This window comes from Adiantum capillus-veneris, chromosome 29 (genome assembly GCF_014529385.1).
Source record: "Adiantum capillus-veneris isolate H3 chromosome 29, ASM1452938v2, whole genome shotgun sequence".
Taxonomy (NCBI): domain Eukaryota; kingdom Viridiplantae; phylum Streptophyta; class Polypodiopsida; order Polypodiales; family Pteridaceae; genus Adiantum; species Adiantum capillus-veneris.
The window spans coordinates 21509336-21581424 of NC_140959.1; the positions used below are offsets into that span (position 1 = coordinate 21509336).

General features: G+C 41.2%; 3 pseudogenes across 1 annotated transcript; 2 read left to right on the top strand and 1 right to left on the bottom strand.

Annotated features, from left to right (window-relative positions):
* The first annotated feature begins 21526 nt into the window (after positions 1–21526).
* Positions 21527–24005, top strand: LOC147418877 (ABC transporter G family member 11-like; annotated as a pseudogene). The gene is made up of 6 exons (XR_015187144.1): positions 21527–22601; positions 22674–22760; positions 22997–23011; positions 23132–23328; positions 23516–23602; positions 23682–24005. The product of XR_015187144.1 is annotated as an ABC transporter G family member 11-like (transcript).
* A 315-nt stretch (positions 24006–24320) lies between these two features.
* Positions 24321–33635, top strand: LOC147418878 (uncharacterized; annotated as a pseudogene).
* A 36779-nt stretch (positions 33636–70414) lies between these two features.
* Positions 70415–71688, bottom strand: LOC147418879 (uncharacterized; annotated as a pseudogene).
* Between the last annotated feature and the right edge of the window lie 401 nt (positions 71689–72089).

Consider the following 72089-nt stretch of genomic DNA (forward strand, 5'->3'; position numbering starts at 1 on the left):
ACTCTCTCTCTCTCTCTCTCTCTCTCTCTCTCTCTCTCTCTCTCTCTCTCTCTCTCTCTCTCTCGGTCGGCAAATGGCTAATCCCACTCAAATGCAACGAAGAGACTTACTGGTGATTTATAGCAAACTTCATCATGATATAGAGGCAGACATCGTGTATAGTCAAAAGTTCAAGAAATGGACGTGCGAGGAATGGAACGCTTATATCAAGAGTGGAGGGAGACCTGTGATGAGAGGAGCATGGGCAAATAGTACCACAATATGTAGGATTCAAGAGCCTAACCTAGACATGAACCGCTGTCCAATAGGTGGTAGAGCTTGCCGAAGTAGATCATGCTGAAGCAGCATGCCCAGAGGTGGAAAAATGATAGATCGGAAGCATGCACAGAAAAGGAGGTAAAGCACTTTACCTTGTCACATCGGAGGCTCTGAGGGAGGGGAGAGATGCCTTGCAGGACTGGCTATGGAGTTTGGAGGCTCGTCTGCGACTCGCGGGGGGGAGAAAACCTTGGAAACCTCGGCTATGACTATCGTTGATGCCCACTCATTCCCACTCTCTCTCTCTCTCTCTCTCTCTCTCTCTCTCTCTCTCTCTCTCTCTCTCTCTCTCTCTCTCTCTCTCTCTCTCTCTCTCTCTCTCTCTCTCTCTCTCTAACCTATTGCAAGTGCTTGCGAGCATGTCTCTGTGCAAGTGCTTGTCCAGGCTAATGTGTGAAGTTGCACTCTCTCTAGTGCCCACTTCGCTAACCGCCCAATAGCAGCCTGTGACACTATGTGTGCGTGCGTGCGTGTGTGTGTGTGTGTGTGTGTGTGTGTGTGTGTGTGTGTGTGTGTAAATAATGCTCTCTACTCGTACAAAGCCTCTTCACTGTCTGCAACGAAGGACCAACATTTGGAAATGCTCAAAAGTTGGAAAAAAAAATTGTTGCTGAGTCAAATTTGCATGAAGATTTCTAGACGTAGGTTGGATTCACACGATGCAATGAAAGAAGAGGGCTAGAGGTGACTTCGACCTTCTCTATGTTCACATTGTGCACTTGAGAGATGCTTGGATTAATCTTGTGCTGCCCCCATATTCAAACGGCGGTGATAGAAAAGATTGATCTCGTGCATCCCCTATGTTCAAATAGTGCAGGTAGATGATGCTTGACACCATCATGTTGCCATGAAAGGTGGTGAAACAAATATAGAGTGAAAATCTATGTTCTCACGATGTGTCATTTCTACATTTGAACTAGCAAAATAAATACGAGCTTTAACATTCTCCATCCCTCTCTCTCTCTCTCTCTCTCTCTCTCTCTCTCTCTCTCTCTCTCTCTCTCTCTCTCTCTCTCTCTCTCTCTCACACACACACACACACACACACACACACACACACACACACACACAACAACAACAACAATCTTGAGTTCAACTCTCCTCGTCGGCTAGATCTTTAAGGTATCTTGGGATAGTTTCCTACGATGTTAAAACTCTCTTCTTCTTCTTCTTCTTCTTCTTCTTCTTCTTCTTCTCTCTCTCTCTCTCTCTCTCTCTCTCTCTCTCTCTCTCTCTCTCTCTCTCTCTCTCTCTCTCTAGCAAATGTGTGGCAAGACACAGAGGAATTAGGATGTATTCTTGTTCTTCAATGATTGACATTTTGTTGACGACTACACTTAGGTGTTATCTTTGTGGACATAATCGCCTCTTTTGTGAGGTAATATGTGACAAATTACATGCTAACCACTCAAAAATGCATCTCATTTGTCAAAAAGGAATAAAAATTAGAAAAGCTTGATCAATCCGACCAAAATAGATACATGGGGACTTTGGGAATTTTAAAATTTGAAGGGTATTTTGGGAATTTTGACAAATTAGAGGGGTTTGAGCTTGGATTCAAGAAAACGAGGAAATTTGCATAAGTTTTAGTGTAATTACCGACAAAACCTTCTAATTTTGACAAAAAAAAAATGAGAGAGCTTCAAGTTTGCCCTTACTTTCACTACGCCATGAAAGTATTCATTGATGTAGAGAGAGAGAGAGAGAGAGAGAGAGAGAGAGAGAGAGAGAGAGAGAGAGAGAGAGAGAGAGAGGGAGGGAGAGAGAGATACTTACTAATGTATTTAAGGTGGCTCAGGTAGTTGAATGTAGCCCCAATGTAGCCATCCTCCTCCCTCCCCCCTTATGTGTACGATATGAGTATGAAATAATGAGGGGCTACCCCTATTGTATACGCTTATGTACAAAATCCAAAAACCCTCCTACTATACACTCACGTGGTACCATACGAAAAAACACAATGAATCCCCTGGGAGCATAACCAACTCACCATTCGCTTTGAGATTACTGGGATTCACTCCCATGTCCATTAGGACACGCACAACAGGATTGCCAAAGTGTTAGGGGCTAACAGCCCTAACAGGCAATCAATACAAGAATTATGTAGTGTGAAGGTAAACGAGACAGGAAACTGCACATTTATTCATGAAACTGTAGAGTAGATGAAGAAGAAACACCATAACGAAGATAAGAAAGTACTGCATTCATTGTATATTCATCATCACCATTGAACTACAGAGCAAGAACAACAGTACGACTACAGGGAATTGCAGAAATTGCATGGCGGTTACATCCAAAAATTGCTACACGCCATATGACCATTCGGGTATATCCAACTACCTTGGCAAATCGAATGGCGAGGGTTGCCTTGAGCTAATCCTCCGAGTTATACCGTTTACCTACCACATATATTACTTTCTTGCACAATCTCCAAGAATTTAGCCACATAGAGGTCGATATCAAAGATAGGATAGTATTTTGCCTTCCGTATATTATTGAAGAAACAGTATTTGACAATTTGAGTACAGATAAGGAGTGTAGAACTTTGAAATTGTTTCCCCCAAGGCACAAATTCTTCTTGAAAAACTCTATCTTCCATGTTCTTTGAATCCATTTTCACATTTTACCTGCTAGGCCTCTAATAGACGAGTATTCAAGTTGGACGAGATCTTCATTAACCAATGTGCATCCTGAACGTCTATAAGACCCGATACCATGTGCATGGATCTTGACACTACTTGGCAAGGCCCCCCACAATACTTTCCATAGAAGCCAAATGTTTATGTGTAATGTCCACCCCCAAGGAGGTGCCCAGATGTCGAAATATCCTTCCTTTAGACACAATCTCCTCTGACCAAATCGATGGGTGTCAAATGAGTCATTTTCCATCAGGGAGATCAATCTAGACTTCTCAATACTACACCTTGACCCCAAAGCCACATCAAATGTCTACATAATCTCAAGGGCCTTCCTAAGTACATGAGGGCATGCCTTCAAAAAGAAAAGGGACTTGTATGCAAACATCTTGGCTAGAAGCTAGTCATTACCAGGTAGAGTTAAACCTTGAATTCCCTCCTGTGTAGCAGCAACTTCAAGCATCATTATTAGAGGCTGCGACCCAATAGAAAGTAGAATAGGGTCCAGGGGCATCCTTTCTTGATAGATCTTTTGGCTTCAAAGGAGCCCATAATTCTATCATTGAATAAGATCTCAAATTGACTGCCTGCACCCAGAGTGTGTACAAGTCGACAAAGGCAAGGCCCACAACCCAGTGGGCCTTGCCTTTGTCGACTGCCTGCACCCAGAGTGTGTACAAGTCGACAAAGGCAAGGCCCACAACCCGGTGGTTTCATGACATCTTCAATGAAGGACCACATACTCCTATCATAAGCCTTGTCCAGGTCTAGCTGAAGCAAAATGCACTCCTGCTTCGTGAAGGGTGCGTACTCTATGCCAACCATTGCTATCAAGATATTGTCATATATTGACCTTCCTTTGACAAAGCCGTGTTAATGAGGGGAGATGACTCTGTCTAGGAGTGGGGTGATTCTAAGAGCAACTACCTTGGCTATGATTTTGTATTCCATAGAAATCACGGTTATGGGACACCAGTGCTTAAGATGCAAGCAACAAACTTGTTTTGGGGTAGGTTTGATAAGCCCTCTTTTCACACTAGGATCCAACGACTTCTTGATAAAGTCTTGGTTAGCCATACACGTGACTAGGGTGTTGAGGTCATCCCAGAACTCCCTAAAGAATTCAATGGTTAGACCATCCTAGCTAGGGTACTTCTCCTTGCCAAGAGCGTGCAACGTAAGGGAGCATTCATCTCTTCAAAAAGGGCCATCTCAAGACGATTGGCTTCAGGTTGGGAAATTTTCCTATTAACACTCTCGAGAAAATTTGGTTTGGCTTCATCAACTTCTTGACAGTGAGTGTGTGGTTGGCCAATAATTTTGATCTTGTGTAGCATTCCCATCCTCATCTGTGAGAGCAACTGTATGGAGCCCCGACTCTTCTTGATTTTCAAGGCCCTAACAAAATTTGCTTGATTAGTGGTTTGGCTGGAGGAAGGTCTCCCAGGTTATCAATCTCTCCGTTTTGACCTCCTTGAGTTGTTGCTCATCCAGGTTGGCTTTAGCTCCCAACCACCTTTTGTGTTCTTCTTCGGAGCCCGGGTAGGTCACCTAATAAAAATGTAACCTATCACATGAGTTCAGTAGAAGGGTATTTAAAGTTCTTAAAACTTACAGAAATATATATACAAAAGGGTATTATTTTTTCAAATTTGAAAAAAACTTACAGATTTTAAAAGAAAAGGGTACATTATATTCTTAACAAATTTCACAGATAAGGGGTTTTACAAACATGTCTTGAACGCACGTGATATGGTAGTTTTACACATAGTGAACCCCCCGAGCTTCGAAGGCTGCCCAGTAGAGTATTTGGAAGTTAGGCTAACAACCTCATCTTTGAGCTACTTCCAATGCTCTTCCCATGAATTTTTCATCTAAGGGCCAGAGCTTTTGATTGATTTCTGTATATTCGCAGCAAAGAGGTCCAATAAGGTTTTTCAAGATTAATATCTTAATTGAGTTTACTCAACACTTTCTTGGTAAGCCTTCTAAATAGAGAGTCCTTGAACAAGTGTGCCCTAGTTACAAGAAACATCTTACTCCCTATAGGGGCCTTCCCCTCTCCATTAGCTTTCCTGAGTTTCAAGTGTAATGGTACATGGTATGATATGCTCTTCATAGGCAACTCTTTCATCTCAAGTAGAGATGGGATCCATGAAGGAGTACGAGCGGAAGTGCGATGAGAGAGAGAGTGCGAGAAGAAGAGCACGACGATATGGTGAACTCGCTCTATTGTAATGTGTAGAGCATAGTGAGTTCTTATTAGGTTTTTACAAAAGAATATGTGTACAAACCTGGCGGCCCGCCCACTTACCTGGGCGACCACATTGGGCTTTATACCCCAACAACCTCCCACTTAAAGTCCAACGTGGTACTTTAAGTGTGAGAGAAGCTACTATACAAGCTAATATACAAGAGATGTAGAGAAGTGATGTACTACCCTACACCTAACTGCTTGCGAAAATGCGCAAAGCTCTCTGAGGGAAGTCCTTTTGTAAGTAGATCAACAGGATTTTCTGTGGTGTGAACTTTGACAAGCTGAAGTTGCTTATCCTCGAGCATTTCCCTGATGAAATGATACTTCACATCCACATGCTTTGTCTTTGAGTGATAAACTGGATTGCGAGCCAATTGTATAGCACTTTGACTATCACAATATAACACAGGCATCTCTTCTTTGATTCCCAAATTTGTTACTAGTCGATTAAGCCAAATTGATTATTTGCATGCCTCTGATGTTGCAACATATTCAGCCTCTGTAGTAGACTGAGTAACACAATCTTGTAATCTAGAACGCCATGATACTGCTCCACCAGCCAATGTAAAGACATACCTTGACGTAGACCTTCGGTTGTCTAAATCACCTGCATAATCTGAGTCTGTAAAACCCTTTACACTTAGCTCCTGACTCCCATAGCATATACGCATACTCTTTGTAGCTTTCAGCTATCTCAATATTCCTTTCACTGCCTCCCAATGTTTCTTGCCTGGGTTTGACATGTATCGACTTACTACTCCCACTGCAAATGCAATGTCTGGGCGAGTAGCAATCATTGCATACATCAAACTACCCAGTGCAGACGCATATGGAATCTTATCGATTTCAGTCTGTTCTTCCTCAGACACAGGACAATCTTGTTTTCTAAGTTTCACATATGGTGGCAATGGAACACTCAGTGCCTTTCCCTTCTCCATATTGAAACGTTGCAAAACCTTGTCAATATACTCTGTTTGAGATAACCAAATCAACTTCTTTGATCTGTCTCTCTCAATGCGCATACCAAGTATATGACTTGCCATCTTTGACTTCAAAGCTGAAATTTCTTCCAAGTGCTTGCCAGCAATCAACATGTCATCCATATACAAAATAAGGATCAGCCAACTGCCATCCTTAGCCTTCTTTGTATATAGACAGTGATCGAACTCACTACGTTTGTAGCCTTGAGAAAGCATAAACTTGTGGAATTTATGGTACCATCCCCTCGGTGATTGTTTTAAGCCATAAAGACTCTTTAACAACTGGCATACCAAATCTTCCTTGCCTTTCTCAACAAACCCTTCTGGCTACTGCATGTAAATTTCCACATCTAAATCACCATGCAAGAACGCTGTCTTGACATCCATTTGGTGCAACACCAAATCTAATATGGCAACCAATGCAAGAAAGCATCTCAATGTAGTCATCTTGACCACCGGAGAGAAGACTTCATCAAAGTCAATGCCTTGTTCTTGCTTAAAGCCCTTGGGAACAAGCCTTGCTTTGTACTTTGGCTGACTATCATGAGCGGTGATCTTATACCTGTAAACCCATTTACAGGGTAGAGCCTTTTTGCCCTGTGGTAATTTAACTAGCTTCCATGTCTGGTTTTTATGCAGAGCTGTCATCTCTGACCGCATGGCCAATTGCCGATTCCCGGAGTCCTTCATTTGCACTGCTTCATTGTAACATGAAGGCTCATTGCAATCAGTCAACATGACATAATTCATAGATGGAACAAACCTATCAGAAGGTCGCGTGACACGTCCAGATCTACGCACAATAGGTGGCTCAGGCTCAGCCACAACCTGTGGTTCCACTCTATCCTGTCCTTGCTCCTCTTGAGCCCTGACATTTTGTCTTGCACGTGCAGGTCCATCTTCTTGGAAGACAACTCTTCTAATCTCCTCAACCCTCTCTAGTTTAGAATGATATTTGGATTCATTAAAGTGAACATCATTGCTGCGGACAACCTTTCTGGATTCGGGATCCCAAAGTCTGTACCCCATCTCACCAGAATTACCATAGCCTAGAAAGATACACTTTCTACTCTTTGGCTCAAGTTTGTTCCTAAATTCCTTTGGAACGTGAGTATATGCCTCACAGCCAAAGACTCTGAGATGTTTGTATGAGGGCATTTTGCCTGACCATACCATCTCTGGCACTGAATCCTTCTGCAAAACCTTGTTAGGAGATCTATTTACAAGATGAACAGCTGTTGATACAGCTTCAGCCCAAAACCCATTTGGCAGCTGTGCATTAGACAACATACTTCTGACCTTTTCTTGTATGGTCCTATTCATCCTCTCAGCAACACCATTTTGAGGAGGATTGTAAGGAGCAGTAAGTTCACGTTTTATACCTTCTGACTCATAAAAGTCCTGAAAGGCCTTTGAAACATACTCTCCACCATTGTCAGTGCGTAAGCATTTAAGCTTCTTGCCACTCTGATTCTCCACAAGTGTCACAAACGTTTTGAAAACACTAAACGCTTCATCCTTGTGCTTGAGAAAGTAAACCCATACATTCCTTGAGTAATCATCTATAAATGTCATAAAGTAAGAAGCTCCCCCTAGAGATAGGTTACGCATAGGTCCACACAAATCACTATGAACAAGTGCCAACTGTGTATCTCTTCTACTGCTTCTATGCTTATGTGGCTGCTGTGTTTGCTTACCATACAGACAATGTTCACAGAATTCAAAATCATTAAATGAAAAGACAGGCAAATAACCAGAACGAGACAAGATTTCCATTCCCTTCTTGGACATATGTCCTAACCGGCTATGCCACAAAGAAACGTTCGGCTGCTCGGTTACATTGATTACATTTTTAGAGACATTTGATACATAAATCATGTAAAGTCCTCCAGACTTTACTGCATGTGCTACTGTCATAGAACCCTTGGATATCTTCCACATGTTCTGTCCAAAAATGGTGACGTAGCCAGCATCATCAAGTAAACCTGTGCTGATCAAGCTCTTTGTAATTGCGGGAACATGTCTCACATTCTTCAGCATGAAAGAAGAGCCATTCTGAAACTTCAATTGAACATCTCCAACACCTAAGATCTCACAGATCTGCCCATTGCCTAGCCGAACATGATCTTTAGTGGTCACATAAGAAGTAAACCACTCCTTGTTTAGAGACACATGAAGTGATGCCCCTGAGTCTATAATCCAGTCACTGAGTGCATTTCCATCAGATGCTGTAAGAAGAGCTGAGTCCATTGTATTCTTCAAGAAGTAGATGTCTCTTGACACTAGACTGTCATCCTCTGCAAACAGTGTTTGTCACATTTATTTCTTGAATCTTCACTGAGGACTTGTTCTTCTCACCATGGTCTTCAGATTTCTCTTTGCCTTTTTCTGCTTTCCATTCTCTGCAATCTCTTTTCATGTGACCCTTCTTGCCACAATGGTAGCATTCTATGTCACTCTTGCCTTTAGCACTGCGGGACTTGCTACGAGACTGATTCCTCTTTCCACCTTTGTACTTTTCTTTGGTCCTTCCCCTGACAACTAAGGCTGTTCCTTTGCCTTTGTCCATTGTCTTTCTATTGGTTTCTTCAGTAAGCAGACTTCCTTCTACACCTGCTATGTTCAAACCATCTGGAGGTGCAGAATTACTCAAAGCTGTGCGAAAAGTGTCCCAACTTTCCGGCAATGTGATCAACAGGAACATAGCTCTAACAGGTTCATCAAACTTGACACCTTGAGCTGACAACTGACTATAGATTGTGTTGAATTCATTCAGATGATTGGACATAGGTGTCCCTTCTTTCATCTTCAAGTCAACAAGATTCTTAAGCCAGTATACCTGTGAAGCTGCACTCTGCTTCTCATAAAGATCACTCAGCTTTAACCATGCTTGATAAGCCGACATCTCGTCTGCTACATTGAAGTAAACGCTTTCTGCCAAAGTCAGCATAATGGTAGAAAGTGCCAATTCATCCATTTCGCTCCACTCATCTTCGTCCATATCTTCTGGTTTTATCCCCTTGAGCTTTATAGGTTTTATATGCTTCTTTTATACCAACACGTGCCAAATCTACTTCTTCCACAATGGGAAATTGGTTCCATCCAGCTTCTTGATATTGTAAAGAGCAGTGTCCTATGATCCAGCCATAGCTACGCTTCACAGTAGTTTACTTTTCTGGGAAAAATTCGGTAGAGTTTCCCCTGTAAACTGACCTCTGAACCAATATCAACCTGTCAAATGAACCAAGAAAGCTTTAGATTCTGCAGAAATTTTGGCAGAGTCTCCTTTGTAAAATGGCTCTGGTGTACTAAAAACAGACCAAAAAACAGCTCAAAAAACACTGTCTCTCTAACACTGTAAGCTGCGGGTAAACCTGCCCTATACCTGTACTGTCTCTCACTGTCCTGTCACTGTCCTGTAAGCATAGACTGCGACAATGCCTCAACGGAAGTAAAGCAAAGATGCAATCCCAACTGTCTAACTCACAGTCAATACATCCTAGCTGCCTATCTAAGGGTGCTCGAGGGATTGCTCCAAGACCTGTATCACCGAAAGGATCTCAACATTCGAGAATCCCCCAGCTCAATAAAACCTCACTCGACCCTCAACAAAGGCTGCAGTAAATCTGACAGTACATAGACTTCCCACAAAGTCATACATCCACAAATTTCCCACTGTATGCTGTAACCGCTGCGGTGGTTGTTTGCAGCGTGACTCACAGCCAGCAAACCCTCAACAGACATACATCATCTCTGACAATACATCCCATGTGGAATTACCTGCAATGTCAGGATGAAATTTGGAATATCAAGCAGCAAACACAAGCTACCTGATGAACTAGTGGATGTCGCCTATAGTCTGTGTGTAGATGCGCCCGTGTCGTATGTGACACGCCTCCAAGAACTGTGAGCCGTCCTTCGATGTGTAGACATCCACAAATCAACACTCTGGGAGTGTCGATATCCTCAGCACCTGTAGTCGTAGGCCGAAAACCCCAAATTTGCAGAGTCGGATCTGCACCCGTCGAGACCACGTAGTCGAAAATGGCCTGCGCAGACCTTTGTCGAAGCCGAACGGTGGCCGAGATGACCTCAAAATGAAATTCTGACAACACCGAGCCCTTTGGGCTCGCCCACGAGATTTGGGGCCGTGTCTTCGCCTGTCGAATTTCACTCCGATCTGAGTTGGTGACTCTAGCCTCCTGCAGTGCTGCCTCGAGCCTCGATCTGAGCTCTGGTACCAGTTGAAGGAGTACGAGCGGAAGTGCGACGCGAGAGAGAGTGCGAGAAGAAGAGCACGACGATATGGTGAACTCGCTCTACTGTAATGTGTAGAGCATAGTGAGTTCTTATTAGGTTTTTACAAAAGAATATGTGTACATACCTGGCGGCCCGCCCACTTACCTGGGCGACCACATTGGGCTTTATACCCCAACAATCCAGTCAGCCTGGTGAGAGTAGTAGCACTTGTCAAGCCGGCGTGAGGAAAATGGATAGAGGTAGACACACCTCTCTATAGCCCTTACCACACAATTAACACCAACTCACAAACATTAACAACCAGCCATAGCTCAAATCATAATTCAGAGAAATCACCATCTAGGATGCTTATCATGAGTGCATGATTTTTTATCAAAGAAAAACTCCCTACTATGCATTTTTGTGCCCTATCTCTGCCTTAAACCTTTGTCATTGATCCGTGAACTAAAGCTTTGTCTTTTCCCTCCTACTCTTCCTTTGATCTTTGCAGTGCTGCCTTTAATTGCCAGCCCTCATTGTTGTCTCGCCCCTCAAAATTATTTCTCTTGTAGGTTCTCACCAAAGCCTTTCTACTAGCATGCTTTTTGAAGGCATCGGCGGATCTGTAGCCATACACCAGAGCCTGCAAAGACACGTATTCATCCCCCCCAACTTGGGCACCCTCCTTTGCTCTATTTGCTTACCCTTTTTCCTCTCGTAATTTTTTGTCTGCCCTCATTGTTGATTTTGTTCTCTCACTTCAAGCCCCTTTTGGACATGCTACTTTCCAAAAACAGTCACTGGCTGCCAATACACACATTAAAACTTCATTTTTCCATTACCAACACTGGTGTTGCCCTCCAGGTGGGGCCAAAAGAAAATTTACCCATTCATCTTTCATTTTCTAAGGAACCATATAAATATATGGCACACATCACCATTAACTAATGGGCACATGTAAATAGATTAGCCAACCAACCATCAAAATTTGGCATTCAATGCAAATAAAAATTCTCATAACCAAGCAAACCATCTAATATCCTTCAAAACATTAACATCATCCACCTAAACGCATGAGGGAAAAACACATATCTGGTAGTTACTTGAAAACTCTGATAACTATAGATGTTGAAAGCTGTACCCTCATAGCAACCACTATAGGCTGAAAGTCAAGAGCCATTGAATAGTGACGCTTGGTCTTCATTGTCCAGCCATGAAATAAAAGCACAAAAAAAGCTTTGCAAAAAACTCCCAACATCGAGAAGCCGTGCGGGAATACTGTAGGCTTGTGTATGTGAATCCAGGCATGCTGCTCTAGGGACCAACTTCCCACAGGTCCATCATAGCCCATTTCTCATAAAGACCAAGCCATTTATCTTTTTTAGAACCTGCCAACAGACTGGCTAAGCATGTTTTGTCCTTGCTCTTCTCTACCATATTAAAGTCACCTATCAGTAGCCACTCTCCTTCAAACACAAAATCCCTAAGGTGCATCCATAGTTTGGATTTGTTCTTGGCATTGCAGGGTCCATATTTGTTCACTATGGTGATAGATTGACCTACCCACATTACCCTCACTACTAGGACTCTCCCTGAGGGATGATTAAGGATCACTTTGTGCTCCTGTCCTTGTCCACAATAGAGAGGACACCGATGAATCTGCCCAGTCCCTGTCCATAGAACACCAACTTCTTCCCCAATGCATGTTTTATTTTGTTGCAAGCATCCAGATGATGTTCTTGGATGGCCCAACAGTTAACTTCCTTATCCTTTCTAACTTCCTCCCATAAGAGGGCATGCTTCTTTCGATTCTTTATGAAGGAGTACGAGCGGAAGTGCGACGCGAGAGAGAGTGCGAGAAGAAGAGCACGATGATATGATGAACTCGCTCTACTGTAATGTGTAGAGCATAGTGAGTTCTTATTAGGTTTAAACAAAAAAATATGTGTACATATCCGGCAGCCCGCCCACTTACCTGGGCGAGATGTAGAGAAGTGATGTACTACCCTACACCTAACTGCTTGCGAAAATGCACAAAGCTCTCTGAGGGAAGTCCTTTTGTAAGTAGATCAGCAGGATTTTCTGTGGTGTGAACTTTGACAAGCTGAAGTTGCTTATCCTCGAGCATTTCCCTAATGAAATGATACTTCACATCCACATGCTTTGTCTTTGAGTGATAAACTGGATTGCGAGCCAATTGTATAGCACTTTGACTATCACAATATAACACAGACATCTCTTCTTTGATTCCCAAATCTATTACTAGTCGATTAAGCCAAATTGATTCTTTGCATGCCTCTGATGCTGCAACATATTCAGCCTCTGTAGTAGACTGAGTAACACAATCTTGTAATCTAGAACGCCATGATACTACTCCACCAGCCAATGTAAAGACATACCCTGACGTAGACCTTCGGTTGTCTAAGTCACCTGCATAATCTGAGTCTGTAAAACCCTTTACACTTAGCTCCTGAATCCCATAGCATATACGCATACTCTTTGTAGCTTTCAAGTATCTCAATATTCCTTTCACTGCCTCCCAATGTTTCTTGCCTGGGTTTGACATGTATCGACTTACTACTCCCACTGCAAAAATGCAATGTCTGGGCGAGTAGCAATCATTGCATACATCAAACTACCCACTGTAGACTCATATGGAATCTTATCCATTTCAGCCTGTTCTTCCTCAGACATGAGACAATCTTGTTTGCTAAGTTTCACATATGGTGGCAATGGAACACTCAATGCCTTTCCCTTCTACATATTGAAACGTTGCAAAACCTTGTCAATATACTCTGTTTGAGATAACCAAATCAACTTCTTTGATGTGTCTCTCTCAATGCGCATACCAAGTATATGACTTGCTTCACCCATGTCTTTCATGTCAAACGATTTTGCCATCTTTGACTTCAAAGCTGAAATTTCTTCCAAGTGCTTGCCAGCAATCAACATGTCATCCACATACAAAATAAGGATCAGCCAACTGCCATCCTTAGCCTTCTTTGTATATAGACAGTGATCGAACTCACTACGTTTGTAGCCTTGAGAAAGCATAAACTTGTGGAACTTATGGTACCATGCCCTCAGTGATTTTTTTAAAGCCATAAAGACTCTTTAACAACTGGCATACCAAATCTTCCTTGCCTTTCTCAACAAACCCTTCTGGCTACTACATGTAAATTTCCACATCTAAATCACCATGCAAGAACGCTGTCTTGACATCCATTTGGTGCAACACCAAATCTAATATGGCAACCAATGCAAGAAAGCATCTCAATGTAGTCATCTTGACCAACGGAGAGAAGACTTCATCAAAGTCAATGCCTTGTTCTTGCTTAAAGCCCTTGACAACAAGCCTTGCTTTGTACTTTGGTTGACTATCATGAGCGGTGATCTTATACCTGTAAACCCATTTACAAGGTAGAGCCTTTTTGCCCTGTGGTAATTTAACTAGCTTCCATGTCTGGTTTTTATGCAGAGCTGTCATCTCTGACTGCATGGCCAATTGCCAATTCTCGGAGTCCTTCATTTGCACTGCTTCCTTGTAACATGAAGGCTCATTGCAATCAGTCAACATAACATAGTTCATAGATGGAACAAACCGATCAAGAGGTCGTGAGATCCGTCCCGATTTACGCAAAATAGGTGGCTGAGGCTCAGCCACAACCTGTGGTTCCACTCTATCCTGTCCTTGCTCCTCTTGAGCCCTGACATTTTGTCTTGCACGTGAAGGTCCATCTTCTTGGAAGACAACTCTTCTAATCTCCTCAAACCTCTCTGGTTTAGAATGGTATTTGGCTTCGTTAAAGTTAACATCATTGCTGCGGATAACCTTTATGGATTCGGGATCCCAAAGTCTGTACCCCATCTCACCAGAATTACCATAGCCTAGAAAGATGCACTTTCTACTCTTTGGCTCAAGTTTGTTCCTAAATTCCTTTGGAACATGAGTATATGCCTCACAGCCAAAGACTCTGAGATGCTTGTATGAGGGCAGTTTGCCTGACCATACCATCTTTGCCACTGAATCCTTCTACAAAACCTTGCTAGGAGATCTATTTATAAGATAAACAGCTGTTGATACAGCTTCATCCCAAAACCCATTTGGCAGTTGTGCATTAGACAACATACTTCTGACCTTCTCTTGTATGGTCCTATTCATCCTCTCAGCAACACCATTTTGAAGAGGATTGTAAGGAGCAGTAAGTTAACTTTTTATACCTTTGGCTCACAAAAGTCCTGAAAGGCCTTTGAAACATACTCTCCACCATTGTCAGTGCGTAAGCATTTAAGCTTCTTGCCACTCTGATTCTTCACAAGTGTCACAAACGTTTTGAAAACACTAAACGCTTCATCCTTGTGCTTGAGAAAGTAAACCCATACTTTCCTCAAGTAATCATCTATAAATGTCATAAAGTAAGAAGCTCCCCCTAGAGATAGGTTAGGCATAGGTCCACACAAATCACTATGAACAAGTGCCAACTGTGTATCTCTTCTACTGCTTCTATGCTTATGTGGCTGTTGTGTTTGCTTACCACACTGACAATGTTCACAGAATTCAAAATCATTAAATGAAAAGCCAGGCAAATAACCAGAACGAGACAAGATTTCCATTCCCTTCTTGGACATATGTCCTAACCGGCTATGCCACAAAGAAACGTTCGGATGCTCGGTTACATTGATTACATTTTTAGAGACATTTGATACATAAATCATGTAAAGTCCTCCAGACTTTACTGCATGTGCTACTATCATAGAACCCTTGGATATCTTCCACATGTTCTGTCCAAAAGTGGTGACGTAGCCAACATCATCAAGTAAACCTGTGCTGATCAAGCTCTTTGTAATTGCGGGAACATGTCTCACATTCTTCAGCGTGAAAGAAGAGCCATTCTGAAACTTCAATTCAACATCTCCAACACCTAAGATCTCACACGTGTGCCCATTGCCTAGCTAAACATGATCTTTAGTGGTCACATAAGAGGTAAACCACTCCTTGTTTGGAGACACATGAAGTGATGCCCCTGAGTCTATAATCCAGTCACTGAGTGCATTTCCATCAGATGCTGTAAGAAGAGCTGATTCCATTGTATTCTTCAAGAAGTAGATGTCTCCTGACACTAGACTGTCATCCTTTGCAAACAGTGTTTGTCACATTTATTTCTTGAATCTTCACTGAGGACTTGTTCTTCTCACCATGGTCTTCAAATTTCTCTTTACCTTTTTCTGCTTTCCATTCTCTGCAGTCTCTTTTCATGTGACCCTTCTTGCCACAATGGTAGCATTCTATGTCACTCTTGCCTTTAGCACTACCGGATTTGCTACGAGTCTGATTCCTCGTTCCACCTTTGTACTTTTCTTTGGTCCTTCCCCTGACAACTAAGGCTGTTCCTTTGCCTTTGTCCATTGTCTTTCTGTTTCTTCAGTAAGAAGACTGCCTTCTACACCTGCTATGGTCAAACCATCTGGAGGTGCAAAATTACTCAAAGTTGTGCGAAAAGTGTCCCAATTTTTCGGCAATGTGATCAACAGGAACATGGCTCTAATAGGTTCATCAAACTTGACACCTTGAGCTAACAACTGACTGTAGATGGTGTTGAATTCATTCAGATGATTGGACATAGGGGTCCCTTCTTTCATCTTCAAGTCAACAAGATTCTTAAGCCAGTATACCTGTGAAGCTGCACTCTGCTTCTCATAAAGATCACTCAGCTTTGTCCATGCTTCATAAGCCGACATCTCGTCTGCTACATTGAAGTAAACGCTTTTTGCCAAAGTCAGCATAATGGTAGAAAGTGCCAATTGATCCATTTCGCTCCATTCATCTTCGTCCATATCTTCTAGTTTTATCCCCTTGAGCTTTATAAGTTTTATCTGCTTGTTTTGTACCAACACGTGCCAAATCTGCTTCTTCCACAATGGGAAATTGGTTCCATCCAACTTCTTGATATTGTAAAGAGCAGTGTCTTGTGATCCAGCCATAGCTAAGCTTCACAGTAGTTTACTTTCCTGGGAAAAATTCGGCAGAGTTTCCCCTGTAAACTGACCTCTGAACCAATATCAACTTGTCAAATGAACCAAGAAAGCTTCAGAATCTGCAGAAATTTCGGCAGAGTTTCCTTTGTAAAATGGCTCTGGTGTACTCAAAAACAGACCAAAAACAGCTCAAAAAACCACTGTCTCTCTAACACCGTAAGCTGTGGGTAAACCTATCCTGCACCTGCACTGGCTCTCACTGTCCTGTCACTGTCCTGTAAGCATAGACTGCGACAATGCCTCAACAGTAGTAAAGAAAATATGAAATCCCAACTGTCCAACTCACAATCAATACATCCTAGCTGCCTATCTAAGGGTGCTCGAGGGATCGCTCCAAGACCTATATCACCGAAAGGATCTCAACATTTGAGAATCCCCCAGCTCAATAAAACCTCACTCGACCCTCAACAAAGGTTTCAATAAATTTGATAGTACATAGACTTCCCACAAAGTCATACATCCACAAATTTCCCACTGTATGCTGTAACCGCTGCGGCGGTTGTTTGCTGCGTGACTCACAGCCAGCAAAACCTCAACAGACATACATCATCTCTGACAATACATCCCATGTGGAAGTACCTGCAATGTCAGGATGAAATCTGGAATATCAAGCAACAAACACAAGCTACCTGATGAACTAGTGGATGTCGCCTACAGTCTGTGTGTAGGTGCACCCGTGTCGTATGTGATACACCTCCAAGAACTGTGAGCCATCCGTTGTGTAGACATCCACAAATTAGCACTCTGGAAGTGCTGATATCCTCAGCACTTGCAGTCGTAGGCCGAAACCCCAAATTTGCAGAGTCGGATATGCACCCGCTGAGACCACGTAGTCGAAAATGGCATGCGCAGAACTTTGTCGAAGCTGAACGGTGGCCGAGATGACCTCAGAATGAAATTCTGAGAACACCGAGCCCATTGGGCCACCCACGGGATTTCGGGCCGTGTCTTCGCCTGTCGAATCTCGCTCCAATCTGAGCAGGTGACTCTGGCTACCTGCAAATGTTGCCCCGAGCCTCGATCTGAGCTCTGATACCAGTTGAAGGAGTACGAGCGGAAGTGCGACGCGAGAGAGTGTGCGAGAAGAAGAGCACGATGATATGATGAACTCGCTCTACTGTAATGTGTAGAGCATAGTGAGTTCTTATTAGGTTTTAACAAAAGAATATATGTGTACATACTTGGCGGCCCGCCCACTTACCTGGGCGACCACATTGGGCTTTATACCCCAACACTTTAATCCTTTCATGTTCCATGCTTGGATATCCAGGGCTTCCATCATTGGGAGAGGGGGGCAAACTCTTCAATATCTAACCCCTGCTCGATCTCCGCATTGGTGGCCCCAGCAGAGGTACTTCCGGATTAGGGGATTTCTTTTCTTGCACCAGTTCAAAGGGATTATGAATAGGGATGGCATCAATCAACCCTTTAAGTAGGTTGGGGGGTATAGAGAAGCCAATTCTTTTCACGGCTCTAGTAGCCTCCAGTGACATGGATTCTCTTGCCACTACCTTCACCCTTTTAACCCTCTTAAGTCGTGGAATTTTCAAAGTCGACGCAATTGTTACTATCAAAATCTTAGGTGTTAATGTAGGAAAAACAAACGGATTTTCTTAGCAGGGCGTTCGGGGATTTTCCTTGTGGAGCTTTTAGTCTTCTCTTGTGATTTGATGACTTCCTTGTCACAAAGCATAGCCTCTTTTTCCTCCCCTATTTTTGTCCCTTTGCAGCTCTTTACCTGTTTCTCACTCTCTTCCAATGTTGTTTCCTTGACAGGGACCTGATTGCCTTCCCCTAAATTGGAGGCCTGGGTTATACGCTTGGAGTTCACTTTAGTCCTCATGGGACAATCCTTGACAAAGTATCCAAATTTGTTGCACTCAAAGCACGCCCCAAAGTAAGTCCCAAAATTGAGTAGAATAGTGACGAGTCTAGCTCCAACATTGATCAACATGCTTTTAGGTGGTTTCTTAGACATACTCCAACCTATACAGACCCGGTTAGAGGACCTTCCTAGACCCCTCTTGTTGGGAAGGGTGCCCAGTTGGCTGGAAAGAATCTTGTTAATATCCCATAGCCAACCAGGCAAGCCCGCAAACTCCCGGGGGATTCACTGTGTTTTTCTGTACGGTACCACGTGAGTGTACAAGAGGGGGGTTTTTGGAGTTTGTACATAAGCGTATACAATAGGGGTAGCCCCTCACTATTTCATACTCATATCGTATACATAAGGGAGGGGGCATCGGGGGGGGGGGGGGGGGGGGGGGGGGAGGGGTATCACATACTATGTGTGTGTGTGTAATATATATATACATACATACACATGTACATATACACACCTTGTGTGTGTGTGTGTGTGTGTAACACCTATGTATGTCTTTCACACATACATACACATCGTATAAATAAAGTATTACACACGAACACACACATATGTACATACATACATATACATTCACAACCATGGCTAAGTTGCATCACTCATCTATACTAGTATAAAAGGGGAGGGATTCAAATCCCCCCCCCTGACACGCATCAACAGAAGCTTGCTCCGGCAATGCACCATGTAGTCTTTGGTCGCATAGGTGCGCACACAGCTAGAGAGAGAGAGAGAGAGAGAGAGAGAGAGAGAGAGAGAGAGAGAGAGAGAGAGAGAGGTGGCCTTTGCTTTGATTATTTGATTGTGCTGGTTTCTTCGGCGGCTCAGTCCAGGGTGGTATTTGCAACACTGGCAGCACAGGGGTCGTCCACCATCCAGAGACTCTAGACGGGTAACAGGGTTGCTCTCTTTCTCTCTCTCTCTCTCTCTCTCTCTCTCTCTCTCTCTCTCTCTCTCTCTCGGGCCTCCATCAAAGCACTGGTTGGCCGGTGACATCCCCCCATTACTAATAGTGAATCCCCTAGGGTCCGAGGTAAGCTGCTGCATCCACATCGCTTAAACTAGGTAAATCCTTCGCTTTATGTAGCAAAAGTTGTCATGCAATCAAATTGTGCAACTATTTCGATGGTATTTGTGAAAAAGCACGGGCTTAGTTCTATTGTATGACCCTCTATGCTTTATGTGACCATGACACATGCATAATTATCAGTCAAAGTTACATATAGCTATGCCTTGTGTTACCACCACCTAAGGTAATGGTCACACGACGCATAGTTATCAGTTTTTCAATTGGATAACTATGCCTCGATTGTGGTCACGTTGGGATACATGTCCGGCATAGTAGAACTAAGCTTGAAAAGTTGCAATTATGCCAAAATCGGCATCATTGATCAGAAGGAACCTTCGTTCCTCAAATGCCAGTCATGAGGCGAGACTGCAAAAAGCAACAGATGCAATGTGGCGCACCCCAACGCTTGCAACATCATGGAATTAGCCACCTTTGCTTGCTACATTGTGGGCCACGTAGCCATTGCCTTTCTCTCTACCTGCTGTGCCTGCTCAACTGTGTGTGATAACTGACCAAGCCCTAAGCGAGGTGATGGTCATTGGTGACCATATAAACCAGCCTACCAACCTACCAGGACATTAAAGCAAGAACAAACTGTTTTATTCTTATTCCAGGCGGCGGACAAGATGACATGCGTAGGCCTAGTCGCAGTTGTGTGTGTATTGATCTGTTGATAGGTGCACTATAGACGCATTGATCATAGGCTCGTTTTCGCCATCATCGTCATGCAGACCCATACACTCTTATGGTGCGCACATGCGCCGTTCACGAAGAGCGTTCGGTGAAAAAGAGCACTCTAGCTCAGCAAGGCCCACCACGCCCCTGCATGCACAGAAACGGATAGCCACCGCTCTGGCTGCAATGGAGCCCCCCCCCCTTCATCCCGTTCAGCAAACTGTCGCTTGCGTTCGCATGGTGGGAGCTAACCTACAGCACTTGCAGGCCTGCAAAAGCTGTGACAAGCTAACGTGGAGCTCGCTGATTACTGCCTGCTATGCACATTGAAGATCAGCAATACGTCCCCTGGAAATGATTGCTGGCTAAAGTAGCTCATGTGCGCACAGTGACGATCGGTAGATGCGTTCACTCCGCCATCGGACGCACGACTGATCGTTCCATGTGCGCTCTCTCTCTCTCTCTCTCTCTCTCTCTCTCTCTCTCTCTCTCTCTCTCTCTCTCTCTCTCTTCAGCTCTTTACTTGCACCCATCTCTCCTCTGCTTCCTTGTCTGCCACCTTTGCTACCAATGATTTCCTCCCACCTGCCTTCGCCATCATCATTATTATCAGCAGAAGGGGTTTCTGTTTCTTTCGGAAACCATAGTGCAGAGGAACGCAAAGTTTGGCTACATTTTAGAGCGCGTTCGCACGACTGGCCGGGTTGAACTCCGTCAGTGCGAATCCGCCCTTAGGATGGTGTCACACTGGGACGGGGGAGGGATGGCCGTGCTGATTTGGCCTGCTCTCATTGGTGCTCCAAAAAGTGAAAGATGGCCGCTGGGGTTTGTCTCAGAGGACAGTGACGATCGATAGATGCGTTCACTCCGCCATCGGACGCACGACTGATCGTTCCATGTGCGCGCGCTCTCTCTCTCTATCTCTCAGCTGTTTACTTGCACCCATCTCTCCTCTGCTTCCTTGTCTGCCACCTTTGCTACCAATGATTTCCTCCCACCTGCCTTCGCCATCATCATTATTATCAGCAAAAGGGGTTTCTGTTTCTTTCGGAAACCATAGCGCAGAGGAACGCAAAGTTTGAGTACATTTTAGAGCGCGTTCGCACGACTGGCCGGGTTGAACTCCGTCAGAGCGAATCCGCCCTTAGGCTGGTGTCACACTGGGACGGGGGAGGGATGGCCGTGCTGATTTGGCGCGCTCTCATTGGTGCTCCAAAAAGTGAAAGATGGCCGCTGGGATTTGTCAGAGGGGCGGCCTTTCCACCTTGGCCAACTTTCAGCATGGGAGGCCATCTGCCAAAAGCTATAGCTCAAGCGCACAAGATTGGTTTTGAACCCCACTAGGCAGCGAGTATTCCAGTGGTCATACCACTTGGACAAGGCGGATTCACTGCTGCACCTAGGCAGGTTTTTAAAGAAGGCCTTTTGTGACAGCAGCGACGGGCGGCACCCTGCAAAAAGTGAGGGACGCCCGTCCCAGTGTGACACGGGCCTTAGTCATCTGCATTTTTTGGCAGAGAGAGCTTCCTCTCCTGCAGCAGCTGCTCCCAGAGAAAACCCTCTCCCTTGCTCTCTTCATCTGCTGCCCACATTCATTTCTGTAAGTTCTGTGCTATTTTAGCCATCGTCCGCTTCTCCTCTTGCTTCCTCTTTAACGACCACACCATCTGCATTACGGAGGCTTCTACACGCATCAGGCCCCGGCCATCACAATGCCTGTCCCTCAGAAACCCCCCTCTTCTTGTATTGTCAGAGGCTCGAAGAAAGTTAAACCTCACAAAGCCCTGCAGGTGATGGAAGATGAAGCAACCCAGAAACAAGCCTCCTTTAGAGGGTAAGCATTATATGCACAGACCCGGATGCGATGGAATCCTCTAGTGATGAAGAGGAAGTCGAAGCGCGAAAGCTGAGGCGAGTAGAGAAGCGAGTGGTGAGGGAGCTTTTCATTCCATCCATCTCGGCTATCGTGCATGAAGATGTGATAGTAGAGGAGGATCCAGAGAGCTTACCTGAGCCGGGGGTGGCTGAGCCTAATTTGCTAGTCCCCGTGTCTTCCAGGAGGAGGCTTCTGAACAGGCTCTTGGCGAGGCGAAGCTCCAGAAAGTGGCAGCTGTATCAGGGTGAGAGCACAGCAGGTTGCAAGACTTTATCTGGTAAGTCCATATCTGGTAGACCCTGTAGGTACATTGGGGTGAGGCAAAGGAGGTGGGGCAAATGGGCGGCGGAGATAAGAGACCCATCACAGGGGCTTCCATTATGGCTCGGCACATATGAAACTGCTGAAGAAGCGGCGATAGCCTATGATGATGCTGCCAGACAAATAAAGGGTCCTGAAGCTCTTACTAACTTCTACCATGTTGTCAAGAGGCTCCGATTGCTCGCCAAGTCTGGAAGAACATTACTTATCTCAATTCATCAGCTAGGTAGTGAGGTTTTTGAGCTCTTTCACCACTTGTGCTTGCTCTCTTCTGGCCAAACAGTCTACTTTGGTGAATGATTGAAAGCACAAGAGGTAAAGCCCTAAACATGAAAGAAATGAAAGTGTGTGGTCGCCAGGAGAGTTATTCAAAATGGTCTATTGCAGTTTTTTGATGATGCTGGATTTTCTTGCCCTCCTTTTCGGAATCCCTCGGACCATTTCTTATGGGTTATCAATTTTGACTTTGAAGAGGTATTATTCCTGTTTGCCATGTGACTAAGTTTCTCTTGACATCTTGCTGATGAAGACCAAGCCATGCGCTTTTCATGTGTGCTAGACAAAAGATGAGGAACTGGGTAGTGAAACACTCACAAATTCACACAGAGCTTAGACTCTTATTGGAGCCTATGCGAACTTAGATATGAAGAAAGGCGCTGGCTATAACAACACATCAAGTACAGTGAAAGGTGGTGGCTTTAACAACACAGCAAGTACAGCGAAAGGTTTGCTTACGTCGAATGTAGAATTGTAGCATTTGCTGACATGACGAATCTTAGCATTTGCTATCTTCTACATTATAGTATTGCATGATTTATGACATCTTGATGTTTAATTGCTTCCAGGGAAGAGAGCCAATAGGGAAAAGTGATCTTGGCAAAGCGAGCACCTTGAAAGAGACCTCTACCTTACATCAAGATCCTTCACAAATATGAGAAGAGACATTGCATACTACTGGTTCCGTTTGTTTATGTATACAATGCTGTCAATTTTTGTAGGCACAATCTACTTCAAACTGGGCCAATCTTTCAATGACATTCAGGTAAGAGGTTAAAATTTGTGGTGCATATCCACGCTTGTATTTGTGCAAATGCTTACATCATCCATATGCATCACAGTCGGACACTCATTTACGCACTAGATGCACATAGTTTACTTGCACATAAATACCTTGGATGCATCTTAATGCAATTATTTTACACTCATGAGTTAATCTTTCTGAAGTGAAGGCAAGGGTTGGCCTGTTTATTTTCGTGACCGCATTCTTGACTTTTATGGGGGTTGCAAGCTTTCCATCGTTCATTGAGGATATGAAGGTACCATTTCTAATTAGTGCCTTTGCACTTGCTTCTTTTGTGTTGAACAAGGGTTAACTTAAATTATTTGTAATTCAAGATATTCACTCGGGAGCGTTTGAATGGGCACTATGGTGTGGCAGTCTTTGTGATGGAAATTTTTTTATCCGCCTTTCCATTTGTACTCTTGCTAGCTGTCATCCCAGGAACCATCCTGTACACAATGACCTCCTTGCATCCAGGTTTTGACCTCTTCATATGATTTAGTGTCACTCTCGTAGCCACCCTTTCTGTTGAGGAGGGACTACTTATGGCGGTTGCAAGCGTAGCACCAGATTTCCTCACTATTAGTAATGGCTGGCAGCATTGTCAAGACAAAGTTTTCCAGGTGTGGGTATCATGGAGTCCTCTGAATATCAACTAGCCCAAGACAGTTTTGTAAAGCTTACATAGGTCTAAGTCCCATGTCTGCATTCTTAACACTTAGGTCTGGTAAAGTGTAGGATGCTCGTTCTCTAGTAGCTTATGAGCCGGCACCATAACTGTGTATGCTCTAGGCTATGATGCAGGATAAGTGGGCCACTGAGGTAGCAACTATGAAGGAAGAGATGGATCAGCAGGGGCTGGTTTGAATGTAGGCCACAGATGGCCGTTGGATTCCCCCTCGACGAGGCGGATTACAAGAGGATGCAAGGCGGGTAAAGTCGGCCGATTACAAGAGGATGCAAGATATGTCAGCATGAGTGGAACAACATGTTGGGGCAGTCTATGGATGGCTGATGGGTTCCCCCTCGACAAAGCGGGGCTGTCCACCGAGTGGGAGCGCAACATGAGTGCGCATGAGAATAGCCAGGGTAGTAGAGACCAGATCACTACGTCAGGGCGATGCAATGAAAAGGGTGGCAGAATTTTTGGTGGTTTTTGCAAACCATGTGTGGTGGCGCTCAAGAAGGCATATAAGGAAGAGATGGCAAATGTGATACACGCACCACATTGTGAGAGGGCGGATTCCGATGAGCACCAGCCCGCGTTTCATTCGAGTTGCTGCTTGCTTGGCGAGTGATTATGCACATGTTCCTACTCATTAGCCGGTGTTGGCTAAGATGGGATTACTGGACACCGAGCAGTGGGGCAGCAAATGAACGATATTCGTATATCGACCAACAAGGTAGTGAGGCGAAGAGTCACTCTACAATGTGGGGATTGCAATCGAGCGACTTCAGTTGGTTGATTGCTTGGAGTGAGTTTATGAGGTGGATACCTCCTCGTCACAAAAGTTGTGAATCCACAAACAGGTGCAAAAGGTAGCCAAGTCGATGCCGAGTTTTGGGACGTGGTATGCATAGAGCACGCCATTGATACCATGGGGTCATACAGTGGCGACGCTAACGTGCAGCTGGAGAGAGTGAATGTGTACTACAACGAGGCAAGCTGTGGGTGCTATGTGCCTCACGCCATGCCCATGGATCTGGAGCCAGGTACTATGGATAGTGTTCGAACGGGTCTCTATAGGCAGATCTTCCGCCCTGATAACTTTGTCTGATCTTCCGCCCTGATAACTTTGTCTTTGGCCAGTCCGGAGCTGGCGTCCGAGTCCCGACTTCTTTCACTGCAACCGCCAACGCTGTTGACTCTCTGAGCCTCTCGTTGCCTGTCCGATGCACTAAATCGGCTTTTAGATCATAATTTGAAGCATCTATCGATTAGTTACACTAAATCTTGTCACATTTTTTCAAGGCAAGCTCGAAATCTAGCTTAGATTTTGCAAGTTAAAGATACCAACAATTTTGGGTGGTAGTGTTGTATTAACTCAATAAAGAATGTACTTAATCTCAAACTGGATGTGTTGACATCATAGCGTTAAAGATTTTAAGATCGTTAGTTTCTTTTACATGTAGTTAAAGATTGTCACATTTTACACTAAATCTTGTCACATTTTTTCAAGGCAAGCTCGAAATCTAGCTTAGATTTTGCAAGTTAAAGATACCAACAATTTTGGGTGGTAGTGTTGTATTAACTCAATAAAGAATGTACTTGATCTCAAATTGGATGTGTGACATCATAGCGTTAAAGATTTTAAGATCGTTAATTTCTTTTACATGTAGTTACAAATTCTATAGTCTCAATTTTCCACAGGGTCATATGGCTTGACTGGTGTGTTATCTTGAGCTACAGTTTCATAAGACACGTTTAACATACCTTGGGTCTATGTGTCACACATACACAATGTTTTTATTTTGTATATAATTACAAATATAGACACGTCAAGCATATCTTTGGTCTATGTGTCATACATACACAATATCTTTATTTTGTATATAATTACAAATATAGTCTCAATTTGTCACATGGTCATATGGCTTGATCGGGTGTGCCATCTTGAGCTATCGATTTTTACCTTCAGTTCTTCTAACTATCCATATGGCTTGACCGGGTCTCTTGAGCTATCCATTCTTACCAAATGTGTAGTTGTGCCTCTTTTCACGATAAAAAGCGTCAGATTTTAAGATCGTTAGTTTCTTTTACATGTAGTTACAAATTCTATAGTCTCAAATTTCCACATGGTCATATGGCTTGACCGGGTGTGTTATCTTTAGCTATAGTTTCTTGCCAAGACACGTCTAGCATACCTTGGGTCTATGTGTCATACCATCACTTTGAAGTTAGATTATTTTGACTCTATTGAAAATGTGTTTGATTTAACGTGCAAGATAATCCTTAAATCCCAAGTGAGAGTCCAAGATCAGGTGGACAGCTGTTTTGGAAAAAGAAATTATGTGATGAAAATCCCATGTGGAAGCCCAAGAAAATGATATATTGATTTTTTTTGAGAAAGAGGTCTCCGTACAAAGGAGACTTTGACAAAATTTTTAAGATTTATATTTTATGTACAAATTCAAATTAGATACAGATGGTGCTATTTTAAAAGTTGCATTTTGCTTAAGCATAGACGTGCATTCATATCGCATATAATTGTTTTTGTTCAAAAAGATTAATTTTTTAATGGGTTGTTTTGTAATGTGTTTTGATTTGATGAGTGAAGTTTTTCATGGTTGTTTAAGAGTATGCATTATTTGTTATTTAGAGAACAATCCATTTCATATGTGTGCCTTAAATCTCATGTGGGAAGCTTACTAAGTAGGTGGCTAGTATCATATGTTTTGAAATTGAGATTTGTATCAGTTTACAAAGCAAATGCTATTTGTTTTTTGACAAATTACATTGAAACGATTGGTTTATTTTAATTTAGTATTCATTATATTTGTTGATTTTCATAGTTTGTTCTCTTAACATCTATTGCAAATGAAAACACACTACAATGTACGCTTCTGTTCATTTGCAGTTCAATATATATTTTTGCAAAAGCATGTGCTTCTAAAATTGTTATGTTACTAGTATACATAAAATATTGGGTCATTACATTCCGTACGAAATCCGTATGAGGGGGGATGGCTCATTGCGAGAACGTTTGTATCTTGTCCGTATGTAGGGGGATAGGCTAGCAAGTAAGATAACGTACATAGGGGGGTTTCTCAAATTTTGATGCACGCAAGTGACATCCCCCCATTACTAATAGTGAATCCCTCGGGCGCAAACTCGATCCAGATAGGATGGATCCTTGGGAGAGACTATGTCGAGTCAAACGTTGGCTCCCACAGAACAACACATACTGTAGTCCTGTTGAATGTAAGGGGACCTTTGTCTATGATCTTTGCAACATCAATACCTCCTTGAATCTAACTGAGCAAAAATCCTTGGCTAGATAAGTAGTCTTTTCAATTGCTCCTCCATGTCCAAGGATTTGTGGCGCTCAAATCCATTGCTTCAACTAATATCTACTTGGGATTCTTCTACTAAAGCCAAACACAAACATCAGCTTAATTTGCATGGCTAGCTGTTTTTTTAATAAGAGCTGGTGGAATCGTGATAGCAATAGCCTCCGCAACCTCAATTTGCTATGGCAAAGACTCCTTTAGCGTAATAAAGGCTCAATCCGCCAGCTTGTCTTCAAATATCCCACTGCCTTTTGCATGTCAGCATGTCCTTTTGTTACCATTAGGGTCATTAAACTAGCTTCTTGTTAACTTCCTTTAGCTCTTGTTGAAGCCGAGTCTTAACAGTATTTAGATTTTCATGGTCTACGTCACTTGAGGTCTCAGCAGTTGCGTCTTTAGTAGAATCAAAAACCTCAAGATGCTTACAAAAGAGACTCCTGGTCTGAGAGCTACAAAAGTTGTCCCCACCTTGTTTCCATTTACAGATCGTGCCGCCTTGCTGCTCACCTAGCTTGAAGGTTTTAACCTCAAAGCAACATCTTTTAGCATGTTGGTCAATCATTCTTCCTTTTTCTTTAGCGGCGCGGACCATATTAATTGACCATACTTTATCAACCACCGTGGTTAGACCCTTTGTTAAAGCCACACCCCCCATTAAGACTCCATTTGATGGTCGTGCAGATTGCCCATTGCCTTGCCCATTGCCTTTGTCCATCAAGATGATTTCGTCATTCAATGGAATTTTCCTAGCCCCAAGTATTTGCAAAAACTTAGCAATGTCCTCCTTCACGGGCAGAGTGTCCACCTCCATCGCAAACATATTGAGGGAGTGCCTAGGGTTTAGATGATGGTATGGGGCGAGCAATACCAGAGGGGACGGGCCCTAAATGAGGGGGCACAAGGAGGATTATACCAAAAAGTGCACCTAAGATAGGTAAACATTGGAAATATGGCTTCAATGCTCCGATTATACAAAAAGCACCAACATGCCATGCAAGATATCGTGCCTAATATGCCAAGCATGAGATCACAAGGAGATATCAATCTCTACTGAGTATTTGTCTAGTTGCTGATGCTTACCTTGCAATCATCACCTAGTCATGGATGATGGCCCTGCTCCAAGCGGCTAGCGTCGACATCGCTAAGCACTCACACTAACAAACATCACCATCTAGGGCCTTTTGACTAGTGCATCACCCACCACCAAGCTCATACAAAGCTTGTAGTTAACCCTAAATCAGTCAATCATAGCTCGCAAGCAATCCTACCTCCTTCAAGAAAAAAAACACAAAAAACATCTTATCAAAATTGTCAAAGTGAAGGCTGAGATTTATAATTCTATGTTGCAATGCCAGAAAAAGTGAAGGGTAAATTTCTAGGAACTGAAAAGCCTTTTGACAACGTAAAATCATAAGATTTTTTACTCTACATAGAATAAAATGTACCATTGTAAATGCACATAACAAATAATACATGATTTTAGTGGAGGTTTTTTTCAAGACCAATATTGAGTATATAATGGAGTTTTGAATTTTAAAAGAAAGAGAGGACCTCCATGTGTGACTCATTGGTTCATTTGAAACAAAGCCTTACAAAACATCTAATCTGAATTGTAAAAGTGAAGGCTAAGATTTATAATGCAAAAGTGAAGGGTAAGTTTCTAGGAATCAAAAATTCTTTTGACAATGTAAATTTTTGCAAAACTCACAATGGTGAGTGGATTATATCGAAAGATCCAAAAAATTAAACATTCTTTCCATGCTCGTCACGAGCCATGACCACTCACCAGATCATAGATACATCGGCTGATGGGGATCCAACCCACGACCACACATGAGCCCATACTTTCACCTTTGCACGTCCATTAGTATGGCACTCAAGGTCCTGTTCCACTCCTCTGAGTTTGTTTGCTTTTCAATGGCGATGATCGGTACCCTGCTTTCTTGGATTATCTCTGTGAACGTTGCTACTTCCAAGGAGTTCTCAAAGATCCAATAGTTCCTTTTCTTCCAAATGAGTTTAAAGTAGCAATATCTCACGAATTATGTAGCAATGAGCAGTGTCTGTCTCTTAACATCTTCCCTCCCAAGTAGAGATTGTTCTCTTGAAGAATCCTATTTTCCAAGTTTTTTGGACCCATTTACCATTCTATTAGTGAATTGGGAAATTTCTCAATTTCACTTTCAAAACGAGCTTAAGATTTGATTACATGGCCAAATCTTAGCCAAATTTTTTAGAGCATGGCTTGAAAGAGCTTTTCAAGTACTACCTTATCGAAGGACTTGGCCTTAAAAAATAGTTTGAGATTTGTCCGTATGGCCAAATCTTTGAGACACTGGTGATTACTAAATTGGCTCTAAAGTCTCAAACTCTCTAATATGGTGTTATTTGTAAATCTTGCCTACAAGACCACAGATCGACAGACACTCCTTAAACAGGTGAGAGAGGTATTCACGATCCATTTTAGATTACAAGAATCTTTTTGGACCAATTACCTTGGCAAGGAACTTCACTCCAGTTTTTTTGTCCCCATAACACCTTCCATAAGAAGACCTTCATCCCATGCGGCCATTGAGGGCACCATATGTTCTTTATGATCGTCTCCCATCTTGACCCCTTTTTTTCCCCACTCCTTATTTAGTGGGGAGAACCAATCATGTGATTCCATGAGGGCAAGATACACATTCTTAGTTTGGGGTTTTAAAAAAAGTCTATTCACAGGCTAGTACCAAGATTTCCACTCAAGCTTGGACTCACAATCAGGTAGATAATACCTATTGTGCCGTTCAAGGGCTCTACTAGTCAACAACATTTTTGACCCTTTGAGGCTAAACTTAAAGGCAAGTTGATCTGTTCCTTTCTAAGAGCCTCTGCTATAGTCCCGCAATTGACCTATATGCCTAATACCTTTGTTATTAACCTTTATGGAAACTTCCCTCCAAAAAGGTGAGAGAAGGACGTCTCCAACCTTGGAGATCTAAGGGGACCATTGAGATATAGAGTTGTGGACGTATCTCAACAGCTCTCCCCATTCCAAAGACATTGTTGCTCTATTGCATTTTTTAGTAAGCTCGCCTGCCATACCCCCAAGTTTTAGGACGGCCCATTGTGGGGCCATCAACTTGTCGTGCACTTCGAGCCCTTTCCATTGGCCACCTTGCGAGCATATTCTGGACTTGTTCATAGCCATAATAGCCCAAGCCTCACCTTTCTTAGTGAGTGCTACCACAAACTTGGTACATTGAGCCTCCGCGTGAGTGCTAGGGTTGAGTATCCCAAGCTCGCCCTGCTCTACAGGTCTCGCAAGTGTCTCCCAATTTGCCTTACTGCTGCCAAGGTGTTGTGTCTTTAGTGTTGTTTTTCAAAAGAAATCTCTTTATTGGTTTCAAAAACTAATTCTAGTTGCATTTAGCTAGCTTAACGAATGGACCATTGAAGGCTATATATGGTATCATAAATGAACTGATAGCATTCCCTCCACTTAAGAAGGGGAGAAGCACATACTCCCACCTTCGCATCTTAATCTTGACTTTCTTCATAACCCATAATAACCTCTGCTTGTGAGAAATGTCCACCCCCAGAGGGGCTCCTAGATGCCAGAATATCTTCCCTTTTGACATTATTTACTCTACATAGAGTAAATGTACCAGTCTATACGCACATATAACAAAAAGAATGTAATTTTAGTGGAGATTTTGTTATTTGTTGACAAAAAATTTGATTTTTAAAGATACGTTTAGCCTTATTTTTTCAAGGGGTTTTTTTAAGACTAATATTGATCATTTTTAGAATTGTTTGCAAGCTTCTATTTCTTTAAAGAGATTGCCTACCTTGCTTGGACGACATGCATGTAAATGAAGGGGTTGTTACCCACATTAGTGACCATGTGTGTGTGTGTGTGTGTGTGTGTGTGTGTGTGAGAGAGAGAGAGAGAGAGAGAGAGAGAGAGAGAGAGAGATTTTACCATTAAGCTCATACGGACTCTGTCTCAGTAGGGGCACCCTTGCCCTTCGAATTTCCAAGATATTAAAATTTCTTGGCATTATAGTGTGTACTATTTAAAAGGTAGCTTACATTTCTCACCTATAGAAAACAAGAAAAAGCCTTGAAATGGATAAAATGCCCAACAAAATCCAACTCTTAACATTGGCACCCCGAATGAGAAGAGAGATTGCCTAGTTGACGGCGTTTTACCTATATTGGGATGTTTTCGCCTTTTTATTTTGAAGAGTTAAAATGTGGGCCATGCTCAAAATTTATAAATTTTATGAATTTTAACAAGCACAGGTGCTTATGAAAAATCAGCCATGAGAGAGAGAGAGAGAGAGAGAGAGAGAGAGAGGTTTGGGGGAGGAAATGAGGGAAGCATAGAAATTGTGAATATCATAGTTACCATATTGGACGAATAGCAAAAGGCTTAAAGATAGCAAGTCACGGTGGTTCTTATGATGTCAAACTCTCTCCCTCTATGTGTGTGTGTGTGTGTGTGTGTGTGTGTGAGTGAGAGAGAGAGAGAGAGAGAGAGAGAGAGAGAGAGATCGATCTCAACTTATGCATGTCATTTTGTAACATTTCAATTTTATAAGATGCTTCAAACCTTCAAAATATTTGGTATTTCTTTCTGTTCTCTAGCTTCTTTATTGGCATTAAGAGTTTCTTAAACTCTTGACATGTCCACATGTAACCCTCCCCTTTTACCCCTACATAGTGTCGAGATGAGAGAGGATACTCGTAGCCCAACGTATCACCAGAGAGTGGCAGCCAGTGTCGAGGTGAGAGAGGTTACTCGTAGCCTAGCGTATCACTAAAGAGTGGCAACCTTGTGTGTGTCTCCCTTAACTAGGTGATGTGCCTCTCTCTCTCTCTCTCTCTCTCTCTCTCTCTCTCTCTCTCTCTCTCTCTGCCCTTTTCCTTACTTGAGATCTTCTTATACCTTCCCTTTGTAGCTGAAATGAGCTTAACTTTGTTAATGTATTTGCAATGCAAATTTCCTCCCTATTAAGATGCACACCAAAAGTACTATTAAAATCTTCAATTTTAGATCATTTTTTGCTATTATTCCCGCTTTACTTCCCGTTGGTTTGGTTTGAGACCGGCTAATCTAGGCTCTCAATCAATTAGCTTAGGCAAACCCTCTCTAAACACAATTGGCAATGAGTCAATCTATTGCATAGCTCAAATGAATGTGTGTGTGTGTGTGTGTGTGTGAGAGAGAGAGAGAGAGAGAGAGAGAGAGAGAGAGAGAGAGAGACTTAACATCACCAAATAAATAATTGAGTGACAAATACTTTCTAATGAGTTTTGAGAAGGAGAGAGAGGACACACACACACACACACACACACACACACACACACAAAAGAGGAAGGAGATGATGAAATACACATGACACCTAAAAAATGTAGCTGATAAGTTTTGATTCTTTAATACAAGTGCTTACATGCTTCAAGGAGGGAGAGGAGGTGAGATTTTGATTATTGTAGTAATAATCACAATGACCTCAAAATGATATGGTATAGATTGTGTGTAAGGGAATAGTCTCAAGCATGTAAATGGTTGAATACAATGTTATATCTCAAAGAGGAACATGATTTTTAAATTTGGGGAGAGAGGAAGAGAGAGATCAATGATATACATGATTTGAGATCAGAACTTGAATTTGCATCACGTCCTTCAGTTTAGCATAATGGCCAAAGCTCATGCAAAAATAAACAATTGAGCAACTTTCTTTTGCTTTTATTTTATCACATTTTAAGATGCAAACGACACAAAAGTGTAATGAATAACTAGTGTGCACCCTATGAAACTAAGCTGCTTATGCATTGTTGTTGTGATTAGGTGATGTTGTATGCTATTACCATGCTTGTGCACAAAATATAAATAGAGATGCAACAAAGTGAGGTATCTTCATAGCAATATTGATGGAAGGGTTAATCACATTCTTGATATTAAAGAAAGTCTGTTTATCTCTTTGAAACCTTGAATCTCTCTTGATACATTGGAAATTATGAGGCCTAATCTTTTCACAACTCCACTCTTAGACATAAAAAGTTCTTTTATTACATAGTGTAGCAGCTATGAGCCTTTGTCTTTAAAAACTTGTTGAATTACCCACTTTGTACTTTTAGACTTTGTGGCACTTTTGCCAACCCTAGGTAGACCAACAGAAAGAGGTCCCCTCCTACTATATAGGAGGTTATGATGTGCATTACTACCATGACTTGATCACAAGAAAGATGCAAGGATCGAAGTGAGTAAGAAGTGGAGCAGATACATTGTGTTTCCATTGTTGAAACCGATTCTAGAACTCACTCCATTTTTAAAAAAAGTTTTATGATTACATTGACTTCTCTTTGCTTTCATCTCTTCACACCTTGCTAACTTATCTGACATGTATAATAAGCTTGGTAGCATTGCTAGACCAAGCTATACAAAAAGGAAGACACTCTCTCTCTCTCTCTCTCCCACCACCCTCCCCCTTCCCCCCCCTCCCCCCCCAAAAAAAAAAAGAAAAAGGTAGAGCACTCCTAAGTTTGTTGAACAAGGGTTGGCACCTCATGAAAAATGATTTCTATAAGAAACTCCCAAGCTTGGTATCAAAGAATGCTTTGTAGCATCTTACATATATTCATGGTTGTTGAAATCTGTTGAGAGATTGTGCCATGCATCACATTTAGAAATGCAATAGACTTATACATGTAGGAAGGTAATATTAATAGTGTTCTACTTGGAAGACAAGATAATCCTATGAGAATAGAGGGGATTTTCTTTGGCTGCAGCAATGCGCAAATCACATACTAATATATATAGTGAGCAAGCTTAGAAAGTGTGACCATAAAATGCACTTTAACATGTCAAGGAAGAACCATAAAGTTTATAACATTTATCTATGTGTCACCTGTGTGGGGATCTCACAAAGCCTACCATAGGTGCATCTCTAGCTAGTTGCAACAACTTATTGTTGGGTGGGGGCCCCTATTGGAGGGTTTTCTAGAGAACCATATCGACCTTGCGGCGGGTGGTGCATTGGGTTTTATAGGCGTTGCATCCCTTGTTGAGGGGTTGCAAAAGGCTATGGAGATAGGTTTTGTCGTGGAGGGGGCAACCAACTATCTCTTTCTTCTTTGATAGTGCTTGGGGACGAAGATCTGGCTTATTTTTGCTTGCAAAGGAGACCTTCCCTCACGCTCCCCCTTGGGAAGTCAAAGAAGTCCAATGCTCTTTGTGGTTGCAGTACGGCAAGGAGCGGTCCTATGGTAGGAGTTCCCTTCTTGGTGGCGCTATATTGCTATGGACTTTGGTTGTTGCTTTCCTTGCTATTTATTATCGTCATGTTGGTAGAGGTTCAAGTTTCCTTGAGAAGGTGCTTGTCTCACCTCAAGAGCCTATGGAAGGTAGTCTTTAAGTATGGTGTGGTGGTTATAACTACATTACTTCGATGGTCATTGTTGGAATTAGGGTTGCAGGGAGACACACACAACTTTGAGAAGATGAAGAAGCTCAAGGCACACAACACAGAGTAGTATTACTTAGTGTGTAATGGAAAGATAAATTAGAAATGCACGGGGGAAAAAACCTCCTAGTGAGGGAAAAAATGCCCCAATGATCCTAAGTGTGTTCACACACATCACTACCACATATGGATGGTAACAAATCCCCTTGGGAGTGATGCAATGAACAAGAGATAGCACATAGTGTATAAGGAAGTGCCATGCCCTGAGTGAATGATCAATCCACAAAGGGGACTAATCCTGAAGCTTTGTGGAAAGCTTCAAACTTCTCATGAGGCAATGCCTTTGTGAATAGGTCTGCAAGGTTGTCTTGTGTTGGCACATAAGCCAAGTTGATCTCTCCTACTAAGAGTCTCACCTTGACATAGTTATAATGCACCTCAATGTGCTTTGTGCGAGCATGAAAAAATGGGTTCCTTGCAACTGCCAATGTGATCCGACTGTCAATGTAGATGATGTTACCAGTGTCCTATCCAACACCCAAATCAGCCATAAGGCGTCTGAGCCATACACACTCAACCATAGCTATGTAGATTGCCTTGTACTCAGCCTCACAACTAGAAGTGGCTACATTAGGTTGCTTCTTTGTCAACCATGATATGCATGAACTATCGAGCATGAAACAAAAACCACTTGTGCACACTCGCGTGTCAAAACAACTAGCTCAATCAGAGTCCAAAAAAGCATGTAATTTGGTAGCAATGACCCCCCCTAGGGGTAAAACAACCCAAGATACAAAGTTCCACTCAAGTAACAAAAGCTCATCTTGATAGCCTGTCAATGCTTAGACCCTGGGCTATGCATAAATTTGCTGACCTGTGAGAATGCAAACTGAATATCAGGCCTCGTGTTGCATACATAAATAAGGCATTAAATTGCAGTTTCGTAAAGAGTGACAGCAACAGAATCACCAACATTGTTAAGACTCAATTTTAAACTTTTTTCCATGGGTGGCAATAGGTTTGTAATCCTCAAGTCCAAACTTACATAGCAATGTCTCTATGGGAGTGGCAATAGGTTTGTAATCCTCAAGTCCAAACTTACATAATAGAAATGTCTCTATGTAACTTGTTTGACACAAGGAAATTATCACCATCACACTGCTTAAATTGTATATCCAAGTAATGATGCAATAGTCCCAAATCTTTCATCTTGAAAGTAGCATTCAAATCAACCTAAAATTTAGCAATATCGTACCAATGATCAACAAGTAATGATGCAGCTGTCCCAAATCTTTCATCTTGAAAGTAGCATTCAAATCAGTCTTAATTCACCAATATGTGCCTTATTTGGACCAGTGATCAGCAAATCATCCACATTTAGAACAACAATGAGAAGTACATCACCCTCACACTTTACATACAAAGTGCTTTCTGTTGATGGTTACAAAAGCCTTGTTTAACCAAATGAGTGTCAACTTTCTCATACCAAGCATGAGGAGATTGCTTCAAAATATAGAAAACCTTTGTACATTGCATACTACCCTTTAATGACAAAAGCTCGAGGCTGCGTTACATAAACTTCCTCAAATGTGTCACCATTCAAGAAAGTAGTAACATTATCTAATTGATGTACATCCCATTCAAAATGAGATGCCAATGCACATAGAAAATGCACAGTAGTCATATGACAAGTGGGAGCAAAAGTCTCTTCATAATCTATGCCTTTTTGCTGTGCATAGTCTTTTGCAACAAATCAAGCCTTATAGCAATCAATCTGACCATCCAACTGGTGTTTCAACTTGTAAACCCACTTTGTACCAATGGCCTTTTTGCCAAGAGGCAAATCACATAAAGTCCGTGTGTCATTTTCTATAAGTACATCATATTTTGATTGCATGGTAGCCATCCAATTTTTACAATTTTGTGCTTCATCAAAAGATAAAGGTTCCTCTACGTCACATAAGCTAGAAACAACCAGCATAACCATACGATGCATAAGATACATGGCAAGAACCTGAACGAGTACGACTAGACAAAGGTGCATTCAATTTACTATCACACAAAGTATATACCAACCATTTTGGCATACCTCTAGCTTGCTCATTCTCATTCCTTTCCACATCAACTACATCATGTACATCTACCTCAAAAATAGGATGATCCGTAGCATTTTTAGAAACCCCCATAGGTTGTGTGTTTGCCTCATTGGAATGTACATTCAAGTTTCCACCACTCAAAAGAGGCAACAAGTTGTCGTAAATGTCCAATGAGCTCACATTATTGTCTCCAATACATGAGATCAAAGGTTGAACACAATCTTCCACAAACACAACCTCACGTGAAACTAATATATGCTTCATTCGTAGATTGGTATAACCTGTAACCTTTGCTTTCAATACTATAACCAACAAAAATGCATTTGACAACCTTATCATCCAGTTTCCTATGCTACATTTGTGGCAGGAAAGCCTAAGCCAAACAACCAAAAATACGCATGTGATCAATAGATGGCTCTCTATAATGCCATGCTTCATATGGATTCATAGATTGCAAAGCTTTTGTAGGACACCTATTAAGTACATAAGTAGCACACATGATGGCTGTAAGCCAAAATGAATGTGGTATATCTTGAATACTGACCATACATCGTGCCATCTTTGTAAGCGACCAATTTTTTCTTTCAGCAACACCATTTTGTTGAGGTGTGTACGGCAATGTACGTTGGTGTTTTATCCCACAAATAGAAAAAAATTCATTAAACTCATGAGACATATACCCCCTCTCAATCTAAACGGAGGGTGCCCATATCACATTTCCTAAGTTACACACACACACACACACACACACACACACACACACATATATATATATATATATATATATATATATATATATATATATATATAGAGAGAGAGAGAGAGAGAGAGAGAGAGAGAGAGAGAGAGAGAGAGAAGTTGCATCTCCTTATGGGCCTCCATTTGCCCATAAGAAGAGTAAAATTGACGAAGGAAGATAGTGAGGTGACCAGGGGGCTTAACGTCAGTATGCATGCATGTGTGTGTGTGTGTGTGTGTGTATTGTTCTTGTATTAATAAAAAGAACATGATGTTCATAAGACAATTGGCTTTAGATAATTGGACGAAGGTTTGTAAAAAAATGATTCAATCTTAGATTCACTTTGTACAATATAATAAGAATGAGGCATCATTCCAATGATTCTATACAAAAGTAATACAGCTCTAGAGGTTATCCAGATTGACCCAGCAGAGATCTTCAAAGTCAGACATCAGGTAAGCCAAAATACTTTTAAGTAAAGATAGTATTCTCACCTATATCCGTATAAACAAGACAACACATTTGTTAGCCTTGAATATGTACTATAGGTGTCAATGAACCTATTAGTTGTTATCCTTGTCCTACTTAAGATTATTGAAACTACTATCCAATTTTTTTTTATGTATGTGTGGATTTTGTAATCATCAGAAGGCTATCACCCCTTCTAATTCAAGTGGCATAATAGTTGGTATTTTACAAGTTGTATTTTATTTATAGTCATTTTCCAAGTTTACAAAAATCCAAGTTAATTATAAAGATTATCTTTCCTTTTGAAAAAAATTGTATTATGTATCTAGAAAATCCTTTTTTTAGTTTTAGGCCACAAACTTGTCCCATTATCTTGCCAAAACATCAATATTAAAAAGCTTGTAATGATTTAGTAATACCCATGAGTTAGAAGCTAATGATGGCATCATTTTAATGATCCTTGTAAAGTTGCATGTAAGTATGCTCATTTTTTTTCAAGTACATAATCATAGAGAGTCAAAACTCCCATCATTAAACCACCCAGTTATGATCCAGCACAAAGCATAAAGTCGGCTTACAATAATTCAAATTTCAGCAAAGCATCATCTTGGGGATTCATGAATTTTATCAAAAGATCAAGCTAGACTAATATGTAAAACAAATACCATAAGTGCCCCATATCTATAGGAATATCAGATGAGAAGTATGATCCAAAGACCAATATGTACTAAACTTTGATATTTTTGAACCAACAAAATCCAAAGAAGTATCATATTAGAGCAGCATCAATAAGCCATTTAAAATCTAGCTAATAATCCAAGATTTATATCTAGTGTTTCTAGGCAAGAAACCAAAGTAGTTTTCAAAATAGGAGTAAGAAAGAATACAAGCCAATCAAAGGTCAAAACCCCATCAAGGATAAACCTGGTCAAAGATGAATTTCAACCTAGAGAAAGTCAAGTTGATCCAATAATTGCAAGCACTCAAGACAACTTAGTATTCCCAAAATTTCACCATATCATAGTAATAAAGTACTATCAAAGTCAATATTTAAACCAAAAAACCAAGCCAATAACCATTGAATATTAATTATATTTCCATGCCACACTTATAAACACCAAACCCCAATTATAGCACAGCCCATATTGGTCCCAACCATCAATTATATCGAAGCAAAAATCATTAGTACATTAAACAATTTCCAATTTTTATGTATGTTCAAATCATCAAGTCAATACTCCAAAGCATAACTCCTAGTGCCTATTCTAATATGCAAGCATAAATAGTTTAGATAAACCAATGATGCAACAAATTTCCACAAAGGTGAGTATTTTCCATACTCAAGATGTTAGCAAACGACTGAACTAGAATAGATTGGGTGAGAACAATATATAACAAGTGATGCTGCAGTGTTTTCAACTAGATCCAAGTTAAAGCCAACAATGTTATGCCATAGAAAAAGTAGCACAACACTCCTCACATTCACACTCAACAAGGCTAAGTCGACAGATTTGTGCAACAATAAGAATTATAGAACCTTTTTTGACATCAATTGCAAGGCTAAGTGAGGGAACAAATCTCCTCACCATTTTATAGCAGCGTGGAGTGAGTGCTGGGAATCAAATAATGTTTGCATCCAAAACCTCGACAAGCTCAACATCATTCACAACTTCAAGTGTGTGGGGAGACCCTCTCAAGGTGACAACTTAGCACATCTATACATGAACTTTGGAAGCATCAATCCAGGACATCAGAGTCAGACAAAGGCATTGGCACTTACATTGAAAAGAGGATCTTGCTGACAAGCTTGAGGGGAAAAGTAAAGTTGATGTTCACGGGGAGGGGAATGGAGAGAGCTTTTGGAGGGAGCTTTGAAGGGATCTTTCTCTAAGCCTTTCACTCACTGGCATAGTGTTTAAAAGAAAAAAAGCTTTCCGCACCTATTTGGAGAGAGCTTTTTGGAGGAAGCTTTTTTTTTTGTTATTTCACAATCCAGTAGAAGATTCAAAGTAACATGTGCATAGGAGCAAAACTTTCTTTTTCATGAGTGGAGCTATCAAATAAATCCACCATTGTCACATTTGACCTTGAGGACATATCCACACCCATTTTTGTGACCAACAAAAACTTTGGACAAAGTTGAATCCAATACAAATTGAAACGCTTAACTTTGGACAAGGTTGAATCCAATACAAATTGAAACGCTTAACTTAATGTCACAGCATCTTTCACCTGAGTCTGAATGTCATTATCCGTAGTGGAAATGATGACAAACATCTCATTGTTACTACAACCCCCATAATCTATAGGATTGACCATGGCAAATCCTGCAGGGCAATCAAGCAACAAAGGTTCACCGCTAATAGTATTCAAGAACAAACTCACCTTACATGAAGAAGAAGAAGCCATCATTGGTAGAATTTTCTAGAGCTTAGTGGCTATTTTAGCTGACACCCTAGCCTATATTTATAGACAATCGACACACCCAAATACAGACAATGAATCTCTCTCTATGTTACCCTATCATCAAGTAAATCTTGGAGAAAAGCCTTGTGGTTAATGACTTTATGTAGGTGACATACATGCATACCCAAGACGGTCTAGAGCGTCTTTTTGAAATAGATTAAATGCTTCAAAGCTTCCTGTCCTTGCCTATGGATTCTTGCGGAAATGGTCGAGATACTTAAGGGCTTTGTGTCCTCGCCATTGTTCGCTTCACAATTCTAGAGTATTTCACTTGGAACAAGGAGAGAGCTATTTAAATGGATATATTACTCTAGTGAAGTAAAGCTAGCCTTAGAGTGCATAAACCATAGTCATGGACCATAATTGAAGAGGGGGCGAGGGGGCACCTTTTTCTCGTAATTTGACTTGTGAGAAAGTTCCAAAAACTAGATTAAGCCACATGGCATGGTAGTGGGAGAATCGAGAAGGAATATTTGGAGGTGGTTCCATGAGAAAACTCCAAGAAATGGGAATGGGCTTAAACAAGGTTGTCCGACCCTTTCATGAGATGGATAAGAAGGTAGGGGCTGAAATAAGGAGGGGCAAAGTACAAGGATGTGGAAATTGGCATAATGATCGCAAGGAGGGGGGGGGGGGGGGGGGGGGGGGGGTGTGTCAATGTGAAAGCGGGAAGCCCAACAAGTCAAAGTGAGGTGGAGCAGCAGGATGACATGGACGGTTAAGCATGTTGCATTGCAAGCAGTGCACGCGCATGAGTTGGGAGCAAGTGGTTAATCTTACTTGTTGTGAATAATAATCTAGGATTTGCAGAGAGAGAAGAGAGAGATCTACAAAGGCTTAAATTAGATTTGCAAAGGTCAATTAATGTCATATTATTATTAGTTTCATAACATAATTGAGCTCCAAAAATAAACTTGCAGATTATTATTCCCTTTTGAGACGTTGCTCCCTGGGAGCTTGGGAAATCTTGTGCCACCAAAATACCCTAGTATTTATTTCGGTTGGATTGTTCAAGATTTTCTATTCAATATTCCTTTTTTACAATTGACATCCGTTTATGAGTGCTTAGCATAAAACTGGACACCAAATACTTCTCCAAAAAAGGCAATTATGTCTAACACTAATGAAGCAATTCATCTCCATTAAAGCCTAGATAACCAGCTCCACTTTTAGTTTTAGCATCTTGTATTGATAGAGTATGTGACCACGATTTTTTTTTTTTTTGGTGCAAAACTCACAATTGTGAGTGAATTATATTAAACAACTCAAAAAATTACAAGGTCTTGCCATGCTTGTGTTGAGCCATGACATCATCTAGGGACCATGATTACATCGGCTATCAGGGCAGCCATCCCAACCAACTCGCCCCCTTATCCTTGATACAAAAGGTCCATAATCATGTTCTTCTGAGATCTTTAAATTACCGATAGCCAAGATTTTCCCCCATCCTAGGCATACCCTCTACTGACAATAATAAGGCACAAGTAGTCCTAGACCAATCCTAAAAAATCGAACCTATATAATCTAGGGAGATCCTCGAACGCCAGCTCTACAAAATCCCTCTCTCTCCAAAAAAAAGCCGATAATGAGACTGAAGTTTACATGGCAACATGACTCTCTCTCTCTCTCTGTCTCTCTCTCTCTCTTTCTCTCTCTCTCTCTCTCTCTCTCTCTCTCTCTCTCTCTCTCTCTCTCTCTCTCTCTCTCTCTCTCTCTCTCTCTCTCTCTCTCTCGGTAAGCACATTAAAAAAACCAATAGTCCGGAGATTTCGTTTTGTTCTCCCACCCCCTTGAGGGCTTGGCCTTCCCCCATACCCCCACCTTTCTCTGTGCCTACGCTCCCCACCTCGCTTAGCCTTGCCCCTCCTACCCTATTCACTTCATCTCACTGCGTACGATCTTGACACCCATGAGCAGCACCTTGTCAGTCTTCAACTTCCTTCTTTCTTTTGGCAATGCAACTCTAACTCAACTACTACTATACATCTGTTAGCCGTTGAGAGCCCCCTTCTCCTACTTTTCTGCTGGCCAGCCATGCCCTACGCGTGCCCTCCCGTGCCCTTCCCATCTTTTCTTGCCTTTCTACCTATCATCGTGAGATGTTCTGCCTTTGTCTCTACCTCGGACCCCTCCCTTCGCGCTGTCAACCCCTTGAGCTCATTTTTTGCACCTTTGTGCATGCATTTCTGCACCTCTAAAATGCATATGTATGTCGTCATTTTGGCACTTTCAACTCCCAACTCCCCTCCCCCCACCCTTCTCACCACGGGCCACCACCCGCCTCTAGTTGCCTTCCCATTACCTAAGGTGTCAACTCCTCTTGAAAAATCCCATAGTTTGCGTCCACCTGCAGAAACCCCAACTTGCCGAGTGAGGAACTTAAACGAGTAGTCTATGAGGTGAACAAGCAATCCAAGGAGTGAGCACTAGTGCTCATAGTAGCAAGTGTCCAATCTTTTTGTCTCTCACGCGCGCGTAGGTGCGCGCGCTCTCTCTCTCTCTCTCTCTCACACACACACACACACACACACACACACACACACACACACACACACACACACACACACACACACACACACACACACACCCACACACACACACACACACACACACACACACACACACACACACACACACACTCTTGAGATTGGTGGGCGATAGCACCTAGTATTAAGAAACACGAGAGAGAGAGAGAGAGAGAGAGAGAGAGAGAGAGAGAGAGAGAGAGAGAGAGAGAGAGAGAGAGAGATTCATTATTATCCTTGAAGGTAAGATATGATCCATGGGACTGAGAAAATGGGCATAACAAAGGCATTCTTCTGACGAAGAGGGTATCGAGTTTTATAGTTTTACAACAAGCAAAGGCAGGTGTGGAAAAAAAACGGGGGGGGGGGGGGGGGGGGGAGGAAGATGGTTGGGGGCATTTATAACAAAATTGCAACACATGTCGCATATAAGATTGAGGTGGCTACTATGAAAAGAGGGGGAGTATACAAGAGGATGGTAAGGGGCTTTTTTGGCCCGAAACTCCTCAATGATGGCTTTACCGCCACGATAGACAACCCATTTACCTGCAGCCCGTGCTTCTCTTACCTTTTGTAGCTCTTGTTTCTTTATCTTGAGTTGCATGGGCATGAGAGCTTCACTCATCCAAATTGTCGTGCCCTTTAGTAGACGAGTTTGATTTAGAAGTGCTGTGTGATCCTCTTTAGTTTTGAAGACAAGGCTTCCTTGGTTGTTGCGACGGTCACAATGTATGCACTCAATGGTGGAGGCATCAAACTTGATGGGTTGGATGGCCTCGTTGAGCTTGACTAGAGTGGCAGAGAAGTTGTCCCCCTCTTTGCACCAAGTAGAAGGCAAGCCACCGATGCGAACGGTCAATGCAAGAAGAACTCCTCCACTTTGGAGGGGACGACAACAATGTTTTCTTGAATTTGAGTGGCTAAAGATGCCATGTTTTTTGTAAATGTATGCTCTACCTCCATAGTTTTGGCTAGAATGCGGTATGTGTCTATTGTTTTTGCGATTTGAGAGATGGAAGCCGGGCTTTCAGGGCGACGAGGTGTATCTTGAGCTCTCCATTCTCTGCTTTCAACTACTTGAGTTGAGCTTGGATACGATTGAATGGGTCCACCCGAGGGGGAGTCACAAAGGATTAGGTTCGTCTTGCTGTCGGGGAGAGGATGGGAGGGATGGAGAAAGTGATTGTCTATATGAAGCTCTATTTTTTTACTACATTGAAAATTCAAATTGATTGTGTTGCTTTTTGATTTTTTGAGGGTGACTCTCTCTCTCTCACTCTCTTTATATATATATATATATATATACATATATATATATATCACACACACATCCACGAGTGGGCGCTAGCGCTTGAGTAATGAAGCAACTCATCTCCAAAGCCTAGATAACCAACTTAGCTTTTAGTTTTAGCACACATACACACACACATCCACATCCACGAGTGGGCGCTAGCGCTTGAGTAATGAAGCAATTCATCTCCAAAGCCTAGATTATCAACTCAACTTTTAGTTTTAGCATGTTGTAGGCTATTGATAGACAATCAGTCTTCTTATGAAAAGCTACATATTTTTTAATCTTTAGAGATGTATTTTGGGAATTTTGGAAAATTTGAAGGGCATTTTGGGAATTTATGACAAACTATTGGGGGTATATTGCGAATTTGTGAAATTTGAGGGGTATTTTGGGAATTTTTGCAGATTAGAGGGGTATTTTGGTAATCTTCCCTTAGAATTATCATCGAGGTGAGATGCTTTTATTCAAGGTAACTCTCTCTCGCTCTTTGCCAAAAATGATAGAGAGAGAGAGAGAGAGAGAGAGAGAGAGAGAGAGAGAGGAAGATCTAGATAGATAGATTTCATTATCGTCCTCGGAGGTCAAATATGAACTATGGGACCAAAGTTACATGTCATGTAGTATGTGTGTGGCTGATGAGTGACTCTTGATGCTCAAAAATTGTGCTAATGCGAGTCGCAATGGAGAGCCCATACTATGTGGCTAGGAGAGGAAAGTGTGTAGGTCTTAGTCACGGCTGAAAATGTGAGAGAACCAAGTTCGGATGTGACCAAAAGCTGAGCACTCTCGTAGTGTGTGGTACTCAGACTCTCGAACTTGCAATGAGCATAATGTGCACAATTGATTTGACTCTTTTGCATCGCCCCAATTCCCTGTCTCGCATCGAAGGGAATGGGAGCTAAGCCAAATGGCTGCAATAGTGCATACCGTCGACAAGGGGACAGGCTCAAGCAGTAAGTGTGAGTACTGTTTCCTCTTTCAGCAAAGAACATGGTTTTGTAGTTGGGGGCAATATGGGTGGAAGGGACAGAGAGAGGGTTTGCCTATATAAAGGCATTTAAAGCAATTTTTTAAAACTCAATTTACAATTATTATCGCGTGTGACACTTTTGTTCAAGGTAAGTCTCTTTATTTCTCTCTCTCTCTCTCTCTCTCTCTCTCTCTCTCTCACACACACACACACACACACACACACACACACACACACACACACACACACACACGCACACACGCACACACGCACACACACACACACACACACACACACGTGCAGCCAAGTGTGGGTGCTAGCGCTTGGTTTACCCTAAACAATATAGAGATGTTGTGCATTGCCGCGCGGGGGGGGGGGGAGAGAGAGAGAGAGAGAGAGAGAGAGAGAGAGAGAGAGAGAGAGAGAGAGAGAGAGAGAGAGAGAGAGAGAGAGAGAGAGGGTGGGTGGGTGCCAGGGAGATTGGAAGGGAGAGAGCGAGAGAGATAGAGGGGTTTGAAGGAGGAGAGAGATAGGGGGTTGAACAAGGGAGAAAGGGTAAGAGAGCCTGGTTTGATTTGCTACAAGGGGATGATTGGACAAAAGAGGAGGATGTACACCTATGCGAGGTACAATTTTTGACCAGACTATGCACTATTTTGGAAATGCAAGCCCATCAATTGAGAGAGATGCATGAGCGAGACAAGAGACATCCAGATGAGGTGGAGCATGCCATGAAGACAACATCTCTTTTGGAACCGCATCCAAACATTGTGGAGTTAGATCCACCGGCCCGTGACTTAGAGTAGATATTTCAAACATCACCTCACATTGTGTGGACACTGATATTTTTTGTAAACCATTATAAACAATCGACTGCTTTTGCTTATTCTCAAGTACTCTGATCTTGTAAAGAAGTGGTTATTTTCTATTCATGTAACCCTATCCATGAGCTATGAGAGAGATATGCGGACTTGTCTGATCTGGTGATTAAGTGGTTTTTTTTCTATTCTTGTAACTCTTTTCATGAACTTGCAGTCGTTGTGGTTGTCCTTTCTTGGTAGTGTAGCTTACCACTTGCAAGTTCTCAACTCTCACATCGTGATTCGTCTGCCACTTTATATCGATGTCTGTTGATGTGACAATACAATTTTGGGTAATGTACTACTGCGACATTTACCGAAATGCCATGAAAAGAAGCACATTGCTTGTCATTTAAAACTGAGCACATCAGCTTGGCTTTACACGCTACCCACCATTACATCGTTGCTCTTTCATATGTTTGACTTGCTATTAACTTGACCTGCTATTAACCTTAATGATGAAGGCACAACATCGCGGAATAGTAACCGGTTGTTCTAGTTAGATAATAGTAAAGCATGGTTACATGACCTTGCCCTAAATCATTGTGGAGAATTGATATTAGAGAAACTACTAAGAAAAACAATAGCAGATAGATCATGTACCATCTTACTAACACTCACATTGGCAACATCATGCCAATTGAGGTGTGTTTTTCTCTCGGGGGGTTCACTATGTGTAAAACTACCATATCACGTGCATTCAGGACATGTTTGTAAAACCCCTTATCTATAAATTTTGTTAAGAATATAATGTACCCTTTTCTTTTAAAATCTATAAGTTTTTTTCAAATTTGAAAAAATAATGCCCTTTTGTATATATATTTCTGTAAGTTTCAAGAACTTTAAATACTCTTCTGTTGAACTCATGTGATAGGTTACATTTTTATTAGGTGACCTCCCCGGGGTTTTTCTCTCTTGAATTGTTAAGTATGTCTCCCGCTCCCCTGCTATGTGCATTGCATCCTTTAATGATTGAAACATGCACACATGCTTTGTCTTTGGCTAACCTCTAAAATTTTCCAAATGCTACATCATAGAAGTTCTATCCAGCACCATTTACTTTGATGCTTATTTTGTGGAATCAAAAGCCATATAATGCTCTTTCATGTGAAACATATACATTTATCTTCATATGTACATTGTAGCTTGTGTGCAAACACATTCTTAGAAGTGCACATAAGACCTCCAACCACCCAACTTGCACTCTATAGTAGCGTTTGTTGATGTGGAGGCACAGTTTTGGGCGACATTAATCAACATTTGGTGGAGGAAGCTTTTTGCATAAGATTAGGGAATCCAACACAAAGTTCATGGAGGGAGCTTTTTCAGTAAATTTGCCAACCGGTCCATTTTCCATGAAAAGCTCCCTCAAAAATCTCCTTCCGTCCCCCTACTCAATGTTCACCTTAGCATTGAATTCACATAGTATTTGCAGCACAAGTCAAAATATTCAGAGCTGCATGTCCAATACATGCATGAGGAACAAGGGAAGACAGTGAGAAAACGTCACACAAATAACTCCACATCATTTCCCACGCCACCAACCTTAAAAACCGTAAGAGAAGTATCCCACCAAGGTGTTAGGTAAATAATCAAGGTAATCACTATTAGACAACATAAGCATCAACAACATTATGCATGGCATAAGCCCAATTCATCCATGCAGGTAATGAGTTATGGTAATCATCGTCAAAAAAATATAACCATCAATTCCAATAATTATAGCATAAGCAAGGGTAGTAGCCATAAGGTTATGTTACAAAATAGTATACCCATTAGCTCATCTTTCACAATAGAGCCAAATTCTCCCATTGAGGAAATACCAAGGTAAATACTCCAGGGAATTATCCACATGATAATATAACCACTAGCTCTATCAAGCATATTAATAGGCAACTAGAATAGCTGCAAGATAGCAAGCATACACAACTTCTTAACCAAAGTGCAAAAATGGGCTAAGAAACTTAGCAGATTGTAACCAAATGTAGCACTCAAATCCAAGTAAATTGACAAGGTGACTCGGTTAGGAGGTCGTAAATTGAAATGATTTAAAATCAAAGAAACCACATGTTGGGGGTCCCATCGTTGCAATAGCTCCAATGACCAACGGAATTATCAATCCGGAGGGATGAGCTACACGACTAGGGCATGGAAACACTCACACGATTAGTGAGCTAATCGTGGCAACACAAATGGTTCACTCTATGAGGTGAGCTTCTCAGCCTATGGAGGAGCTAAGCTGCAATGAAGGGAAATCTCCATATCCACTTCTCTTCACCTCTAATCAACCCAATCACACACACTACGATTGCAAGACGCACACAACACTAATCCTATCATGCAACACACAAATCACAAGCACACACACATAGATCTATCGAACACTACACTCCAACCAATAAAACCTACATGCACACACAAGCAAAAGAGGGCAATCACACAAGATTAGAGAGGGATTAACCACTAATTAGTTAAGATCTAGCTAATCTAAGCATCATAGGCAATCATAAGAAGTATGAGAGAGGCATAGTAAAAGAGAATGAATCATTGATTAGTGTTAATCAAGTCTCATGAGCAAGGAGAAGCTCAAGGACTCCATAGCCACACACCTCCAGAGCTCTCACCAAAGAGTGCTCTCCACAAATGACTTGAGAACCTTAATTTCTTTTACACACTGCTTTATATACATAGGTTAAAAATATGCAATGTCCGGGTGCCCAAGGCCTTTAGGGCTCACCACTCACTGAATCTGCAACCTAGGCACAGTAAGTGACCTATTCTTTACAACTTGGAACTCCCATTGAGCCCGTAACACATTAAAATATTACAATGGCTTGAAATAATTCGGGAATTTACAATACATGACCATTTTGGGAAAACGTGAAAAATGTGTAACTCCAATATTTACTGCTTCTATGTATTCATCCTCGATGTGCATCCGTACGTATTTGGTCTTTAGCAGATTCTGTTAACTGATGTTGACTTACTTAACATTCCCTCCTTCCTATTTTAGTGCCCGTCCTTGGGCACTGTCGAAAAGTGTCCTTGGAGGCTGTGGAAGGTTTTTGATTGGTTGTTGATGGGCTGATTGTCTTCATTTGTCATTGAATTTGTTGATGAGGTTCAATTTGTTGCAGCATCTTCATCGGTCCAAATATGTCTGATGTGAGAGATGATGTTGCATTTGTCCATTGTAATAGCATAATGATAAGGCTTCTGTTTATTTATGAAAAGTATATACAAGGGAATTAGAATGATGAGGTTCTAAATTAGGGTCTAATACCTGGATGACCAAAGGGAAAAAACCCAGTGGGAAAAAAGTGCCTTTGGGATACGCGCATTATTGGAGTACTTATTAGCATGGAAAATATTAATAAAGTACTCAAGGGATTATTTACTGATAGATATGGAATTAAAGAGGTAGCAAATATGAAAGGGTAGCATGATGGAACATGGGTTTGTTTGTTGTAGTCCACTCAAGGTGCATAGATGGAAGCAAAAAAGAATGTCTAATGCATATGTCCAATGATGGGACATCCTATTTATGCATACACAAAAATGCATGGGAAACAATATGTTGTGCAAGAGAGATTATGAGGGGTTATTCAAAAAGATGGTGTAGCTATAAAAGCATATGACATGGCTTTGCAAGCTGGCACCCCTTTAAGAATAGTTTTTGTTGACGAGGATATGTGCTCTCATCTTACTATGCATTGTGCGTGAGTGTTGGACTCTATGACACTCCACCAATTGTAAATTAATAGACTTTGACTCTTATGCTCATCTCATCCAGCATGAGTAACATGACTTTAGATATGCTCAACTCTTCCAGCTTGAGCGTATGCCTAATAACTATGACTCTTAGCACAAATTTTAATATGACTTGAAGCTTTGGGAATAATGCTTTGCTCATTTTATGGCTCAGCAGCCCGACTTTGACTATGCCAAAGAGTGTTTTTTGCACCCTGGCGACTTGACTTTTTACATTCTTGTGCTTACTACAAACATTTCTTCAGGTAAAAGTAAGCTTGAATCCTCAAAAAGAGGATTAGTGAAGGACCAAGTTGGCATTGAAGGTTTCTTTTGCCAAACCTGTTTTATCTTCTTCTAATCTGCATTCTCATTGGTTGGGTTGTCCTTCTCTGATTGTGAAGACTCCATTATCTGTTTGATTCTCCAAGTAGGCCTGTTGATAGGATCCTGTCTTTGATGTTGTTGTAGGCTTTTGTTGATCATTGACATTTGAATTTTGACTAGGAGCATTGGAAGACTTAGGAATCCAAATGGAGTTGACTTTGCTTTGTTCTAGGTCTTGTTGAGTTCTTGAGATCTTCATGCAAGCTTGGTGTAGTTGCAGTTGGCTTGTGGATGAATGGTAGCCAAATCTTTGTATAGCCTGTGTAGAATCCTTGTCCAAGAGGAACATTCTTTGAGATCTAACTTTGTTTTGTATCCTCTTGAGAGTTGTGGTAGACTTCAACATCTTTCGATGTTGTTCTGTTGTATATGTGCTTCTTAGGTATCCTAGGATATTGTCGAGGTGGATACCTTGTGGGCCTTCTTTCATGGGAGGGACTTGACGTTACTTCATATGCTCTCACCTACGGTTTTGGAACCATATATGTCGGTTACCTCCATAGTACCCCTGTTCCTTTAATGTCCATTGTGAAGCTATCCACCCCATGTGTTTGTCTTTTTGTATTGATTTCCCGTCCTTAATCCAAACTGGATCATTGACTTTGACTAACTGCTTGGAACAAACACTTGCTTGACTTTCCTTGGCTTTCTTAACTACTTTGGATGATATATCTTTGATTTTTTGGGTGTCTCCTTAAAGTTTTTAGTTGGTTCAGCAATTGACTTGAAGTTTTGAAAGCTTGACTCACTTGAAGAAGCTGATCCATGAGGGTTCTTTAATGTAGAGGCATATACTATCACAACTTCTTTACTAGTCGGTGGAAGGTCCACTTTAGCTTTACCTTTGTTTGCTGATTCGACTGGCACTGTCTGATTTATTTTTGGGCTTCCTATTTCTTCTTGGTTGTTTACAACTCCATTCTTCTTAGCTTCTAGCTTTGGTGGCATTCTCTACTCAATAGCTATTGTGGTTGCCCTTCGCTCTGTTTGATTTGCACTTGTTGTTGCTTGATCTGCTTTTAGCTCTTCTGAAGTTTTGATTGATGGATATGAATCATCTTCGATAAGATCTGCGTTGATATCGATCTCCATTTTAATTGTACTTGAGGACTTTGTGTTGTTGTCCGTGGGTGACCCGGGGCAGTCACTTATCAAAAGACCCCTATATCACGTGCGTTCAAGAGGTAATTAATAATACCCCAATATACATACTATACTTACACTATGAGCCTATTTAAAAAACCCCCACCCCCCTCTGTATGTATACATTTTTATACATTTTGGTCTTTTAATAATCCTCTCCGGTTAACTCACGTGATATCATACACATTCTAAAAAGTGACCGCCCCGGGGTGGGTGACCAGTCTTGGTCTTCATTCTTTGATGCCTGTGATGACTCTATCATGTTTATATTCTGTATCTCTAAACATTATCTGGGCCATTGGCATTCCTAATATGATGTCGTTTGGCGTATCTTTTGCTGTGATCACATAGAATTGAGCTATGATGATCTGTGAACTTACTTCAATGGTGGTGAAGATGGTTCCCCAACATTCTGCTCGTTTGTCTCTTGATATGTCAATGAATTCAGGAGCATCTTCTAGTTGTGGTTGGCCAAATCTTTTCCAAGTGCGAAAAGACATGAGGTTCTTATCTAACTGAAAATCTAGCTTTACTTCGCTTGACAGCTTTTCTTCATTTTCATTGGTGATGTTGCACTTGATCTTCTTAGGATTCGTGTCTGAATTGACTGATTTTGCTATGGCAACATCCTTTGGTTGAACTTTATCTGCATTCTCTTTGCTTTGACCACCTGCTTTAATCGATGTTGACTCCATTGGCTGTGATACTGCACTTTTTGTTTGCAATTGTGAGCATTGTCCTCCTGCATCTGGGTAACCTTTGACCTTAATAGATCCATTGTACTTTTTGGTAGAATTTGTCTCTTCGGAGGAGATTTTTGTGGTGATCTTTTTATATCCTTCTGGACTTTAGCTTTTATTGACTTTCACTTTTCTATCACCTGTTGTGGAACCTTGAGGTTTTGCATCATCCTCAGATAGTCTTTGACTTCATTTGGGCCATCCATAGGGGTTTGTACAAGATCATGATCTTGCTGGTATTCATTACCATATGCATCTTGATATGCATATGTGAGCTTGATCACATGTAACTGTTTGAACACTATGGGCTTTGTCGGCTTTTGACTCTGACTTGTGGAGATCAGCTAAAACTTTTGTCCTTGATGATTTTCATAGAAGCATTTATCTGTAGATTCTGATGGAGCCTCGGTCAATTGGAAACTTCCAACAACCATATGGTCTTTCAATGGTTTTTTCTTTGAAGGGGTTCTAATTGGTGTAGCATTTTCTGGTACATGAACTGAGCTTGATGGATTTATAGCTCCCCCCTTCCTAGGGTTATCACTATAGCCTGCTTCATTGTAAGAGTTCAGAATTGTTTGGCTCTGATTTAGTCTCACCTTTTGGGACTGTGAAGGTACACTTTGGGTAGCACTGTTGACATTTGGCATCTGTAAACCTTATACATAGTTTCCTATGTATCTCCTTGAAGCATGAAAAATTATTCCCCAAGTTAAGCTATAAATAGCATTATCTTTGCCCTGATATTGTCTATCCCATGGGTATCCTATGATATGAGCTTCTGTGCTTTCAGGACCCAAGGCATCATAGATGCTAGACTCCCGTCTATACCTACGACTGTTTTGGTCAAAGTATATGTTTGTTTAGTCACAACATCGAAGCTTGATTTCCGATGGAAGAGAGTTTGGCTCTGAACAAATTTCTGAGTTCACTCGGGTAATATCCTTCAGCTCTAGAGAGGATGGGCTATAATAGATTATTTCCTCTGAAATGAACCATCCTTTCTGATCTATCAGTGGACGCACCTCTATGAGCTGGTATGTGGGCCGTTCAAACACTGGTTGATCCTTTTTGTACAGTTGTCCTTTTTGGTCTACATAGTGTGCGTATGAATGATGCGTACCATACAAAGCTAACATCATTCTGTTTGATATATCCCTTAGACTTGTGAATGATTGCACACTTGTGTCAAGGGATGCAAAATCATTTGCAAATTTAACACTCTTCTCAACCTTTGGTGATATCTCGACACCTTGACTGAATTCATGCAGGAATTTGTTGTTCAAAGAATCAATTTTAAGCTTTTCAGGTGCCTATGCATTTTTATGCTCATTTTGAACTTGCAATGTTTTTACTCGTGCTTCTAATGGTAATGCAGAATCATCTGATTGCAATAAAAGTGACAAGTCAGTTGCACTTACATCGAGATTCGCATTTCCAATTTTCTCTGTACCTTGCTTGGCAGTTGATGTATCCCCGTTGTCAGGATTTCTTGGACAATCTTCAAAAAAATGTCCACCTTTTTGTCCACAATCTGAGCAATATGCCATGACTAGTGGTATTTCATCTAGCTCGATCATGTCAAGCTCTTGCTGAGAAGCTTCTGCTTCTGTGCTTGCCAAATTGTCGGCATATTTTTTTAAAACACTGAGCATCAAGCTGTAGACTGCTCCATTTTGACCTTTATACTGTCTTTGGCTCGGTTCTCCAATTAGACTGGCTTTAATTGGATCTTGCAATTCTGGCTCTCGACTGTAGATTTGACCACTGTAATTCATGTACAATGACGCTGATTGCATATGCACTAAATGGATGCTTTGCGGACTAGTGCAGATTTCTGGATTTACACTTGGGTTGATTTTTTGCACTTCTATCTGCATTTCATCTATGAGCTTACAATACCTGGCTCCATTGAAGTCTGTGAACATCTGGGAGTTCTCTGAATCTGGCTTTACTCTGATCAGTAGGATCTTGGTTCCTGTGTTGCTTTTACTGCTCACCAAGTATCTATGGCCTTCTGTATCTGCATATAAGTCTTTGTCTCCATTGTAGCCATATAGTTGTAAAATTTGGCCAGTTGCAGTTGCACATGTGCTGCCACTTCTATTTGCTTGCTTTGTTGTACTTGAACTCTCGGCTCGATTTGAGTCCATGTCGGCGGTTTTTATGACCTTAGCTCGAATGATCACCAAAACTGTTTTCGCACTTCTCGGTTTTTTTTTCTACTGATTTTCTGTTGTTTTTGGATTTTTCGTTGTTTGCTCGGTGTGAGATTTTCCCGGTGTTTATATGTTTTCTTTTTTTGGGTTTTTCTGGCACTTTCTGGCTTTTTCTGACTCTAAAATCGGTCACTCTGTCAAAGTCGTAGCCGAATGTAGATCTAGTAACCAAATCGAGCTCTAATCGCGCGTCAGTGTGCTAAGAATAGCCAAAAGCGGCCAAATCGAGATCTCGCATGTGAACACGCTCTAACTAGCTAAATGTGGTCAATATCAAGGCCAAAACAAATCTCTATCGCAAGTCGAGGTCAAATGTGGTCAATCATAAGACTCTGTGGTCAAATCAAGCCAGAATGCAATATTGCGTATGAAATAGCTCCAAAACGTGTAATTTAGAAAATCGTAGACCCAAAATCAAAATCCGTGTCAAACAAGGTCTGTGTGTGTGATCTGACTCGAATATGCTAAAAATGGCTCAAATCGACAAAATTGGACAATTCCGGATGAAATCTGACTCTCGAAGCTCTAAATGCGTCTATTTGTGCTCAAATGCGTGTGAACGGGACGTGTGCGGATGTTTGATGTATGTGCAATGCGATGAAGAGGAACAAAACAAAGAAAAGCAAACAAAACAAACAAAAAATTATTTTTTGAGTTTTTTTTTTTTTTTTTGGTCTCTTGTGTGTCCGCGAGAGAGAAAAGTGTGTGTGTGTGTGTATGTTTGTTTGTGACTTTGTTTGTTTGTGTGTTGACTTTCATGTCTTTTCTTCTTTTGTTTGTTTTGTGCGCGCGCGCGCGCGTGTGTGTGTGTGGGGAGGGGTTGGGTCACACAAGGTCAAAAAAGAAGATGAAGAGAAGTATTTTATACGCCGCAAGGCACGGTACCGAAACCCGCTTCCTTTTATTTATTATTTATTATTTATTATTTATTTTCAAATTTTCAAAAAATATAAAAAATAGACCGAAAACTCCAAAAATCGTCAGAAAATCCCTAAATTTGCCAAAAAGTCCAAAAATTTGTAAGAATCTTAGAAAATCGTTGTCATTCACTACAGAGCAATTTCGACATGCAAAAGCACACCGAAAATAACAAATTTTACCGTAAATGCGATTTACGACACAAAACATCAATCCGGCCCTCAAAAATAGCAAAACGCTCAAAACTAGACCATGGAAAGCACGAATGCAAACAAAATGATGCCGTAAATACGCACACACAAAATAGCTTGTAAAGATCGCAAAATCAATTTTTTATGGAATTATCCAAAAATTAGTAAAAAATTACAAAAATTATACAAAAAATACCCAAAAAATTTCTACAAATTTTGCACACATTGGGGAATTGTGCAGCCAAATAAAATTGCAAGAATCACATCATTTCAATTGCCAATAATTTTATCAAATAAATCAAGACTAGACAATTAAACTGGCAAAATTACCGACAAAAATAAGTCAAAAATTGACGCAATTAGAGTGTGTAAATCCCTGTTTTGAGCACAAAAACGCAGCATTTCATCATTACACACATCATGTCTGGATTCAAAACATTGAATTAACCATGCAAATTAAACACTTTTTTAAGCACACACACACACACACAAAAAATTGACAGTTTTTCCAATCTTTAGGTGCGCACACAAAAGGGTGAAATTTGTCAGATTTGCAATGTGACTTTACAAATCATTAGTTGGGCATGTGCACAACACATATCAATCATCACAATTGAAAAATCACAATGCACATATTGATTTCTAAGTGCTCAAACATAGGAAAAATAGTGTACACATATCTAAAATTAACATGTATACACACTTGAAATTAGTGCACACACACCTAAAATTGACCGTCCAAGCATGTAATCAACTCAATTAAGCACCCAACTATAACCACACATTCATCAATTAGCAATTAAAACTCATCAAATTCATGCGCCGCCAATTCTTAAAAATTTCGGCATTACGACGGCGTGAAAACGAAAAATCGTAAAATTTTCAATCCACAACATCAACATTGCATTGCGCCAACATAGCATAGCATTACATTGCATCATGATGGGATATCTACACAATTCTACACATCTCTAGATTCTAGGGAGGTTGAGAATACCACCTTAATTACCTTTCCATTGATCAATTGGATGGTCGATTGCTCCAATCCTTCATAGCACATTAGTAAGTTAGAAAAAATTAATCAAATTAGCAAAGGGTTAGTGAGAAATTAAAGTGTGTAAACACACAATTGGCAAGATATGGTCACACATTAGGGAATTATGAACACAATGCTTCATGCACACACATTCAAAATCCACAAAAACATAAACACACAAGTGAAATTAGTAGTGAAATTAGAGAGGGAAAGCATTCATTTATGCCACAATTACACTAGCGTAGGCATCGTCCCCGGCAACGGCGCCAAATGTTGGGGGTCCCATCGTTGCAATAGCTCCAATGACCAACAAAATTATCAATCCGGAGGGATGAGCACACACAAAATTATCAAACCTACATGCACACACAACCAAAAGAGGGAAATCACACAAGATTAGAGAAGAATTAACCATTAATTAGTTAAGATCTAGCTAATCTAAGCATCATAGGTAATCATAAGAAGTATGAGAGAGGCATAGCAAAAGAGAATGAATCATTGATTAGTGTTAATCAAGTCTCATGAGCAAGGAGAAGCTCAAGGACTCCATAGCCACATACCTCCAGAGCTCTCACCAAAGAGTGCTCTCCACAAATGACTTGAGAATCCTAATTTCTTTTACACACTACCTTATATACCTAGGTCAAAAATATGCAATGTCCGGGCGCCCAAGGCCTTTAGGGCTCACCACTTACTGAATCTGCAACCTAGGCACAATAAGTGACCTATTCTTTACAACTTGGAACTCCCATTGAGCCCGTAACACATTAAAATATTACAATGGCTTGAAATAATTCGGGAATTTATAATACGTGACCATTTTGAGAAAACGTGAAAAATGTGTAACTCCAATCTTTACTGCTTTTTTGTATTCATCCTCGATGTGCATCCGTACATCTTTGGTCTTTAGCAGCTTTTGTTAAATGACGCTGACTCAGTTAACACCACATGTCCTAAAATGATCATAGCATTAAAAGTCCCCTTCACCCTGAGGCAAAAAGTACCAGGTCATCACCCATAAGATAATATAATTATGAAATTACATAAGCATAAAATAAGTCTGATTCACCCTATAGTCCATCCTCAAGGTATCTAGCAGAGGGTATATGTGTACAACCCACACCACCAAGCCCCAAGTGGAGGAAAATTAGATGAATCTAAAAAAAAGGTGAGATTCACCATTGAGAAACGTGAAGAGTACAAGCTTTTAATAATCATCCTCATACAATATAACTATCAAGTCCAACAAGCCTAGCATAAGACATATTCACCTATTGAGGAAAATACAAGGTAACTATACATGGTGTTTACCCTCAAAACCAAAGGAAAGCACAAGAAATCCATCTTCTCAAGCATTATGGGCAATCATGCCTAAGCAATTCATTAGGTCAGACTGGGTAAATTTTTTAGCATTAGCCAATAAATGACTCCTAGTTTAACATAGGTAAGTCAATATAGTATATGTGTGTGTAAAACATGAAGCAATCATAGCCAAGAATAGTGACCAAGTGTGTGTGTGTGTGTGTGCGCGCGTGCACGCCCACACTTACCTAGGCCCCATACTCAATGTTAAGGCACTAAGCCCATTGAGTATGGGCCTACTACCTCATAAAGTCAACGCGAGTAAAATTGTCAAGTTTGAAGCTTAAAAGCGATGTACCACATCAAAATTCCATGAAGAAAGTGAAGCAAGTCTCATAAGAACCCAATAATGTCTTTAGAGAAGATTATACTTCAGTAGGGGTTTTAAGGCTTTATCAGCCATTGGAAAATAGTGTAGATGATGTACGCAATCTTTCGTGGATGTTTTCTATTAATTTTGCATATTTCTTAGGGTCTTGGATAATCCTCATGCAAGCACTCCGTTTAAATATAATATTTTCTTGAAAACACAAGAACTAAATTAATTACACAAGGGTGAGTAAATTTGGATTAACCTGTAACGTAGAATCGGTAAAGCCAAAATACTACAATAGCTGTTAGCAAGAACCTAGTCTATAGTGAAAGAAAGGCCATCTAACATCTGTTAACCTAACAAGGAATTTAGACAATGGGACAATCAAAGCTTATAGACAAAAAATAATCAAAAGCTAGTGTCTTCGTCCGACGAGTTACCTGGGATGGCCTTGTGTTTAGGATGTGTGTGTTACTATATAAACTTAATACATGTACACAAAAGAGATAACATTCAAAAGACAATTGGCTTTGGATAACTGGACAAAGATTTGTACAAAAATGACTCAATCTTAGATTCATTTTTGTACAATATAATAAGAATGACGCATCATTTTTAAAGCTGTGGAGGTCATCTAGGTTGAATTGGTAGGGATCTTCAAAGTCGAATAGCAACTAAGCCAAAACAGTTTTAAGTAAAGATAGCATCCTCACCTGCTTCTGTATAAACAAGACAACACATTTTCTAGCCTTGATTAAGTATTACAGGTGCCAACGAACCTATCAATTGTTATCCTTGTCCTACTTATTTTTAACTTAAACTACTATCCAAAAAAGTTTTATCTGTGTGTGGATTTTGTAATCATTAAAAGGACACCACTCCTTTTGATTCACGTCGCATAACAATACGTATTTTATAGATTGTATCTCATTTATAGTCATTTTTCAAGTTTACAAAAATCCAAGTTAATCATTAAGATCATCTTTCCTTTTAAAGTGATTTTAAAAAAATGTATTATTATGTATCTAGAAAATCTAGTTTTTTTTTTAAAGAATTCAAGCCATAAACTTGTCCCATTATCTTTCCAAACCATCAATTTATTGAAAAGCATGTAATGATTTAGTAATACCCATGAGTCAAAAGCTAAAGACAACATCATTTTAATGATTAGTGTAAAGATGCATGTAAGTATGCTCATTTGCCTTCAAGTCCCTAATCATAGAGGGTGAAGATGTTTTCAACCAGTGCTTTCAACCAACTCTAAGTTAAATCCAACAATGTTATGCCACAATTGGTTGAAACCGAGTTGAAATAGGATAGTAGGAGGTTGAGGGAGTGAGGCAAGGCTTCTTTTAGCCGGATAGGCTTGCAAGTTATATAATTTGATCCTTTTTCTATCATTTTACAGAAGAAAGGGTAACATTTTGTGCAATTAGACTATGAATGTGAGGTGGTACATATGCAGGCATGTTGGCATAAGTGTGAAGGTGTAGGACGAGGTAAAGAATGTGACATTGTGGCCTTAGGAGGTGGATGTTTGAACATGTGTGTTAGAGGTGGAAACCCAAAAGAGCTAGCCAACAATCACAAATAGCTATAACCAAGAATCAAGAAGGAAGCAATTACCATGATAGAGGATAAAGGGGCGAAGGTGGGTAAAATCCGGGGAGGGGAGGGGCTAGAGACTAGGTAGCAGCAACTATCTGCAGCCTGCATTTGTAATCAATATTTGGGCTATGGCCATTTTAATTTGTATTCCACATTTATGAGTGATACAGTTGTGTCGCTCTTCTTATGTTTGAGTATTGGTGTCGTGTTTTTATATGTGTATCTGCTACTAGCATAGTCCTTGAGCTATAGCTAGAGTAGGCTAACCCAGAGTAGTCATGTTTGCTTTGATGAGCTAAACCTCTTTAAAGTTTAACATTGGTGATCCTACCTACTGGTGGATCTCTAAAAAAGAGCACCAACTATGGAAGATCACATAGAAGAGAGAACAAAAACTAGTAACCCGATAAAGAGGCTAACAGTCCCAAGAAAAAATCAACACAGGAAACAAGAGAACGAGATAGGGTCACCTTTGATCAAGATGTCCATTTTGAACCAAATGCTGTTGAGAAAAATGGGGGAGCAAAACCATTCATACAACCAGTGGTACCAGATGCAAATTTGTCCAGGCAAGTGACTAAGGATCTTTGGTTGAAAATGCTTGAGTTCAAAGATAAAAAAAGTTAGAGACCTTCAGATGCACCTTCAGGCATTTGAGACTTGGGCAGTCTTGTGAGAACTACCCAAAGCGGATTGAAGGGTTTATTTCTTCAGACGTTAAAGGGAGAAGCCCAAACATGGTATTTCAACTACCAAGCAGTTTTTGATGTTCAAATCATAAGGGAAAATCCCGATTCCCACATTTAAAAACTTCCAATTATCATGTAGAAAATACTTTAAATTTGTTTAAAATTTAGTTTGGCAAGGTCTCATTCCAATTATTATGTGTAGATGCCAAACTCAATACATTATTAAACATCAAATCCAATGGTTTTAATTAGTTTTGTCACCAAGGAAGCAGTTTTTCATACATTACTATCGTTCATTCTCTATTGTACTACCTTATTTATCTCAACATGGGAAACTTTCTTTCAAGGAACCACTAGCTATCCAACCTAAGATCAAAGCAAGGACTTGAAGTTCTTGTTCAAGGTCCACCACTCGTCCAAGCTAGGATCCATTGAGAATACACCTTAGATGAAATAATGGTGTCCACCAATTCTCGACATTGCCTTACATTAAGGCGCATGGCATACAAAAAGATTCAACATCTAATTCAATACTTCTTACTTTGAGGCATGGGCAATCATAAAAGTTCTAGTTTATGCTTTGTTGCATCACAAGATGATTGGTTTTAAGGTACATTTTCTGAGGTTAAACTCCCTTTCATATAGAAAGATGCAACTTACCTCCAAATCCGTATCTCAAAGTATTGACAACAAAAATCCAAAAAATCTATGCATCTGGTCGCACCAAATAATATACTTCATCTTTATCCTCTAGAAGTTGCATGTGTTGAGCCCAAGATGGCATATACTCTCCATGTTTCATCTCAATTGTTTTAAGAAGTAATCCCTCGATAAGAAGTGATAGATGATGAAGTGGTGGTTGACTCCTTTTAAAAGGAAGGTCCACCACATGTCCAACCTCCACTTCATTGATTCTTGGGGAGAATCAAGGCTGACTACTTGACCATGCTATGCTCCATTGAAATGTCTAAATAAGGAAGATTTACCTCTTCGCTAGACTAGGCATGGAGAATGGATACAAGATTTTCCCTCTGTCCACCAACATGTGCTCCAGTGTACACCATGTTATGTTTTAAAATGAGTTTTTTGTTTTTAAGGTCCAATTGTCTTTTAATATTGACTTTATTTGAGCATGGAGAGAGACAAGGTCCACCATTCATAAAATCTAGGGTGCATTGGAACATAGAGAGATTTAAGATCACCACTTATTCAAGCTAGAAGTGGAGTTTTGAAAGAGGTCCACCACAATTGAATAGTCCACTACTTGTCCAAGAAAAGTCCAATACTTCTTCAAGTTATAAGTGGAACTTTGAATGAGGTCCACCAAAATTGAATAGTTCACTACTTGTCCCCAACACTTCTTCAAGTTAGAAGTGGAGTTTTGAATGAAATCCACCACAATTAAATAGTCCACTACTTATCCAAGTTAAGTCCAACCCTTGTACAAGCTAAGCCAAAGGAAAATTTTCAAGGAGGGTGAGGGTGACTTTTCCAACCTATAATAAGTTAAGACTTGGGGAATTCTAAGCACATTACTTGTCAAGGCTAAGTTCTATTGGAAATGAAGAGCTGCAAGGTCCACCACGTGTCTAAGATAAGTTTGATTGAAACATAGAGTGCAGCAAGAGCCACCACTTGCCCAACCTATGTTATGTTGAAGTATGGAGAGTATTGGAGGTCTTTTTCATGCTAGCAATTCTATGCTAGGCATAGAAATTTGATAAAATGTGTCTATCACTACTTAGCTAAACTAAAATACTAAGGCATTACTACGAGGTCCACACTCAGGTCCAAATTGCCCCATATTATCCTAAGCACTCAAAATGAATACTAAAAGTCATACTTTCATAAGGACTGCAAGGATACAAGGTCCACCATGTGTCCAATCTGGACTATAGGCAAAGAGCTAGGGCCATGATTCAAGGGTCACCGTTTGATCAAGTTGGGATCGATTTAAGCATGAAAATAGTTACACACTATTATTAGCATTTCTATAAGGCCAGTCAATTCACCAAGTATCCTCAAGAAACCATAGATATTGTTACACAATCCACTATATATACATAGTAGCAATGAAGTACACACAATTTGATGCAAGGATGTTTCATGTATAAGGTACAACGTATTGAGTGAACAAAGCGATGTTAGGAGTCCCGCCACTTGGCCAACCTAGAACTTAATACTAGTAGAAAATATGAAGTAGAGTCAAGATCCTTAGTCCAAAACAATTGAATAGCTCAAAAGAAAAACATAAACTAGGGATCTAGATAAATAAACTACTGAGCAAGATTAATCATACACATACTTCAGGTTTTTCTCCATTGATTATGAAAACAATGTTGATATATATACTTGGGATCATGTTTTCTCACACAATGATTGTGGTTTTAGCTTTGAACGCATTCAAAAACAATTTTTTTTGAAGTACAATACTTAAAAATGTCAAGCAAAGTCATAGTCAGCAAATAGCTCTTCTCCTGCTTCAATATGAAGAATTGTCTCAACGCATATATGGCCATATTCTTCAGGCTTTATATGTAAATAGATGCATTTCTTCCACGATGGAAAATGTGGATCAAACGTATAGAGACACATTTTCTTGGACATTAGAACGTTGAGAACTATTTATGTAGTCCGCTACATTTCCTTCTTCTACGCAACCAACTATGTAAACTCGATCTTCCTCTTTTTCTACTTTTGGGTCCTCTAAAATAGAATATTTATAAGCTCTTGGAAATATTTTGCATAATCTTTTCCAACCTTGAAATCTATACTTGTCTCCTTCGTAGTTCAAAATAGGAACACCACTTTCAAGGGGTGCATGCACAAATAGCCCAGAACCAGCTCCTTGAATACATGAAGTCGAACTTCAAAGGCCACATCCTTAATATGAAAAATTGCATCTTTGGAAATAGGAAAGGTTGGTATCCCGAGAGGATCTTCATGCCAAGTATAGTGTGAAATTTACCTACGTTTTATATCACTCAACTCCTTTTTATTTGCAAAAAGAAGGAAACTTATCATGCATATAGATCATCCCAATATATAGAAGTAATATGAATGTTGTATAATACAATGGCTCTATCATATGCAAGACTAATAATGCCTCTTACAAAATGCCTGTAAGGCTCAGAGGCTAAAAATCCTAGGTATTACGTGTGATCACATGCTTTGAATAAAAATAATCCCCCCATGTGTAAGTGTCAACATGTAGCCTATAAGAACTAAAATATGCCTTGTATGGAGCACGTGCGATACACCTTCACATCTACAAGGTGAACCCCCGGGATCGAAGGGTTCCAATTTTAAGAAGTAAAAGTGAATTGCAATGTGTTGTTTTGAAGGTCCACTTGTCCAAGCTATGCTTTGAGTGGAAAATTAAAGTGTTGAAAATGGGATCAGATATAAGGCCAATCAATAGTTTAAGCTTTACTCTGTGATAAGCCAAGTCCACCACAACTCCAATTTAAGATCAATTTTAAACATAGGAAGAACCAAGGTCCACCACCTGTCCAAGCTATGCATAAGGAGTTGGTAAAATGTTTAGCTAAGATTTAATGTAATAAATTAAGTGGCCATTTATTCAAAGTCCAAAAATTATCATCTATCTAACGTCCACCACATGTGCAATCTAAATTAATTAAGGTTTTTCCCTAAAGAGCTACTAATTGTTAAAGGTACAATGTTCCAAGATCCACAATATGTTGTAGTCTCACTTTAAAGATCTTCCATTTAAAAATTAAATAGTTTACTCTGCACATTAAAGCCTAAGAAGTAACCTTAATAGACCATATTCTAACATTAAATGTAAAAATCAATAAGAAAAAACATTAAAATGTACAAGAAGTTCATTACATACGTTTCTCCATTTCCAAAAAGTCCTCCATTGACGAAGGAGCACGAGGTTCTTCATCTTTTGGAGGAAGTTCGCCTGCTGCAAGAGGAACATTGTCATCTGAATGCAAAGTGGATGGTTGGGTTTGAAGACCAGCCCATCTTCCTACATCCTCATCGGTCTCAGCCAAGTCTAGAAGCCTGGCTGTCAATGTTTTTGGCTCTTCCACACTTTGAACTAAGCATATTAATTCTTTTTTTTGTTTTACTCCTTCTTGTGCAACCAAGGAGCCATCACCAAAGAGATCAACAAGTTTTTGACCTTCAAAGAAAAATGTATGAATACAATGCTTCACCAAAACTAGTTTTTTGGCTTCCAAACACGGCAAACTGACATGCAAAGAACTATCAATGGCCATGGAATATTGCTCTGATCCCGTTCTTAGCTCCTCAAATGCATTGTCTTTTCCTAAGAAGGCAACAACTGCTAGGAATTGAATTTCTCCTCTGCAAGGTGCTAGTGGAAAGTGATGCAATGCACCACAACAATGATAGCTCACATTATCCCCTATACTTCGAAAAGCATATTGCAATTTTGCATGTATAAGTAAGTCCACAAATGCAAGAAAGACAAATCCGGGAGTTGTGGAACCTCCAGCAATAGCTAAGATCCCATTCAAAGCATTACTAAATGTCTCCTTGCTCCACTGCAAACTGCCTCCACAATGTTTTGTCAAATCTAAAATGCATAGTCCAATAGGTGTTTCATTGTTATAGTGGCGCTTCAAATAGAGATTTTGCTTCCATCTGGAGGCTAACAACATAGATTGACCACTGAAAATATCTAGACTCGATTGTCTCCTTTTGAAGGTGAATTGCCCACTTCATATAAGCTATTGCCTCACCTCGAAAAACCATTTTCTTTGTTCCACACTTCAGACTACTTTTGAGCCATTCGTCACACAAGGTTAATATTGTGCTATAAAGTGCATCATTCATGTTATATGTGCTAACTACTTCCCCCTAATGCACATGGTGATGACTCATTCAAAGTGTTGAAGCCGTCAACAAATGTATCTTGAACTAATTTATCTTGCTTCAACTTCTTAATGCGATCGTACATATCAATCACATCAACATCCTTTGCACTCTTTGATAAGACAATCTTCTAATCTATTATTTCTTCTTGAATGGATTGCACCTGTGATTCCTCAAGACCACAAAGATATCTAAATGCAGTTGTTGGGGGTTTCCTATTCTCCTTGTCTAGCTTTTCAATGATTTGTATCCAACGATTGTAACATCGTCAGAATATGTGACCATGTGTGCCTTTTTTGCAATCCAGCTTGATCTTGTAGTCACTTTCGCATATCATAAAAATTCCTGAATTTAAAGAAAAAATTAAAGATTATGGACCACTTTCAAGAATTTAAACAAGGAAAGTAAGCAAAAGAAGATCACTTACATCCCATCCTGCACAAGATGCATTTCCCTCTACAACTCCAATTGCAGCCTTTGGTGGTCGTCCTGAGAAAATCCATTGACTCCGTAAACGTTTCAATGTTTGGCTATATGGTAGCTTCACGTACAATGCCTTAGCCTCCTCATTTGCAATTGTGGATATAGCAATTGAAACAAATGGAGAAGCATTGACAAGAATACTAATCGTTAGGTTTTGAACTTGCCTTTAAGAAAATCGGGAAATTTACAGCAAGGACCGGCGGTCCAATAGCAGTCGTGCGGTCCAATGGAGTGATAAAAAAATACCATTTTCCCAAACATACAAAATTCCTTTTCTTGAACTTGCCAAGAAGAAATTTCAAAGCATTATGTTATTTTTTTCATTTTTTACACTATTTTTCTCTATTTTGGGATGGAATTTCTCCTTTTGTGCTTGCCCTCACCTGGCATTTTTGAAATTGAAAACGACACAGTATGTCACCACGATTTTAAACAAATCCTTAAAACTGCCAATCTGTTGATGATGCCTTTATCACTCCAAAGGAGCAAGGTCAATGCAAGGTAAGCAAGACAAACAGGTGTCGTATAGTTTCTCTCTCTCTCTCTCTCTCTCTCTCTCTCTCTCTCTCTCTCTCTCTCTCTCTCTCTCTCTCTCGTTGTGCAACTGCAGGGTGTGCATGTTAATTGTTCTTTCCGTAGGCAATCACTATTGCCCATCTTGATGCCTCTCTATACATCTAACTACGTTGGAGATGCTCTGTCTCTCTCTTGCTCTTGCTCGCTCGCTCGCTTGCATGTGTGTTCATCACTACAATTGCTGCAATTAACGCATCTCTCTCTCCCCCCCCCCCCCCAATAGCGAGGATTTTGTGCCACAAAGCTTTGCAAGATTGTGTGACAGGAAAGACATGGAGCCTGTACGACAACAAGAGTAGGAGAAGTGGGAGGAAGCAAGGGATGATGGGGAATGGAAGAAGGTGGGAAAAGGGAAGGAGAATATTCCTATGCATTGAATTTGTTTAAGAGTACGCCAGTATGTGCCAACGTTAAAAAAAAAGAAATTACAAAATGAATCTGAATAGATTCAAAGAGCTCAAAAAATAGTAGCATTGTTGAGTGGATGACCTTTAACCCTTTCTCTCAGTTGCAAATGATGCTTGTTTGCATGCTAACCCACGTCTCTCTCTCTCTCTCTCTCTCTCTCTCTCTCTCTCTCTCTCTCTCGGAGACTACATAGTAGGTTCTCTGTGTGTGTGTGTGTGTGTGTGTGTGTGTGTTTTCCCGTGATCATGAAGTTGTAAATTATGGCATAGCTACACGCAATGTAAGTTAAGGTGGTTGAGTATAGCTTGAATAGTTTGCAAGAGGTTTTACGGCCCTGTGTGTGTGTGTGTGTGTGTGTGTGTGTGTGTGTGTGTGTTATGAGGAGGAAGACCTAGGGCTTGGGGGAAGTGTAGACTCTATAAAAGCTGAGGAGGATGGAGAAAAGAAGGGGCTAGAGGTGCATGCGTAGTTTGAGGAGGATGGGCATGCACAAGAAGTTTTGGACAAATTCTCACAATAATTCCCACATTGTGACTTACCTCAACATCATGAGCTTCTATGAGGGAGGCACAACATACCTAGCTACGGGGGCCGGTGGTCCCCTGCCCCCAATCGTACCTAGCTAGGTACGTGGTGCCTCTCGAACAGAAGCTCATGATGTTATTCATTGTATTTAAAACACATGAAAAGACTCCGTTTTCCTACATGAGAAAATTTCTATATCTTCTTGTGATGCAACCTGCATACAAAGGACGAGGGGGAATTACATACACAGACTACATGATACGAGTTGAGGGAATCTTGCATCTTTAAAGTATTAGTAGTATTTTATAAAAGAGAACCAGTATGTTCGTTCCCCGGTTGAGTTTAAGCTAGTCAACAGGGAGAATCCCGGATTCTCCCATGAGGTAACATGGAAAAGGAAGGGAGGGAGGATGGACTTGACACGTGTATGGAGACACTTGACACATCATTGGATACTTTCAAATATTTTTATCCGGTTTTTTTTTGGGGGAGGGGTTGGTTTATTAAAATCTGTCACCGTCTCTGTGTCTCTCTCTAGCGCTCGCGTGCGCAGGGTTCTATGCTGTCTGCTTTGGATGAAGGTGAGGCAGCTTGGTCCAAGAAGAGCATGGAAAGACCCAACACCTACGCACTCCTGACTCATCGGACATCTTGAGAAAAAGACTTGGCAAGCAAGAGGCAACAAGAAGGCGCGAGATAGAGATAATGGGGAGCTTGGGGAGCGAGACTGCTGTGAGTTTCTTTGATGCTTCACAATGGGTGCGGTTTGCGATGCAGGAAAGTAGAGGAAGGGGCAGATGGGAGGGAGGGCACCGTGACGTAGAGAAGCGTGTTTGTTGGGAGTGCTAGACAACTGAGGGAGAAATCCGAGTGTGGTGGCGATTGGGGGGTGAGCACGGGAGAAGAAGGAGACCGAGGCAAGGCAGCCACCTTCCAAGAGCAGGAAATAGAATTTGTGTGCACTGGACCCGTGACGGCTTCTCCATAGATGTTAACCACCGCCCCAGCTAGTTGCTCGGAGGACCGCGAGCCGGCACGCGGTCCTTACTGCAATTAAAAAATGTCTCTCAGCTTAATATTGATCTAGTGCATATTGGTTCCTAAGCTCCTCCAACAACACATAATATATATGTCTGCTCTCTCTCTCTCTCTCTCTCTCTCTCTCTCTCTCTCCTACCTTCTCTTCTCTTCTTCTTCTCCCTCTGTGCGCCCTACCCACCGACACCCCCAATGCCCCCTCTCCGCCTGTGCACCCTCGGCGCGTCCTCCTTCGCACACCTTTCTGTCCCCTTAGCTCCCCTCTGTGAGAATAATACACGAATTTCACTGTGCATTTGGTATGGCAGCGATACGCATCTCTGCTCAAAAGTCCCAACAACATCTCTACCTCCAGCAACTACAAGCCCCACCCCACCTGCAAGCCTTCCTTGCGGGCATCCTGGGTATACCCAAAATGCTCCGAACGATGACTCAGTATACTTATGAAGCACTGGTTGGTTGTTTGAAAAGCAGAAGTGGAGGAAATGTGCGAGGCGTCTTTGCTTGGTCACTTATAATAGATGGATTTGAGTTCTTCTTGGGGTTGAAGGTGCGGTTTGGGCTCTTGTACGTGGATGAGAACATGGAGCGCTTCCCGCGACTCTCAGCATTTTGGCATCAACAACTTCTTACTAGCAATACCACAACATCTTTTGATTCGAGGCTTGTGAGTGATAACAATGGAGAGACTACAAGCCCATTATATGACAGCTAAACAATTTGATGCAACACAAAATCTGGTGTGGACCACTTCGGGCATATGTCAGAGTGGAGAGAGTGCTAAACAATTTGATGCAACACAAAATTTGGTGTGGACCACTTCGGGTGTACGTCAGAGTGGAGAGAGTGCGATGGCCTTTTAATCTCGATATGATACATAGTTCATCCTCTCGTGTATGGCCTTCACCTTCCAGCTCACACGCACATACAAAGAGAAATGTATACTAACTCACCTTGACTTACGACTCACCTTGACTTGCGTTACCCATCTTTCTTTCAGGGAAATTTTGTGAAAACCACACATGTCCAAAGAGCCATTTTTTCTCTTGCCTCTTTAAATTTGACTAGGCAGAGAGAGAGAGAGAGAGAGAGAGAGAGAGAGAGAGAGAGAGAGAGAGAGAGAGAGAGAGAGGGTATGTTGATTATCATACATTAATATGAAAATTATTATGCTCAATGCACAAGTATGTCGGAAAATTTGTGAAATGTGAAGAAGAGGTGTCCAAAGGAGCGGTTTCATTGACAAAATGCAGTATGTTGAGTGTGTCGTGTGGTTTTAAATTTACATTCTATGTTCTTAAAGATGGATTGGACTCCTTATACGAATACAACAGCTAGTGATAACAGGGTTATGGATGCATCTAAATGTGTGCCCTTAAAGGATTGAAACAATAGTTCATCGTGGGCATGGTCAGTACGGTTTCTAAACCATCAAAATTTGTATCATAATATCATTAGGAAGAGCATATCAGGGTGGTCACTGCAAGCATAGAGGAGTAAAGGAATTGGATGGGTAGATGTGGTGAAGTTAAATCTCCACAAGCAAATGCAACACTCTGCATTTGGTATGACCGTTGTATGCATCCTCCAGCTTGGCCTCCTCATCCACCTCAACATCAACTCCTCCACCCTCCTCTCATAGCTTTGCTACCCCTTATCCGCCGGAGACCTTAATTACCGAGGCCTTCTTGTTTGTGAAGAAGACAGAGTTCTACTCGCCTTTCCCTGCATCGAGCACCGCCCTCGGTTCCATCCATAATATGAGTTCCTCGCTCCGCCTTTTTTACAACCTCGTCGACGTCAACTCTCTTGTGGTGTGATCAGCCCCTTCTAGCCCACTGCACCAAGATGCTCCACTCTCAAGCTCAAATTAATTCTCTCATTCTTTGTGTGTACTTGGTAGCTTTGGTGAGTTCTCCACCCTTTTGCTCTACTTCTCTCTTTTAGCTTCTCTGAGCGGGACCCTAGCATTGATTGTAGTAAGGCCTTTGGCTGCAACATCTTCTTCTGTAGGGATAGCGACACCCTTTTTGGTTTCTTTGAGGTCTACACCAATGTCTTCAGGGTCATGGGCGCCATCAATTTTGATGGCTGTGGGCTTTGCGACGTCAGCTTTGGTTGCTATAATGGCTACATCAGTAGAAACTATGATAGCAAGGGTAGCCTTCTTGATTGTAGGAGCTTTTAATCCCAGAGGGATGGTGACAACTCTGGCTACAGCAGGCTCGTATGCAAGTGGTACAATAACCACTGCAATGGAAGCAAGCCTGACAGTTATCTTGGCCGCAGGGTGCCGTCAGTCAACAACTACATTGATGGCAGCACTCTTCAGCTACACTGTAGGGGATGCATCAATGGTCGCGATAGGAAGAGTTGTAGCAGCTTCTGCATTTGCAACTGGGAGGTGAGCGGTGCCATCTAATTCTTGTACAGGATTTGCAACAGCATCTTCTTCACGGTTTGTGGCACGTGCAGTTCCTGGAGGTATGGTACTCTCAGCAGTGAGATTTGAAACATCGCTTTTGTTAGCAGATGTTGCAATTACAGAAGTACGATTAGGCTTGGCTGTAGTACTGAGAGTAGGCCGTTCACAAGCTTGGTCTGCAGCTTGCTGTTTTACGCCAAGGAACGCTGTGGTGGTGCCAACAACCACGTCGCATAGTGGGTTGGCAGTGCAATGGGCCGGGCATGGTGGATAGCTTGGACCGAAGCGGTGACAACTCTTCCAGCTTGCCTACTCCACTGTAGCCTTTCTAACTCTCAGTAGCACTTCTGTGGAAATAATTGTGAGGTACTTTGACAAAGTGCTTAAGAATTGGATGATCAGATTAATATATGGAATGATACAGGTCATCCACAATGAGTTGGAGCTTTTGTGCTTTGCGTTCAGCACGCTTGAGGATGAGTTCCGGCGTGCTGAGTTTTGGCGGAATGTGCAGGCGAAGAGGGTGGCTAGGAATCATATGATTAGGTATATGTTCGCTAACAAGGTGAGGCTAGATTTTTTGATGAGATGTTTGGATGAAGAGGATATGTTCGTGAGGTTTGCGGTAGAGCACATGGTGGTGTTCGGGGAGGATGTGACCTGGGAGGTGGGGGTGGAGGGTGGCTGACCTTGCTGGAGGAGGTGTTGACAAAGTTGGCGGACAAGGTGGGGACTAGCAGGTAGGCTGAGTGGGCGCCACAAGCATCAGGTACTAGCATGCTTGAGCCCCAAAGGATTGCGCCCCCTTGTGGATCTTATCAACCCCACCTCAAGGCACTCTCTCGCTCTTGTTAGAGCCCTTATTATGTTCTATGAGCAGCTCAGCAGCAGCCCCCTATGGCCTGTTTTTTGTTCTAGAGGGCAGGTCCAAGTTGGTGCTCATGGTTTTTTGAATTTCTTATAGCAGATGCCCCTACTATGACTAAATTTGAAGGTTTTTACACTAAATTACACAGTATTTCTCCAAAATTAGTATTTCTCCAAAATTTGTAGGTTTTCTTACATTCAAATCTAAAATTTAGAGGTAAACCTCAAAATTTTAGGTGGTATCACACTTAACATAAGCTTTTTTGAGCATTAACTATAAATGAATCATCTTATGTCCTATGCAAACTGAAGC